At 44.8% G+C, this 72,089-nt stretch overlaps 1 long non-coding RNA gene across 1 annotated transcript; it reads right to left on the bottom strand.

Moving 5' to 3' along the window:
- Positions 1-15,130: 15,130 nt before the first annotated feature.
- Positions 15,131-65,443, bottom strand: LOC139263879 (uncharacterized). The gene is made up of 3 exons (XR_011593237.1): positions 65,220-65,443; positions 63,204-63,248; positions 15,131-15,249 (listed from the first exon to the last, which is right to left on the bottom strand). It is a non-coding gene; the product is annotated as an uncharacterized lncRNA (long non-coding RNA).
- Positions 65,444-72,089: the final 6,646 nt, after the last annotated feature.

Raw genomic sequence — 72,089 nt, 5'->3', positions numbered from 1 at the left:
ACAGGACAAGACCTCACATGCTTACCGGGGTCTCCCCTACTGAACTACTGATGAAGAGAAGTCTCAAGACCAAGCTTTCTCTTGTCCATCCTGATTTGAATGATCATGTTGAAAACAGACATCAAAATCAGCAATGATATCATGATCGTGCTGCTGTGGTCACGTGACATCTCTGTCAATGATCCAGTTTTTGTGCTGAATTATGGTCAAAGTCCAAAGTGGATCGCTGGTACTGTTATGGCCAAGGAGGGTAATAGAGTGTTTATTGTCGTGCTCAAGAATGGGCAAACATGCAGGAAACATGTTGATAAAACTGCGGCACACGGATGAACTGGCACCGGTTGAGGAAGATGCAGTCAGTGTCCAACCAAACAATGTTCATTCATCAGAGGACTCTGCTGTCATTACTGAATCTGAACTTTCAGTCTCTGAAAGGGTCACTACCACTCCCATCAGATCGGTTACTCAGCCTCCAGTCGTAACAGACTCAGAACGCTCGCCCAGAACTGGAGTTAAACTGAGACGATCAACTCATGAGCGAAAAGGCCCAGACCGTCTTAATTTGTAAAGAAACTGATACTAAGATCTTGAAGGGGGATGTTGTCATGTATTGATGCTAGGGGTCACTAGACACCAGGGGGCGCCACTGTCGGAGGTCATCGGGCTGTACGCGTGTGTGAACGGGCCCTGGTATATATGAGCGAGTACCATGTCATGTGCCTTTTGGGCACAAATAAAGTTGAACCAGGTGTGCACCTGAGTGAGTTTACAGTAACAAGTCTTTCGAGTCATTATATATATTACACTTCCCTGTGCCATTCATCATCTCTGGTCAAAAAAGGCAAGTTAGTGCTATCACTGAGCTAAACTAACATTTTAGAAGAATGTATCTTATTGTTTAGTAATCCTGTAAAGCAAAGACATCTGCATCTATCAGGTACTTCCCAATAATTTCCTGAAGTCACGTGGCACAAGTTAACACTTTTAAACGTGGTTCTCGATGATCAAAAATCATTATTTTTAGTCTGTTTATTTATAGACTAATTGAAGGTTTTCCGATTTGTAACTCAGTGGAGAAAGACAGTCTTCATTTTGACCCTGGCTATGTTAAAATAAAATCCCCCAAAAATTTCTGTTTCTGTCACAGCGACGCCCATGCCAGTTGTGACAAGGCTACAAGGATAAAAGGACAATCAGAATGAGAGCCAGCTATAAGCCAACTATGAAAGGTTTTGACAGAGTGGATACAGAGAGAATGTTTCCATTTGTGGGGAAGAGCATAACTAGAGCCCATCAATATAAGATAGTCATCAAGAAATCCAATAGGGAATTCAGAAGAAACTTCTTTACCCAAAGAGTGGTGAGAATATGGAACTCGCTACTAGAGGTTGAAGCGAATAGTATAGATGCATTTAAGGGTAGGCTGAACAAGCATATGAGGGAGAAGGGAATAGAGGGCTAAGCTGATAGATTTCGATGAGGAAAGACAGGAGGAGGCTTGAGTGGAGCATGGACTGGTTGGGCCGAATGTGTCGTATATCCTATGTAATCCTATGTAAACTTTGTGTAACTCCTCGCAGTTGTTATAGAGCACCATTGGCAGAAGCCTTGAAGTAAGTTGCATTTTCTGACCAGAGATGGCAAATGACACAGAGAAGCCAGAGAGGGGAAGGAGAATAAAATAAGCATGATATCTTAAAATTATTTTACAAAATTGAAGCAAATATAATTTTCTACAGAACGATTATTCTACAATAATAATAATGTTAATGGAAGGCAAATTTAAAATGTGAAATTAAGTTGAGTATTTAGCTTGCTATCAGCACAAATCAAGATATAACATGAAAAGCACATGTGAACTTGTTAGTCATTTCGATCCATTTATATGAAAAGCACCTAACATCACTGTGATCTGTCCTGTGAATGGCTTTGGATTAGAGAGAAAAGAAAGACTTGCATTATATATCGCCTTACATGACCACCGGACGTCCAAAAGCGCTTTACAGCCAATTAAGTACTTTTTGAAGTGAAGTCACTGTTGTAATGTAGCAAACATGGCAGCCAATTTGCACTCAGCAAGCTCCTACAAACAGCAATGTGATAATGACCAGATAATCTGTTTTTGTTATGTTAATTGAGAGATAAATATTGGCCAGGACACCGGGGATAACTCCCCTGCCCTTCGAAATGGTGCCATGGGATCCTTTATGTCCACCTGAGAGAGAGCAGACAGGCCCTAGGTTTAACGTCTTATCCGAAAGACATAGAAACATAGAAAATAGGTGCAGGAGTAGGCTATTCGGCCCTTCGAGCCTGCACCACCATTGAATATGTTCATGGCTGATCATGCAACTTCAGTACCCCATTCCTGCTTTCTCTCCATACCCCTTGATCCCTTTAGCCGTAAGGGCCACATCTAACTCCCTTTTGAATATATCTAATGAACTGGCCTCAACAACTTTCTGTGATACAGAATTCCACAGGCTCACAATTCTGAGCGAAGAAGTTTCTCCTCAACTCGGTCCTAAATGGCTTACCCCTTATCCTTAGGCTGTGACCCCTGGTTCTGGACTTCCCCAACATCGGTAACATTCTTCCTGCATCTAACCTGTCCAATCCCGTCAGAATTTTATATGTTTCTAGGAGATGCCCTCTCATTCTTCTAAATTTCAGTGAATATAAGCCTAGACGATCCAGAAAGACGGCACCTCCGACAGTGCAGCACTCCCTCAGTACTGCACTGGAGTGTCAACCTGTATTTATTGCGCTCAAGACTCTGGAATAGAACAAGAACCCACAACCTTCTGACTCAAAGTAAATATGGGCTTGAGAAAGAACAGTGAGGATGAGTTGAAGCACCTGGAATTAGAGTTAGCCAATTGATATTTAACAGATTCAGACCTATGGACATTTTAAAAAACATTGAAAGAACGTAACTGTGCATTGCTTTGAAAGGATACAAAGATCTATGCTGTAGATTCTGAAAACTTACTTATGCCCAGCAGCCCCCTTTCAACTGGACTTGAGAGTCTGCATTTCAAGGACTGATTGAAATCTCCAGAAGACAAAAAAGAGGGGAAAAATAGAATTCTGTTGAAGAATTACATTCAAAACATTGGGGCTCAATTTTCCCTTGTGATTTCTGCCGTTTCTTTGGAGCAGGTTGCTTTTTTTTGGCCGAAGGTAAAAATCTACAGTTTCCCCAATCAATTTGCACCAGTTAGTTACGATTTTTTTTAGGGAAGTTTTATTTTCAGCCAAAGGGGGCGTAACCAGCCACCTACGCCAATTCTGGCCATTTACGGAACTTTGGCCAGCTGATAGTTACTCCAGTTCTGCTTAGGCCAGCGTATGTGGCCTCTCCAGAAAATTGGCACAAGTAAATCGGAGGAGGCCATTCGGCCTGGGCTAGGGGCGGGGAGCAGACCGGGAATGCACTCGCGGCCAGGGTGGAACGGGGGAGCGGATCGGTAAGCGGACCTTCATTATGAAAAAAGAATCAGAACTAAACTTGTTTTCATGGAAGAAAAGAATAAGGTGAGATATAATCCATGTTCATAAAATGCAGAGAAGATAATTACACGGATGTCAGTGGGCCGGTGCGGGGGCCTTTCGGCCCGGGGTAGGAGCGGGCCAGTGGTGGTGGGGGGGACGGGGCCTTTCATCCCGGGATTGCAGTGGGCCGGTAGTGGTGGGGGGAGGGACCTCTCGGTCCGGGATAGGAGCAGGCTGGTGCGGGGGTCTTTCGGCCTGGGGGTAGCGGAGTCTTCCTGCCCGGGATTGCAGCGGCATCGGCATTGCAGAGGTAAAAAAAGTCTCACTTAATGATTTATTCTAAAAGGGGAAATGCTGTGCCTCAGCCCTTCAGCGCATCCCTTGTTACCCTGGCAACCTGTTTTTCAGCACAGAACTTAAGCTCCACCCAAAGAGATTAAGGACAATCTGCACCGCTCCAAAGTGAAAGTGTTATGCTGGCTAAACTTGGAATTTTTTTTGGGGCGCAGTTGAGCCACTAAAAAATCGGACGTACCTCTTCAACTGTGCCAAAAAAGTCCATGTGGAATTTTTGGCCCATTAATCTGTCTTTCTCTGTCAATTGTTGATTGACTTCCTGTCCATTTCCAAACAGTTTACCATTTTCATTTAAGTTCTAGCTTTTCTTGTTTTCATTGCCATAAAATAATGCCACTGAAATTAATCCAGTGGAAAACGAATCCAGAGGAAAGTGAAGCTACTTGGCAAGTCATAAGAAATATTAAGGATTTTCAATCCTTACTTGGGATTGGCAAGATTTTCCACAATGGTGATTTCTGGTTCTTTACTTTGCTGTGTTACTTGGGTTTGCAGAATATTGCTGACAATTTTGGCATATCTGTAATGCCAAACCATAGCTTTTGAGACAACTTAAGGATGCTGTCCAAAAAAAAATGAAACTGGTGCCACTCTGGAGTCATTTCTATTGACATCAAAAACTGTTATCAAGCATTTGGGTCTATTGATTAGAAATTGATTTTCTACCTACAATTGCATACCTCGACCTTGAATTTATGCTGTGCAAAGTGAAACATGCAAATATTTAATGCATTTGTCTAAAATTCCTTTGTCTATTATTTTCACAGACTAATGCCTCCATTAGAAAATAAGGAGGAATTAAGTGCCTAGATGCCAATACGACAGAAAGTAATTTCAGGCTTATATTCTCAACTGTAACAAAAGTCACTAATTTTCACCCTGTTAGTTCAAGGAAAGCAGTTGGTTTGTGAAGAAGCTGTGATAATACGTAGAACAGAATTTAAGCAGAGTTTTTACAAATATGGGAATAAGTTGACCATAAACTTGGCCAAACTGTTGCTCTAGCTTGGCAATGTAATTCTACTTCATAAGTAAAAAGAATCAGAGGGCTAGAAATTCATTATAGCCAAGGAATGGGCAGTGTTTAGACTAAAAATGGTGACTTAGCAGCAGGTGAAAATTGTCTAGACTGCACACAAAATTCGTTCTCACTCCTCATTAAAATGATTGGAGCCATAAATCTTGTAATGTATGTACATAAGGTCTGTGCACCAACAGGGGGCACTACCGTCAGAGATCCTAGGGTCATTGGTACACTTGTGCTGGGCCCGGTATATAACCTGAACTTCACCTTTGTATCTTCACTTCTGGAAACCATTAAAGACTGAGCAGGTTACACCTAGTCACTGGCTCACAGTACGGAGTTCATTGTATCATTTCATACACCACAACTTCATTCTCCCCTCCCAGTTCTTGGCACAAGTCCATATTACAAGTTCAGACAGTCCGAAGCCCTTCGCTCCCTGGTTGACCGTCTCAGTACAATCCCAATGCTTTCCGAGTCTTTCACGACTTGGGGCTGGGCGTTGATTACAGTGGGTTCTTCTGATGGCTGGATGTGAGTTGGTTGGTCGTCTAAGCTCACGGTGTCTTCCAACTGTTCCGGTTCGTCAGTGTGTCTTAGCTTGATTTGATCAATGTGTTTCCTGCACATCTGCCCATTCTTGAGCTTAACCATATACACACGGTTACCCTCCTTATCCGTAACATTGCCCGGGAACGACTTGGGCCCTTGACCATGGTTAAGTACATACACTGGGTCATTTACAGATATGTCCCGTGACACTGCGGCGCGGTCGTGATACCACTGCTGGCGTTGACGTCGGGTTTCAACATGATCGTTAAGGTCAGGATGGACTAGAGAGAGCCTGGTTTTGAGGCCTCTCTTCATCAATAGTTCCGCATGACTGTGATTTTGAAAGAATTTGCCGTTTGCACTCCAAGGATGGAGTGGAGTGTTAAATCAAGCACTCCACCTCCTTCTTGGAGCGCTAACGGCAGCAGGTGGGGTGGAGACTTCAGCAGTGCTGCATAGTGAGCTGTGCAGCACTGCCGCGTTCAATGGCTCATTCCCTCCCTTAAAGGGAAGGGCTATCGCTGCAAGCTCTGAAATATAAAAGGCACCTACCTGGACCACCAAGGAAGCGACGATCCCAAGTGATCAGCCCGGCACTCAAGACAGGAACCCGGGAAAAAATGGCAACAAGAAAGGTAAATTTTTTTTTACTTACCTCGACCACCTTGCCTTTAATCATCGCCCCAAAGCAGCCGGCTGCCCGATGCACACCTACTGCTGCTGTCTGTGCTTTCGCCCGGCGTTGCTGCATGAGCGGAAGTCAATTTTAGGTCCAGGGTGCTATGGGGGTGTTGCACAGGGCAGTAACGTCACGATCTCCAGGCGCAGGAGATCGACGCATAATGCCATAGCGCCACCGCAAAACTCCCGCCGAATATGGTAGGAATCGATGTATGTGCTCAGTCGCAAAGCCATTTATCCGCCCGGGGGTGCTAACGGGAGGTGCAAAGGCACCAATTTCTCCCTCTAGGACTATAATAGTAGGTCATTTTAACTATCCCAAGATAGACTGAGACATAGGTAATGCATGTGCAATCATCAGCAAAGTGATCAAATGAGTAGTCAACAGTGCTATCAAGTGCCACTTACTCATCAATAACCTGCTCAGTTTGGGTTCTGCCAGGACCACTCGGTTCCAGACCTCATTACTGCCTTGGTCCAAACATGGAAAAAAAAAACTGAATTCCAGAAGTGAGAGTGACTGCCCTGGACATCAAAGCAGCATTCGATCAAGTATGGCACGAAGGCACCCTAGTAAAACTGAATACAATTGGTATCTACGGTGGGGGAGAACTCTCCAATGGATGAAGTTATACCAGGCACAAAGGATAATAGTTGTGGTTAATTATTTCAACCTCAGGACATCATAACCTGAGTTCCCAAGGCAATGACCTAGGCCCAAATATCTTCAGCTACTTCATCAATGACCTTCCCTCTATCTAAGGTCAGACGTGGGGCAATTCGCTGATGATCACACATTGTCAGTACTATCCACAATCCCTCAGATAAAGAGCCTGGAGATTACCACTGATGCCTTGGCTAATACACCAGGTCAGAAGTTGGATATTCAGCAGCACATGACTCATCTCGAGACTGCCCAAAGTCTCTCCACCACCAACAAGGTACAATTTTTTTTTTAATTCATTTGCTGGCAAGGCCATTTCTTGATACCACATGGAGTGAATTGAATTGGCTGAAGACTGGCTTCTATAATGTTGGGAACCTCAGGAGGAGGCCGATATGGATCATCCACTTGGCACGTCTGGCTGAAGATGGTTGAAAACGCTTTTCCACTCACTTGTCGGGTTCTACCATCATTAAGGATGGGATATTAATGGAGCCTCCTCCTCCCGTTAGTTGTTTAATCGTCCACCACCATTCACGACTGGATGTGGCAAGTCTGCAGAGCTTTGATTTGATCCACTGGTTGTGGGATTGCTTAGCTCTGTCTATGACATGCTGTTTTCCTGTTTCACACACATGTAGTCCTGTGTTGCAGTTTCCCCAGGTTGGCACCTCATTCTTAGGCATGGCTAGTGCTGCTCCTGGTATGTTCTTCTGCACTCTGCATTGAACCAGGATTGGCCCCCTGGCTTGATGGTAATGGTAGGGTGAGGGATATGACGGGCCATGAGGTTTGCAGATTATGGTGGAATACAATTTTGTTGCTGCTGATGCCCCACAGTGCCTCATGGATGCCCAGTTTTAACTTGCTAGATCTGTTCTGAATCTGTCCCATTTAGCCCAGTGGTAGTGACACACAGTACAATACAAGGTGCCCACAGTGTGACGAGGACTCCTGCGGTAATCACTGCTATCAATGTCATGGACAGATGGATCTGCGACAGGTAGATTGGTGAGAATGAGGTCAAGTAAGTTTTTTCCCTCATGTTGGTTCTCCCACCACATGCTGCAGGCCCAGCCTGGCAACTATGTCCTTCAGGGCTTGGCCAGCTCGGTCAGAAGTGGTGTTACCAAGCTACTCTTAATGATGGACAGTGAAGTCTCCCATCCAGAGTACATTCTATGCCCTTGCTATCCTCAGTGCTTCTTCCATGGTGTTCATCATGGACGAGCACTGATTCATCAGCTGAAGGAGGGCGATAGGTGGTAATCAGCAGGAGGTTTCCTTGTCCATGCTTGATCTGAAGCCATGAGACTTCATGGGGTCCAGAGTCAATGTTGAGAACTCCCAGGACCACCCCCTCCCGACTCTATACCACTGTGCCGCCATCTCTGGTGAGTATGTCCTGTTGGTGGGACAGGACATATCCAGGGATGGTGATGGAGGAGCCTGGAATGTTGGCTGAAAGATATGATTCTGTGAGTATGACTATGTTAGGCTGTTGCTTGACTAGTTTGTGGGACAGCTCTCCCAATTTTGGATCAAGTCCCCAGATGTTAGTGAGGAGTGCTTTGCAGGTTCGACTGGGCTGGGTGTGACATTGTCATGTCGAAAGTCAGTGCTGAGGTTGATGGTCAATTATTCTTATTATTTTTCGTAGTGGTTTGGTATGACTGAATGGCTTGCTAGGCTATTTCAGAGGACAGTTAAGCTTCAACCACATTGCTGTGGCAAAAGTAAAATACTACAGATGCTGGAATCTGAAATAAAAACAGAAAATGCTGGAAATACTCAGCAAGCCAGGCAGCATCTGTGGTGAGGTAAACAGAGTTACCGTTTCAGGTCGATGACCCTTCGTTAGAACATTGCTGTGGGTCTGGAGTCAGACCAGCAAATTTCCTTCCTGAAAGGACCTTACTGAAGCAGATGGGTTTTTAACAACAATCTGGTAGTTTCATGGTCACCTCGCTTCTTTATTCCAGACTTATTTAATTAACCAATTTTAAATTCCCCAGCTGCCATAATGGGATTTGAACACATGTCTACCATTAGTCCATGCCTCTTGATTACTAGTCCAGTAACATAACCACCATGCTACCGTTACCATCATGAATGTGATAGAATATAGACCAGTTAGCCTAACATCTGTCATTGGGAAAATGCGGGAGTCCATTATTAAGGAAGCAGAAGCGGGACATTTGCAAAAACATGATTCAATCAAGCAGAGTTAGCATGGTTTTATGAAAGGGAAATCATGTTTGACAAATTTGCTGGAGTTCTTTGATGATGTAAGGAGCAGGGTGGATAAGGGGGAACCAATGGATGTGGTGTATTTGGATTTCCAGATCGCATTCGATAAGGTGCCATATAAGAGGTTACTGCACAAGATAAAAGTTCATGGGGTTGGGGGTAATATATTAGCATGGGTGTGTAATGAGGCAGGATTAATAAATGATCTTGTTGTAAAAGATCCACTTGGAATGAGTGACTATAATATGGTTGAATTTCAAATTCAGCTGGAGGGTGAGAAAGTTTGTTCTCAAACATAAAGCTTAAATAAAGAAGACTATACAGGAATGAGGGCATAGTTGACTAAAGTGGACTGGGAAAATAGACTAAAGAATGGGACGGTTGATGAGCAGTGGCAGACATTTAAGGAGATATTTCATAACACGCAACAAAAATATATCCCAATGAGAAAGACTGTAAGAGAAGGGATAATCATCCGTGGCTAACGAAGGAAATAAGGGAGCGTATCAAATTGAAAACAAAGGCATAGAATGTGGCCAAGACTAGTGGGAGGCCAGAGGAATGGGAAATTTTTAAAAGCTAGCAGAGAACGACTAAAAAAATGATTAAGGGAGGGAAGATAGATTATGAAAGTACACTAGCACGAAATATAAAAACAGATAGTAAGAGTTTTTACAGGTACATAAGAAGAAAAAGAGTGGCTAAAAATAAATGTTGGTCCTCTGGAGGATGAGACTGGGGAATTAATAATGGAGAACAGGGAAATGACAGAGAAGTTGAACAAATATTTTGTATCGGTCTTCACGGGAGAAAAAACTAAAAACATCACCATAGTTGATAATCAAGGGGCTATAGGGAGGGAAGAACGTAATACAATCACTATCACTAATGAAGTAGTACTAGGTAAAATAATGGTACTAAAGGCGGACAAGTCCCCGGGACCTGATGGCCTGCATCCTAGGGTCTTAAAAGAAGTGGCTGCAGAAATAGTGGATGCATTGGTTGTAATCTACCAAAATTCCCTGGATTCTGGGGCAGTCCCAGCAAATTGGAAAACCGCAAATGTAACGCCCCAATTTAAAAAAGGAGGCAGACAAAAAGCAGGAAACTATTGACCAGTTAGCCTAACATCTGTCGTTGGGAAAATGCTGGAGTCCATTATTAAGGAAGCACTAGCGGGACATTTGGAAAAGCATGATTCAATCAAGCAGAGTCAGCATGGTTTTATGAAAGGGAAATTATGTTTGACAAATTTGCTGGAGTTCTTTTGAGGATGTAGCAAGCAGAGTGGATAAGGGGGAACCAGTGGATGTGGTGTATTTGGATTTCTAGAAGGCATTCAATGAGGTGCCACGTAAGAGGTTACTGCACAAGATAAAAGCTCACGGGATTGGGGGTAATATATTAGCATGGATAGAGGATTGGCTAACTAACAGAAAACAGAGAGTTGGGATAAATGGATCATTTTCCAGTTGCCAAATAGTGACTACTGGGGTGCTGCAGGGATTGGTGCTGGGACCTCAACTATTTACAATCCATAATAATGACTTGGATGAAGGGACCGAGTTTAACGTAGCCAAGTTTGCTGATGATACAAAGATGGGTGGGAAAGCAAATTGTGACGTGGACACAAAAAATCTGCAAAGGAATATAGACAGGCTAAGTGAGTGGGCAAAAATTTGGCAGATGGAGTATAATGTGCGAAAATGTGAGGTTATCCACTTTGGCAGAAATAATAAAAAGCAAATTATAATTTAAATGGAGAAAAATTGCAAAGTGCTACAGTACAGAGGGACCTGGGGGTTCTTGTGCATGAAACACAAAAAGTTAGTATGCAGGTACACCAAGTGATCAGGAAGGCAAATGGAATGTTGGCTTTTAATCCAATGGGGATAGAGTATAAAAGGAGAGAGGTCCTGCTACAACTATATAGGGTATTGGTAAGACCACACTTGGAGTACTGCTACAGTTTTGGTCTCCGTATTTAAGGAAGGATATACTGGCATTAGAGGCTATTCAGAGAAGGTTCAATAGGTTGATTCTGGAGATGAGGAGGTTGACTTATGAGGATAAGTTGAATAGGTTGGGCCTATACTCATTGGAGTTCAGAACAATGAGAGGTGATCTTATTGAAACCTATAAGATAACGAGGGGGTTTGACAAGGTGGATGCAGAGAGGATATTTCCACTCATAGAGGAAACTAAAACTAGGGGACAGTCTCAGAATAAGGGGCCGCCCTTTTAAAACTGAGATGAGGAGAAATTTCTTCTCTCAAAGAGTTATAAATCTATGGAATTCTCTGCCCCAGCGAGCTATGGAGGCTGGGTCATTGAATATATTTAAGACGGAGATAACAGATTTTTGAGCAATAAGGGAGTAAAGGGTTATGGGGAGCAGGCAGGGAAGTGGAGCCCGAGTCCATGATCAGATCAGCCATGATCTTATTGAATGGCGGAGCAGGCTCGAGGGGCCTAATGGTCTACTCCTGCTTCTATTTCTTATGTTCTTAATATTCTTCACTTATGCGTTTGGATGTAGCTGCAACAACACTCAAGATACGTGACACCATCCAGGACAAAGCAGCCCACTTGATCGGGAATCTAACCTCAAACATCCACTCTTTCCACAATGATGCACCATGGCTGCAGCGCGCACTAACTATAGGATGCTCTGCAGTTACTCGCCAAGACTTCTTCGACAGCACCTCCCAAACCCGGGACCTCTACTATCTAGAAGGACAAGGGCGGCGGGTGCGTAGAAACACTATCTCCTCTCGGTTCCTCTTGAGTCACACATCATTCTGAGTTGGACATATATTGCCATTCCTTCATTGTTGCTGGATCTAAATCCTGGCATTCTCTACCTAACAGCATTATGGGAGTATCTTCATCTCATGGACTGCAGCGGTTCAACAAGAAGGCTCAAGGGCAACTAGGGATCTCCACTAAATACTGGCCTTGCCAGCAATGACCACTTCCCGAGAATGAAATTTTTAAATGTGGTAAATGTAGAGAAAGCTTTTTAGAATGCATCCAGGATGACTTCCTCAATCAATATATTTTGAATCTAACAACCAAAGAAATATTGCTTGATTTAGTTACAAGTAATGAAGTGAGCCAATAACTGATGAAAGAAGGAGAACAATTGGGATCACTACATTGGCTGGTCACTGTGAGAGAAAAAAGTGATATACAGCATCAAAAATAAAAGTGCTGGATGGGAAAAGGCAAATGTCAGCTAGATTACATACGATATACGGCACAGAAACAGGCCATTCGGCCCAACCAGTTCATGCCGGCATTTATGCTCCACTTGAGCCTCCTCCTGTCTTTCCTGATCAAAATCTGTAAGCATAACCCACTATTCCCTTCTCCCTCATTTCCTTGTCTTGCCTCCCCTGAAATGCATCTATACTATTCGCTTCAACCACTTCCTATGGTAGCGAGTTCCACATTTTCAGATTTGTCAAACATGATTTCCATTTCATAAATCCATGCTGACTCTGCCCAATCCTAATATTATTTTCGAAGTGACCTGCTACCATGTCCTTAATAACAGATTCTAGTATTTTCCCTACTATTGATGTCAGGCTAACGGGTCTGTAGTTCTGTTTTTTCTCTCTCCCTCATTTCTTAAATAGTAGGGTTACATTAACTACCTTCCAATCTGCGGGAACCATTCTAGAATCTTGGGGGGCTGAATTTGGTGCAGGTTGTGCCCATAGCCAGCACTGATCCGCTGGAAATGTGTCTTTTCTGGCCGATTCCTCTGGAATCGCCCATCTGCCGTCCAGGTTCCGCCCGGCGCGAGATTGGTCGCGGACGGATCTGCTGGCATGACGTCATGCCGCCCACCCATGCCGGATGTTCCAAATCGGCCATTTTGGTCAGGGATGTTGGCCTCAGATTGACCTGCCGCCCGCCAGAAGGGCCGCTCGCAAAAAATAGGTCTAACCTGACCGTGAGTCGGGCGGCAGGGAGAAGGGCTCTGAGTGCTGCAGTGCTGCGTATCGCAGCTATGGTGCAGATGCTGGACCATCATGAGTGGGACTGCTGGATAAAAGTTAGGTGGATGTTGCTTTACTTTCTTGCTGATGGTCATGTTTAATTTGGAGGTGATAAAAGTGACTGAAATGTGTTTAGGCTGATGGAAACTTTTTTTTTACCTCGCTGAAAGACCTTAATTGAGAAGCCCAATGGCAAAGGCAAAATAATTATAAATAAGTGAAAAATCACATTTTGTCCATCCAAGCTGATTAATTAATTCTGTGACACAGTCCTTCAAAAAGTTCTCAGGGAAGCACTACATATCACATAGAGGATGAGAGGGTTAGGGTTAGAATGATCTATTGTAAGCCTGAGACAGCTGCAGACTCTGACAACATTTGTTTGGGAGGAAGAGGGTATAAAGTTACAGGTATTCGACTTTAGGGGCAGCACGATTACAGAGCAAACTGAGAAAGGACTGCAGTCAATAGAACACAGCAAGAGACAAGTGCCACGGTGACTGAGTGGCCTACTGTTGAGGTTTCAACGACTAGTCTATTGCCTTGTCAATGTGTCTTTCTTTGTACTGCAAGGAAACTACTTCATAAAATCTGTTCTGATTCATCATAAAAGACCTGTACCCAGTGTACCTTGTTGTGGTGATGGACATAAGTCTATTCTGAGAGATGTAATTAATCTGACACATCGAATAACCCTCACAGCACATAAAGTGTGCTGCAATGGCCTGATGGCTCTACCCATTATACAGTGCAGTCATATGTGGATGGGAGAACAGTTCTGATAAAGCAGATGACCTGAGAGACAGATGTGTGTTTCTCACACGTCATTAAAGTCAGACACTCACCAAGAGAGGGTCAACAATGTGAATGTATTTACAAGTGCACAATAACAAAGGTTACATAACATTATTACATTTACAAACATTTACACCACCAACACCACCCCTCTACCCAGCACTACCACCTTCTTTCCTCTCCCTTGAAGCTATGCCAAGCTCCACTTCCTCACCCTGCCTACACCATGGCGTCCCGCTCCCCTGCCCCTCACTGCCTCTGGTTGACGAGCTTGTGCAGGAGGGCAGCGGGATGTCTGCAGACGTGTGCATCTTGGTGAGAAGGCAGGGGGCATGACCGAAGGCGCCGGGATCTCCTGCCCCTCCGGATCTGTCTGCCTTGAGGCTGTGGGCTCAGGGGCTTGCACTTCGTGTCCAGAAGCCATCTCTTGCCTCATCGCCTCAACGCTCTCGGTTGTGCGCTCCAACACAATGAAGAGCCGGTCCATCTTGTCATCATGCTACTGGGTGAAGGTGCTGCCAGCTATCCCAGTCATGGTCTGGAGCATATCGTGACCCATCTGCACGCTTGTCCGTGATAGCTGGACCATCTCCAGAATTGCAGTGAGCCGTGATTGATCCTCAGGTGCAGGCTCGCTGCTGGTGGGTTCTGGTGCCTTGCTTGCCTTCGCGCCACGGCCTCTGCGCTTGGCTGAGCTTGCCAGTGCGGAATCCATCCCAAATCCCAGCAACTCGGAGGCCGATGCTGAGGTTCTGCTGACACCTGGCTCACATGGCAGGAGGCTGCTGTCATCCTGTTCCTACTCCTGGAACTCAAGGGGCTCAAAGACGGGCCCTTCCCCCTCCTCTCTCCTCTTCTTTGTGGCTCAGGGTAGCGAAGGTAGGAGCCGTGGAAAGGGGTGATCTGGGGGGGGCTGGGGTGGAGGAGGGATCCTCTGCCTGGGGCTGGGGGTGACGTCGGCATGAGAGACGTTGGGGTCTGACGGCTTCTCCGAAGGTCAGAGGTAGATGGTGTGCCTTGAACCGTGCTGTCCGAGTCCACATCTGCAAGTAGAGGACAACATTTCAGTCTGTGGCGGCGGGGGGGCATGCTGGACAAGCTGAGATGTGAGCCGTGCAATCTCACATTCTGCCAGCAAGGAGTTGCATCTCTACATGGGCACAGCAATACTCGGCAACAAAGTGTGCAGTAAACCGCGAGTGCCTTAACATTGCATGACCTTTCATGCTATGAGCGTGGCTTAGACCGCAGATTAGTATAACCTTACCATGCTGTAGCACTGGATCTGCATCAACCATTGTGGTTGCACGGTGGTGGTCACCAACCAATGCCAACGCACGCTCCTCCAGCCTGCTCAATTCGACCACCTCTGCTGGTTCCCCACATGTCCCACGCAGGCTTGCTGCCTTGGATGCATTTTTCTTCTGCACAAAGAAACGTTGCAGCCTTTAGTCCCTTTGCTCATGGCCCCCATACACACTCCCATACGCACACACATCTGACGCACAACCCTTTTGGCGTTGGACAGGAGGGGACGAATACATTTTTACTCACTCTTGCTGCTGCCACCAAATCGTTCCAACATTTCCGGCATTGATCCCCATTCCGCTCAATGTTGCCCATTACAGACACGATCTCAGAGATCTCCCTCCAAATGCGTCAGTATTGGGGTGGTCGAGGCTTGCCACGACCATCGCGGATGAGGTCTTTGTACCTGCGCTCCACCTCCGTTACTAGCTCCTTCAATTCCTTCTCATTAAACCATGGAGCTCTGGGCCTGGTTTTGCCAGTCTTCATTGCTGATTTCTGGCCACTCATCGTCAATGATGAAACGAATGGGTGCTCAACAGTTTGTGTGTCTCAATTTCTCCAACTGGCCCCTCTGCAACCTCCAACTCTCTCCTCGCCAACCTCCAACTCTCTCCTCTCCAAATCTCTCCTCTCAAACATAGAAACAAAGAAAATAGGTGCAGGAGTAGGCCATTCGGCCCTTCTAGCCTGCACCGCCATTCAATGAGTTCATGGCTGAACATGCAACTTCAGTACCCCATTCCTGATTTCTCGCCATACCCCTTGATCCCCCTAGTAGTAAGGACTTCATCTAACTCCTTTTTGAATATATTTAGTATATTCAAATGCCAACTCTCTCCTCTCCCCTCTCACACTCACAGGTGGAATAAAGTGGTGTGCCTTTATGTGCAGGCACAGTACAGCAATCAGCCTCAAACAGCCCCGAAATGACGGCACGTCCGAAGAGAAAAATTACCAAAAAAAAAATCGCGAAGTCTCGCGCATGCACAATGGAGGCCCTCCGAAGATCCCCGAATGGAGAGGCCTCCAATTGCCGCACACTGATGGCGCCAGCTGCTCACACCCACTCACTCCGGCTCCCGCCCGGCGACTGCCACTGCCTGTCGCTGACACCCACACAACGGAGCCGAAAGCGGCTCCCGCCGGGACCTGGTGACAGAAGGTGGCATAAAGGTAGGTGCCACCCGGGGGCTGACGAGAAATGGGCGGCGACCAAATTTGGCCCCAATGAAATTTTGTAAGATGACAACCAATGCATCCGTTATCTCTATAGCCACCTCTGTCAAAGCTCTAGGATGTAGGCCATCAAGTCCAGGGGATTTATCGGCTTTCAGTCCCATTAATTTCTCCAGTACTATTTTCTCATTAATACAAATTTCTTTCAGTTCCACATTCTCGCTAGACCCTTGGTACTCCACTTTTTCCAGGAGGTTTTTCGTGTCTTCTTCCATGAAGACAGTCACAAAGTATTTGTTTAATTTCTCTGCCATTTCCTTATTCCCCATTATAATTTCTCCTGTCTCAGCCTGTCGGGGACCCACATATACTTTTGCTAATCTTTTCCTTTTTACATATCTATAGAATCGTTTACAGTCTGTTTTTATGTTTCTTTTGCTAGTTTACTCTCATATTCTATTTTCCCTTTCTGTATCAATTTCTTGGTCCTCCTTTGCTGAATTCTAAAATGCTCCCAATCTTCAGGCTTACTGCTCTTTTTGGCAACATTATAAGCCTCTTCCTGTGATCTATTACTATCTTTAACTTATTGTTAGCCACGGTTGGATCACTTTTCTTGTGGGGCATTTGTGCCTTAAAGGAATGTATATTTGTGGTAAATTATGTATTAATTGTTTAAATGCTAGCCATTGCTTGTCAACCATCATACTTTTAAATGTAGTTTCCCAATCTACAATAGTCAACCTTCCCCTCATACCTATTGTAGTTTCCTTTGTATAGATTTAAGACCTTAGTTTCAGATTGAACTAAATCACTCTCAAACTAAATGTAAAATTCTTCCATATTATGGTCACTCTTCCCCAAGGACTCCTTTACTACAAGGTTATTAATTAATAAGGGGTTATTAATAAGGGATTATGGGGAGTGGGCAGGGAAGTGGACCTGAGTCCATGATCGGATCAGCCATGATCGTATTAAATGGCAGAGCAGGCTCAAGGGGCTGTATTGCCTACTCCTGCTCCTATTCCTTATGTTCTTATGTTAAATGTCAAGGCTCTAGAAAAGAGTAGAGTTTTGGGTAAAAATAAACAGAGTGGAAGGCACAGAGAGAGTAACAAAGGGCATTACTGACTAAGCTGACCTCAGGGAAAAATAGACAAACGGTCAGAGCTAAAGGCATTATAACTAAATGCGTGAAGCATTTGCAACAAAATAGATGAATTCGTTGCACAATACTAGATCTAAAATAACCTGTTCCCTAGTTGGTTCCTCAACATAATGATCTAGAAAACCATCTTGTATACATTCCATGAATTCGTCCTCCACACCATTGCTGCAAATTTTGTTTGCCCAGTCAATATGTAGATTAAAGTCCCCCATGATTATTGTAATACCTTTGTTACAGGCACCTCTAATTTCTTGATTTACACTGTGCCCTTCATTACCACTACTGTTTGGGGGCCTATAAACAACCCCCACCAATGTTTTCTGCCCCTTGCTGTTTCTTAGCTTCACCCAAACTGATTCTACTTCTTGATTTTCCGAGCTAAGATCCTTTCTGTCTGCTGTCTTTATCGCATCCTTTATTATCAGGGCTTCCCCTGCTCCTTTTCCATTTTGCCTATCTTGTCTAAAAGTTAAGTATCTTGGAATATTTAGTTCCTAACCGTGGTCACTTTGCAACCACATCAAAATAATGGCTATTAGATCAAACCAAATAATTTCTATCCGTGCTATTAATTCATTTATTTTGTTGCAAATTTTTCACGCATTTAGATATAATGCCTTTAGCTCTGACCATTTGTCTATTTTTCCCTGAGGTCAGCTTAGTCAGTAATGCCCTTTGTTACTCTCTGACCCTTCCACTCTGCTTATTTTTACCCAAAACTCTACTCTTTTCTAGAGCCTTGACGTTTAACATAAGAACATAAGCAATAGGAGCAGGAGTAGGCCATTCGGCCTCTCGAGCCTGCTCTGCCATTTAATACGGTCATGGCTGATCCGATCATGGACTCAGGTCCACTTCCCTGCCTGCTCCCCATAATCCCTTGTGGTTTAAGAAATTGTCTATTTCTGTCTTAAATTTATTCAATGTCCCAGCTTCCACAGCTCTCTGAGGCAATGAATTCCATAGATTTACAACCCTCAGAGAAGAAATTTCTCCTCATCTGAGTTTTAAATGGGCGGCCCCTTATTCTAAGATATGCCCTCTAGTTCTAGTCTCCCCTATCAGTGGAAACATCCTCTCTGCATCCACCTTGTCAAGCCCCCTTATAATCTTATACATTTCGGTAAGATCACCTCTCATTCTTCTGAATTCCAATGAGTAGAGGCCCAACCTACTCAACCTTTCCTCATAAGTCAACCCCCTCATCTCCGGAATCAACCGAATGAACCTTCTCTGAACTGCCTTCAAAGCAAGTATATCCTTTCGTAAATATGGAAACCGAAACTGTATGCAGTAGTCCAGGTGTGGCCTCACCAATACCCTATATATCTGTAGCAAGACTTCCCTGCTTTTATACTCCATCCCCTTTGCAATAAAGGCCAAAATTCCAATGGGCTTCCTGATCACTTGCTGTACCTGCATACTATCCTTTTGTGTTTCATGCACAAGTACCCCCAGGTCCCGCTGTACCGCATCACTTTGCAATCTTTCTCCATTTAAATAATAACTTACTCTTTGATTTTTTTCTGCCAAAGTGCATGACTCACACTTTCCAACATTGTACTCCATCTGCCAAATTTTTGCCCACTAGCTTAGCCTGACTGTGTCCTTTTGCAGATTTTTGTGTCCTCCTCACACATTGCTTTTCCTCCCATCTTTATATCGTCAGCAAACTTGGCTACATTACACTCAGTCTCTTCTTCCAAGTTGTTAACATAGATTGTAAATTGTTGGGGTCCCAGCACTGATCCCTGCGGCACCCCACGAGTTACTGATTGCCAACCCGAGAATGAACCATTTATCCCGACTCTTGTTTTCTGTCAGTGAGCCAATCCTCTAACTTATTTCTCCTGCTGCTTTTAAATTTACTCTTTCCTGAATCCTCACACCACCACCCCGCCAACACCACCCCCTCCCCCACCCCTCTCCTTCATTAGTTTAAAGTCCTGGCTAATGCCCTAGTTATTCGATTCGCCAGGACACTGGTTCCAGCCTGGTTCAAGTGGAGCCTGTCCCAACGGAACAGCTCCCTCTTTCCTCAGTACTGGTGCCAGTGCCCCATGAAGCAAAACCCCTGCCTCCCACACCACTCTTTGAGCTACGCATTTAACTTTCTAATCTGCTTATCCCTATACCAATTTGCGTGTGGCTCAGGTAACAATCCAGAGATTATTATCTTTGAGGTTCTGCTTTTTAATTTGGACCCCGATTCCTCAAACTCTTTCAGCAGAACCTCATTGCTAGTGCTACCTGTCGTTGGTTCCTATATCGACCACGACAACTGGATGCTCCCCTTCCTGCACCAAGTTCTTCTCCAGCCGTGAGGAGGTGACTTTAACCTTGGCACCGGGCAAGCAACACAACCTTCAAAACTCCTGGTTGTATCTATCCCTCTGACTACATTGTCCACTACCACAACTACATTCCCTTTCACTCCCCCCACTTGAATGGTCTCCTGCACCATGGTGCGATTGTCAGCCTGCTCATCCATCCTGCAGGCTTTTCCCTCATCCACATAGGCAGTAAAAACCTCATGCGTGTTGGATAAGGGCAAAGGCTGAGGCTCCTCCAGCACTGCACCTAGGGTACCCTTACCTGATGAGTTGCCTCCTGCCCCAGATCAGACTTGCACCGCTACCTAATCTAAGGGGTGTGACTGCCACCTGGATCAAAGTGTCCAGGTAACCCTCCCCCTCCCTGATGCCCCACAACGTCTGCATCTCAGACCCCAGCTCAATATCTCTGAGCTGAAGCTCCTCAGGATGCAGGCACTTACTGGAAACGTGGTTTTCCAGGATCACAATGATCTCCACAAACTCCCATATCATCATCATCGTCATTATAGGCAGTACCTCGGAATTGAGGAAGACTTGCTTCCACTCCTGAAGTGAGTCCTATTGTGTATGAATAAAGAGTCTGACCAGATACTGTGAGCTCAAAGTAAAGTCTGAACTTAGACTTTTATTACAGGTCTCCAGAGTGCCTCTCCAGCCGGTGAGGCCTCCTTAAGTACAGGTGCTCCCAAGGGATTATGGGATCCCTTGGGACTCCAGGGGATAAGCCCTCTGGTGGTTACACAAGATATTTACAGGTTTGCATATATAACACACTCCCCCGTCACCCACCCACCCCCCCCCAAAGTCAATAGTGCAACTATTTACAAGGTGAGTCGATCTAGGGACTTTCTTTCCCTGGTTGATCGTCTCGGTGCAAATGCTGGTTTTGGTGAGTCGTTTGTTGGGCCCTCGCTGGGATGCTGTGCAGCTGGCCTTGCTGGGCTGCCTGGTGTGGTGAGTCCTGCTGGGCAGCTGCGGGTGATGGGTTCTGCTTTGTGGTCAACCGCTGTGTCGGTTGCCACTGGTGTGTCTGTTGGGTGGTCAAAAAAGGTAGGGTCTAATGTAGGTTGCTCTGGATAGTCCGTGAATCTGAGTTTGGTTTGGTCCAAGTGTTTTCTGTAGATGAGTCCATTTGAAAGTTTGACCCGAAACACCCTACTCCCCTCTTTGGCCACGACAGTGCCAGGAAGCCACTTAGATCCTTATCCATAGTTCAACACAAATACAGAATCATTAATCTCAATTTTGCGTGACACATTTGCGCTATCATGATATGTACTTTGTTGAAGCCGCCTGCTCCCTACCTGTTCGTGTAGATCAGGGTGGACTAACGAGAGCCTTGTCTTAAGTGCCCTTTTCATGAGCAGTTCAGCGGGTGGAATTCCAGTGAGCGAGTGGGGTCTCGTGCGATAACAAAGCAGGACTCAGGATAGGCAAGTCTGCAGTGAGCCTTCAGTTACCTTCTTCAAGCTCTGCTTGATCATTTGCACTGCTCTCTCTGCCTGACCATTGGATGCTGGTTTGAACGGGACAGATGTAACATGTTTGATCCCATTGCGGCTCATGAATTATTTGAACTCGGCACTGGTAAAACATGGCCCGTTGTCACTCACAAGGATATCATGGCAAACATGGCCCACAGGCTTTCAGTGGTGGCAGTGGACGTGCTTGCTGACATTATCTCACATTCAATCCATTTGGAGTATGCATCTACAACCACTCGGAACATTTTACCCAAGAACGGGCCTGCATAGTCGACATGGACCCTAGACCGCGGTTTGGAGGGCCAAGACTATAAACTTAGTGGCGCCTCCCTGGGTGCATTGCTTAACTGCGAGCATGTGTTACATTTGTGCACGCAGGACTCTTAAGTCTGCATCTATATCGGGCCAGCACACGTGGGATCTGGCTATCATTTTCATCATTACAATGCCTGGGTGGGTACTATGGAGATCACTAATGAAAGTGTCCCTGCCCTTTTTGGGTAGCACTACCCGATTACCCCATCGAAGGCAGTCTGCCTGTATAGACATTTCATCTTTGCGCCGCTGGTACGGCTTTATTTCTTGCTGCATATCATGAAGCACACAATTTTTTACGAAGGACAGTAAGGGGTTCTGGCTCGTCCAGGTTCTAATCTGTCGGGCGGTAACGGGTGATTGCTCACTCTCGAATGCTTCCATTACCATGATTAAATCTGCGGGCTGTGCCATTTCCACCCCCGCGGTGGGCAATGGCAGCCTACTGAGAGCATCAGCTCAGTTTTCTGTGGCGGATGGCGGAGTTGTATGCGGACAACGTGAGCGCCCATCTCTGGATGCGGGTTGATGCATTCATATTTATCCCCTTACTTTCAGAAAAGAGGGATATCAGTGGCTTATGGTCAGTTTCCAATTCAAATTTGAGCCCAAACAGATATTGATGCATTTTCTTTACCCCAAAAACACAGGCTAACGCTTCTTTTTCAATCATGCTGAAGGCCCTATCAAAAGACTTCTGGATGCATAAGCAACCAGTTGCAATTTCCCAGATTCATTAGCTTGTTGCAATACACACCTGACACTGTATGACGACGCATCACATGCTAGTACCAAACACTTACATGGATCATACAACACAAGCAATTTGTTTGAGCATAACAGTTTTCTAGCTTTTACAAAGGCATTTTCTTGGCTTTTACCCCATACCCATTCGTCTCCTTTACGCAGTAAGGCGTGCAGTAGTTCTAACAGTATGCTGAGACCCGGTAAGAAGTTACCAAAGTAGTTCAGGAGTCCTAGAAATGACCGCAGCTCCGTCACGTTCTGTGGCCTCAGTGCGTTCTTGAATGCCTCGATGGGCCTGATGCCGTCCGCCGCGATTCTTCTCCCCAGGAACTCCACTTCAGGCACAAGGAAAACGCACTTTGAGCGTTTTAACTTGAGCCCTACACGTTTGAGCTGACGAAGAACCTCCTCCAGATTCTGAAGATGCTCGACTGTGTCCCAACCTGTAACCAAGATGTTGTCCTGGAAGACCACGGTGCGCGGGACCGACTTCAGCAAGCTTTCCATGTTTCTCTGGAATATCGCCGCGGCTGATCGAATTCCAAATGGGCATCTGTTGTAAATGAAGAGACCTTTGTGCATGTTGATGCAGGTGAGGCCCTTCGATGATACCTCCAGCTCCTGCGTCATGTAGGCCGAGGTCAAGTCCAGCTTTGTGAAAGTCTTTCCTCCCGCCAGCATCAAAAAAAGTCGCCTGCCTTTGGTAGTGGGTATTGATCCTGCAGGGAGAAACGATTCATAGTTACTTTGTAATCACCACAGATTCTGACGGTGCCATTTCCCTTGAGGACTGGAACAATCGGACTGGCCACTCGTTAAATTTGATCGGCGAAATGATGCCCTCTCGTTGCAGCCGGTCCAGCCTCTCTCTCATCATGTACGGTACTGCTCTCGCCTTGTGATGGATTGGTTGCGTCCCTGGAATTAAGTGGATCTGCACTTTTGCTCCTTGGAACTTCCCGATGCCTGGTTCGAACAGCGAGGGAAACTTGTTTAGGACCTGGGTACACGAAGTGTCGTCGACGGACGAGAGCGCTCGGACGTTGTCCCAGTTCCAGCGTATCTTCCCAGCCAGCTCCTGCCAAGCAGCGTGGGGCCATCGCCCAGTACCATCCAGAGTGGTAACTTGTGCACCGCTCCATCGTAGGAGACCTTTACAGTAGCACTGCCGATTACGGGAATCAGTTCCTTAGTGCAAGTTCTCAGTTTAGTGCGAATGGGAATCAGGACCTGGCCTTGAGGCCTTGCTGCACCACAATTTATCGAAAGTCTTTTTGCTCATAATGGACTGGCTCGCGACCGTGTCCAGCAACATTGACACCGGGAGTCCATTTAATTCAACCTTCAGCATTATCGGGGGACACTTTGTGGTAAATGTGTGCACCCCATATACCTCTACCTCCTCAGTCTGAGGCTCTGGTGCGTCATGATTAGCCGTGGATGTGTCTTCCTCTGCAACATGGTGTTTTTCAGGAATAGCAGGGTTTGCAGCTCGCCTGCACATATGTTGGAGATGTCCCACTGGTCCACAGCCCTTGCAAACGTATCCTTTGAAGCGGCATGAATGGAAACGATGATCATCCCCGCAGCGCCAACAAGGTGTGAATGGCCTAGCATTCATCACCCTTGATGGTGGACTCAGACATCTGCGGACGTGCAGCTGCATGCATGTGAGGTCTGCCCTGTATGTTACGATTCGAAAACAACATTACTTTGTTCACAGTACTTGTAGCAGCACTCGTGTGCTGAGAGATTTGCTTGGTATTGTCACTGGTAGTGATGAACGCCTGGGCTATCGCTATGGCTTTACTCAAGGTTGGGGTCTCTACAGTCAAAAGTTTGCGAAGTATTACTTCATGGCCAATGCCAAGTGCAAAGAAGTCCCTGAGCATGTGCTCCAAATGTCCTTCAAATTCGCAATGTCCTGCAAGGCGTCTTAGCTCGGCGACACAGCTCGCCATTTCCTGGCCTTCAGACCTCTTGTACGTGTAGAACCGGTACCTCGCCATCAGAACGCTTTCCTTCAGGTTCCGATGCTCCCGGACCAGTGTGCACAGGTCATCATATGATTTCTCTGTGGGTTTCGCTGGAGCAAACAGATTTTTCATGAGGCTATACGTTGGTGCCCCGCAGACAGTGACGAGAATCGCCCTTCGTTTGGCAGCGTTCACTTCTCCTTCCAGCTAGTTGGCCACGAAGTATTGGTCGAGTCGTTCCACGAAGGTTTCACAATCGTCTCCCACTGAAAGTTTCTCCAGGATGACCACTGTTCTGTGCATCGTTGCGGTGGGGTTCATCATCTGTATCTCGTCGCCAGTTATTGTGTATGAATAAAGAGTCTGACCAGATGCTGTGAGCTCAAAGTAAAGTGTGACTGTAGTACAGGTCACCAGAGTGCTTCTCCAGCCTATAAGGCCTCCTTAAGTACAGGTGCTCCCAAGGGATTGTGGGATCCCTTGGGACTCCAGGGGTTGTGTCCTCTGGTGGTTAAGCAAGGTATTTACAGGTTTGCACAGCTAACAAGTTCTTTGGTGGCTGAACAGTCCAATACAAGAACCACAGTCCCTGTCACAAGTGGGACAGATAGTCGTTGAGGGAAGGGGTGGGTGGGACTGGGTTGCCGCACGCTCTATCCGCTGTCTGCGCTTGATTTCTGCATGCTGTTGGCGTTGAGACTGGGGGTGTTCAGCGCCCTCTCGGATGCACTTCCTCCACTTAGGGCGGTCTTGGGCCAGGGACTCCCAGGTATCAGTGAGGATGTCGCACTTTATCAGGGAGGCTTTGAGGGTGTCCTTGTAGTGTTCCCGCTGTCCACCTTTGGCTCATTTGCCGTGAGGGAGCTCCGAGTAGAGCACTTGTTTTCGGAGTCATGTGCCTGGCATGCAGACTATGTGGCCTGCCTAGCGGAGCTGATCGAGTGTGGTCAGGTGCTTCAATGCTGGGGATGTTAGCCTGAATGAGGATGTTGGTGTTGGTGCGCCTGTCCTCCCAGGGGATTTGTAGGATCATGCGGAGACATCGTTGGTGATATTTCTCCAGCAACTTGAGGTGTCTACTGTATATGGTCCATGTCTCTGAGCCATACAGGAGGGCAGGTATTACTACAGCCCTGTACACCATGAGCTTGGTGGCAGTTTTGAGGGCCTGGTCTTCAAACACTCTTTTCCTCAGGTGGCCGAAGGCTGCAATGGAGGCAGTGTTGGATCTTGTTGTCGATGCCTGTTCTTGTTGATAGGAGGCTCCCGTTCAACCTGTTCAACCTGCACTGTCTCCAGGCCAGATTCAAGACCAGCCCAACCTCTGTCGTCGAGCTACAGTACGTGGAATAAGCCTGCGTCTGTGCACATACAAAGGCTGCACTCCAGGACATAGTCGACATATTTACTGCGGCGTACGAAAGCATGGGCTTTACGTTAAACATCCGTAAGACAAAGGTCCTCCACCAGTCTGTCCTCACCGCACAGCACTGCCCCCCCAGTCATCAAGATCCACGGCGCAGCCCTGGATACCGTGGACCACTTCCCATATCTCGGGAGCCTCCTATCAACAAACTCCAATATGCTGCAGTTGCGGCACACCACCTGCTCTGCCATCCCTATATGACCTTGTTCTATTTAATTAACTGTAATTAAATTTGTATTCAAGTAACTTTAGTTTACAGTTTAATTCCTTGACTTCTTAATTGATCTGGGTTTAGTAATGGGTAATGAAATTAAATATCTACCTGTAACAGAAAGCACTACAAATAATGTGGGCAAAATTATTAGGTCACTCTTCAGCCTTCTTTTTCAAGAGAAAAGAGATCTAGCCTATTTATCCTTTCCTGGTATGTATACCCTCGTATTTCTGGTATTATCCTTGTAAATCTTCCCTGCATTCTCACCAGTGCTTCTATATCCTTTCTATAATATGGCGACCAGAACTGTACGCAGCACTCTAAGTGTGGTTTAACCAAGGTTCAATACAGGTTTAGCATAACTTCCCTACTTTTCAATTCTATACCTCTAGAAATAAACCCTAGTGCTTGGTTTTCTTTTTTTATGGCCTTGCTAACCTGTGTTGCAACTTGTAGTGATTTGTGAATTTGTCTCCAAGATCCCTTTATTCCTCTACCCACCTAGACTCGCACCAATGTAAAGGGATTTGGCCCAGTTAAACAAATACGTTAGCAAGCAGGTCAACAGATTAGCAGTGCGAAATCTTGAGATATGAGATGCAGAGTACAAAATATATTCCTAGAAAGCGAAAAGCATGGCGTTCTGTGGATAAATAGAGATTAAAACTAAACTAAAACTTAAAAGAGAGGCATTTGATAAAGTTAAGGTTAACAATATGAAAGATAATCATGAAGAATATAGAAAGTGTAGTCGCAGATTATGTAAAAGTAAATAGCAAGGGCTACTACAAGCATACAAAAATCAAATAATAGGAAAGAGTTATAGTTAATATTTGAAAGAGTAGTCATTCCTAAAATGCACATGATGAAATGTTTGGCGATGAAGTTTTTAGTGTACTTTTCAATTTTTTTCTAATATCATGCCAGGTAGCAAATCATCCTATGCTATTCATTTATACCATTGTATGTTTTAAGGTCAATGTTGCAGAGAATAAAAGACAAGGAGTGGAACAAGTGGTGGATGATACCCTGATACACACATATAGAGTTAAGCAGTTCAAGATGCTGTCAGACCGCTGGCATTTTTCATATCAAACATGCAAGAGTCAATTTTTCGAAGCACACCTCCTAAATAAATACAGATTGGAGAATTCACAACACAATTTTTCAAAGATTAATTTTAATCACCAGAAATCAAGAGTCAAGTGTTGTCACCCACAACCTAGATATAGGCATCTCACATTTCCTTTGTATTAACACAGATGAGCCAGTAGAGGATGAACCACAAGTCACAGGTGATGAAAGCGTAGCAGAGTAGGTGGGTACAGGAGACATCAGCATGTTGTCTGTCTCTTGTGAGTTGACCAGAGGGATCTACTTTCCAATACAAGGATGATAAAACACATGTAACATGTTCAGCAGGTATCTGTCTTCATACCTATGTCAGAGCAAAAGATGGAAGAACGTTTGAACTGCAGTCCATTCAGTAAGCAGCAACTACAGTGGTCGCCTCGTAATGCAGCCCAGAGACAATATGGGCATGTCTCACAATTGCTCAAACTGATACTATGGATTTTTTGTCCAGAATCCAAGAAGCAGCCAAGGCTGACTTCAACTTATTTAAATATGTGGAGAGGCTCAACCGGTCACTAGTTCTCATCAGGCAATGTCCACCAACAACAATGTAAGGACATGTACAAAACTAATCAAGTGATAATTATACTCCGCTTTACACTGCACAAGCGACATAAGACAAAGCTTATATTTAAACTCCTGAATCACAATGAAAACTTTAAAGCACTTTAGGAAAGGACAGTGATTCAGAATGGTGTGGTGATGTTCCCATGTGACTGCTACCCTTGTCCTGCTAGGTGGTGGAGGTCATGGGTTTGGGAGGTGCTTTCAAAGAAGCCTTGGTGAGTTGCTGCAGTGCATCTTGTAGATGGTACACACTACAGCCATATTGTGCCGATGGTGGAGGGAATGAATGTTTAAGGTAGTGGGTGGGGTGCCAATCAAGCAGGCTGCTTTGTCCTGGATGATGTTGAGGTTCTTGAGTGTTTTTGGAGTTGTACTCATCCAGGCAAGCGGAGAGTATTCCATCACATTCTTAACTTGTGCCTTGTAGATAGTGGAAAGGCTTTGGGGAGTCAGGAGGTGAGACACTCACTGCAGAATACCCAGCTTCTGATCTGCTCTTGTAGCCACAGCATTTATATGGCTGATCCAGTTAAGTTTCTGTTCAATGGCAACCTCAGGATGTTGACGTTGGGGGGTTCGGCAATGGTAATGCTGTTGACTGCCAATGTTGTTGGAGATAGTCATTGCCTGCCACTTGTGTGGCATGAATATTACTTGCCACTTATCAGCTCAAGTCTGAATGTTGTCCAGGTCATGCTGCATGTGGGCATAGACTGCTTCATTATTTGAGGAGTTGCAAATGTAACTGAACACTGTGCAGTCATCAGCGAACATCCCAACTTCTGACCTTATGATGGAGGGAAGGTCATTGATGAAGCAGCTGAAGATGGTTGGGCCTCGGACACTGCCCTGAGGAACTCCTGCAGCGATGTCCTGGGGCTGAGATGATTGGCCTCCAACAACCACAATCATTTTCCTTTGTGCTAGGTATGACTCCAGTCAATGGAGATTCTTTTCCCTGATTCCCACTGACTTCAATTTTACTAGGGCTCCCTGATGCCACACTTGGTCAAATGCTGCCTTGATGTCAAGGGCAGTCACTCTCAACTCACCGTTGTAATTCAGCTCTTTTGTCCATGTTTGGATCAAGGCTACAATGAATTCTGGAGCCGAGTGGTCCTGAAAGAACCCAAACTGAACTTTAGAGGGCAGGTTATTGGTGAATAAGTGCCACTTGATAGCACTGTCAACGACACCTTCCATCACTTTGCTGATGATTGAGAGTAGACTGATGAGGTGGTAATTGGCTGGATTGGATTTGTCCTGCTGTTTGAGAAGAAAAAGAACAAGAAAAAGAACTCGAAGAAGAAGAAACACCATTACTCGATTTCACACTCCCAGCCACCGGCTCCTCAAGGTCGACCAGCAAGGCCAGTTGCTGTGCCCCCACGAAAAGTCAGCAACCTTCTACCAGCCGTGCTGCAGCCACTGGGCAATGCGTGACATCAGTAGTTTAGGCAAATGGCACACGCAAGACAATCACCAAGAGAATGCATAAGGGTGATGAATTGATTTCTTGATGTCAAATTGGATGGATAGTTGTATAATGTTGGATTGAAAAGTTTTCTTTGTGCTGGCTATTATTTCAGCATTGTGACCAAGAGGATGCTGTGATGGTCAATTACAGAGGGAAGATAAGGTGTGGGACAATGTTGAAAGGGGAATTGGGGTTGTGGTCACTGATACCGCAGGCAGATGATTCCATCCCGGTTATTCCGACTGGAAAGGGGCTATCTGGGTTGCATCCGTCTTCTGCATCCTCCTCTTCCCTCTGCGAGCAGATACTGGAAATCTGAAATAAAAGCATAAAATGCTGGAAATATTCATTAGCTCAGGCAACATCTCGACCTGAGACATAAACTTGACTTTTCTCTCATGGATACTGCCTGACCTGCTGAGTATTTCCAACATTTTGTTTTCTCTTTGATTTCCTTTACCATCCAAGCTTTGCAAGTGTCCAGCAGCACCCTCTGCACTCTTACAAATATTTTAACATGTATTGCACCAAGCCACTACTTCAATAAAATAAGAAAATCGAGTCCAAAAGCTTAAATGCAATCCTACCTTAAAGATGTGCGTGCCCCTTTAAGAAGTGCTGACAATGTCTCAGTCAGTCTGCTGCATGCTCACTTTTCAGAGCAAGCTTAAGATCCAGCGCTAAACTCAGCACTAGTTTCCAAGTTCACAGAGCATGATTTTAAATCAGCGTGCACGTCACGCTCTTCATGTGTGCATCTCCAGGGCCTGTGCTGCTATCGGCAGCGCGAAGTCCCTCACTAAAATGGTGGCCTCTAAATGAATGTTAGAGTGGCGGCGGCCATTTTACGCTAGGATTGTGGTGCTAACTTGTGGCATTAACTCGTGGCATTAAGGTAGGGAATAGCTGAGACTTCAAATGTACCACATCATTCTTTCAATGTGAAAAGGAAGCTTCTTTTACTCCAAGTGCATCAAACTGAATGTAGGTAATTATTGGCACAACTAAATAGGTAAAGCAACCAATAGTTCCATAATTATAAATACCTCCAAAAGATTGTTGTGGTTCCCAATTGGACAGCAAACTAGAAACTTTGTGCAATGAGGCCTTTCTGTATGATTTTCTTACAGTCTTTCTTAACTGTGTGAATTGTATCTTAGCAGGAAGGTGGAATGACAGGGCAAGGTCACATGCCAGGTTGAGCTGTAATATAGCTAAATGTGGAGATACACGTGAGACCTGGATCAAGCAGCATGAAGTAGCTGTAAAAAGGCATGGAGTCAATGTGGAGTTGCAGGTTAAAGTGGAAGATAGGGCTGCGGCTCAGTTAATGTCATGCTGAGATCTACACACGCATCAATTAGGTTGCAAATGGGAGGAGGGTGGTTGCACAATGAGATGGAGCAGGCAGAGAGACTTTGAGATCTTCGTGCTAATGATTTATACATTGTATGGCTACATTTTCCTCTCTGGGGTAAGTTAACAGAGAAGTAAATATGAGGAAACTGGAGAACTAAACCATTAGAGGCAGGTTGCAAAGTTGGGCAAGCAGTGAGGAGACTAGTGCAGGAAGAGGCATGGTTGTTTAATTCGTATGATTCTCAGATCAGCTTGATCCTTATTAACCACTTCACCAATAATACCGAATGCGTCCCTTGAACCAATCAAATCACATAAAAAAGGCTAAACCAGATGGACAGACACAGAATGGCACCCAACGGACAGAATTTTTAAAATAACATTTAGATAGGTAACCTTCCTTTGTTAGCCCAAGCTGAACAATTCTGAAAGATTCTTTCAGATAAGCCTTCAACAAGATCTAAACAATCCTTAGCAGGAAAACATTTTTAAGTCCATTTCTGTTAACATATTTCCGAATGGGAACAAAGGAGTACTGTGAAGTAAAACAAGGAAAGTTTCATTATCGACTCTCTAATGGTTTAGTTCTCCAGGTTTACTCATATTTACTTCTCTGTTAACTTACCCCAGAGAGGAAAATGTAGCCATATAATGTATAAATCATTAGCACGAAGATCTCAAAGTCCCTTTGGAATTGCCAACTCACAAATGCAGACAAGACAAGACAAGACAACTATCACTGCAGTAATTGGAGTTTTTTTTAAAATGAAGTTATTTTAACTTTTTTATGCAGGGAACCGCCTAGACATGTATAATGAAGAATCAATAAAGACTACAGTTTCAGTTATGTACAGGAAATAACCATCATTCATTCTAATCCAAGTGATTTTACATATAACACAGAACTTAATATAATTGTCAGGATTAAAATAGATAGAACATTATTCAAATACCATTCCATTACAATTATTGTACAGTAGTAATTTAAACAATATCTTTATACTACTGTAATTCTTTAGAATTACCAGCAATTTTCATCATCTGCATTATCAATTAAACTGACATTATGACAGCAACACAAAAGCAAAATACTGCAGATGCTGGAATCTGGAATAAAAACAGAAAATGCTGGAAATCTCAGCAGGTCAGGCAGCATCTGTGGAGAGAAAGCAGATTTAAAGTTTTGGGTCGATGACCCTTCGTCAGAACTGGAGAGTGTTCAAAAAGAACAGATTCTTAACAAGCACTGAAAGGGGGAGGTAAAGAAAGAACAAAAGGGAAGGTCCGTCCGTGATAGGTTGGAAGACAGGAGAGATTAGAGAGACAAAAGGGATGATGACCCTGTTATGCTCATAATAAAGTAATACAACTGAGTACTGTAGACAATGAGTAAGTGTGACTTAAGCTCCTTTATTTAAACTCCAGAGTGCCGGTACAGCATGAGAGGCCTGCTTATATACAGTACTCCCAAGGGATGCCGGAATCCCTTGGGACTCCAACAGGTAGGCCCTCTGGTGGCAGTATGATACAGGTTGCCTAGGGTTACATACATAACATCACTCTCTCCCAAAGTCAATACTACACTTACTTACAGGGTGAGACGATCTGGGGCTTTTCGCTCCCTTGTCGATCGTCTCAGTACAAATGCAGGGGTGGGTGAGTTGGTTGGTTCTTCGCTGGGCTGCTGGGCAGCTGGCCTTGCCAGGCTACTGGGGATGGTGAGTTTGGCTTCATGGTCAACCGTGATGTTGGTTGCCACTTGTGTGTGTGTGTTGGAGGGTCGAAGTTGGTGGTGGCCTCTTCGGGTTGCTCGTGGCTGCTTGTGAATCGCAGTTTTGTTTGGTCCAAATGCTTTCTGCACGTTAGTCCATTGGCCAGTTTGAAACGCCCGACTCCCTTCTTTGGCTATGACAGTGCTAGCAAGCCATTTACGACCATGTCCATAGTTGAGTGCAAATATAGGATCATTGACTTCAATATCGAGTGACAAGTTTGCGCGATCATGGTACATGCTTTGTTGATGCCGCCTGCCCTTGTCGTGATCATGGAGATCAGGGTGGACAAGAGAGAGCCTTCTTTTGAGCGCCCTTTTCATGAGCAGCTCGGCTAGGGGAACCCCGATGAGTGAGTGGGGTCTGGTGCAGTAGCTGAGCAGGACTCGGGACAGGCAGGTCTGCAGGGAGCCTTCCGACACATGTTTCAAGCTTTGCTTGATGGTTTAGGCTGCCTGTTCTACCTGGCCATTGGATGCGGGCTTGAACGGGGCAGATGTGACGTGCTTGATCCCATTGATCCTTGAATTCAGCACTGGTGAAGCACGGCCCATAGTCGCTGACAAGGACATCAGGCAGGACGTGCATGGCAAACATGGCTCGTAGGCTTTAGATGGTGGCAGTGGACGTGCTTACAGACATTATTACACATTCAATCCATTTTGAATAAGCATCCACAACAACCTAAAACATTTTGCCTAGAAATGGGCCCGCAAAGTCAACGTAGATCCTAGACCATGGTTTGGAGGGCCATGACCACAAATTTAGTGGTGCCTCTCTGAGTGCATTGCTCAATTGAGAGCAAATGTTGCATTGGTACACGCATGACTCTAAGTCTGCGTCGATGCCGGGCCACCACACGTGGGATCTGGCTATAGCTTTCATCATTACAATGCCTGGGTGGGTACTGTGCAGGTCGCGTATGAACGTTTTCCTGCCTTTCTTAGGCAAAACCACGCGATTACCCCACAAAAGACAGTCTGCCTGTATGGACATTGCGTCTTTGTGCCGCTGGAACGACTTGATCTCTTCATGCATCTCCGCTGAGACGCTGGACCAGCTCCCAATTTTTTACCAGGGACAGTAAAGGATCCTGGCTGGCCCAGGCCCTGATCTGGCGGGCCGTAACGGGTGACTTTTCATTTTCGAATGCATCCATCGCCATGAGCAAGTCTGCAGGCTGTGCCATTTCCACCCCGGTGGTGGGCAATGGTAGCCGACTGAGAGCATCAGCGCAATTCTCTGTGCCTGGTCTGTGGCGGATTATATTGTTGTATGCAGACAGCGTGAGCGCCCATCTTTGGATGTGGGCAGAGGCATTGGTGTTAATCCCTTTGCGCTCTGAGAATAGTGATATGAGCAGCTTATAGTCAGTTTCCAGCTCAAACTTGAGACCCAACAGATAGTGGTGCATTTTTTTCACCCCATGAACACATGCCAGAGTTTCTTTTTCAATCATGCTGTAGGCCCTTTCGGCCTTGGACAAACTCCTGGAAGCATAGACGACTGGTTGTAATGTTCCTGATTCATTAGCTTGTTGCAATGCACACCCGACCCCGTATGACGACGCATCGCAAGCTAGCACTAATCGTTTACATGGGCTATACAGAAAAAGCAGTTTGTTGGAACATAACAGATTTCTGGCTTTCTCAAAAGCAGCCTCTTGTGATTTCCCCCATACCCAGTCATCTCTCTTGTGTAGTAACTAGCTTCTAGCAAGGTGCTTAACCCGGGTAGGAAATTACCGAAATAGTTGAGGAGTCCCAGGAACGACCGCAGCTCCATCACGTTCTGTGGTCTTGGCGCGTTCTTGATGGCCTCCGTCTTGGCGTCGGTGGGTTTGATGCCGTCTGCTGCGATCCTTCTCCCTAAGAATGCGACCTCTGGCGCCAGGAAAACACACTTCGAGCATTTCAACCAGAGTTCCATCCAATCTCGTCGACTTAGAACCTCTTCCAGGTTCTGCAAGTGTTCGATGGTGTCCCGACCTGTGACCAGCATGTCGTCCTGGAAAACCACGGTGTGCGGAACCGACTTTAGCAGGCTCTCCATGTTCCTTTGGAAAATTGCCACGTCCGATCGAATCCCAAACGGGTATCCATTGTAGGTGAACAGACCTTTGTGTGTGTTGATGCAGGTGAGGCCTTTCGAAGATTCCTCCAGCTCCTGTGTCATGTAGGCCAAGGTCAGGTCCAACTTGGTGAACATCTTTCCTCCAGTCAGGGTCGCAAATAGGTCGTCTGCCTTGGGTAACGGGTACTGGTCCTGTAGCGCAAAACGGTTAATCGTTACTTTATAGTCCCCACAAATTCTGACCGTGCCATCGCCTTTGAGAACTGGAACAATCGGATTGGCCCACTCATTGAACTCCAGCGGCACGATGATGCCTTCTCGCTGCAGCCTGTCCAGATCAATTTCCACTTTCTCTTGCATCATACATGGCACCACCCGTGGATGGGTCGTGTACCAGGAACCAAGTGGATTTGCACTTTTGCCCCCAAGAAACATCCAAAGCCTGGCTCAAACAACGATGGGAACTTGCAAAGAACCTGGGCACATGAGGCATCGTCGACGGATGAGAGCGCTCGGATGTCGTCCCAGTTCCAGCGGATTTTTCCCAGTTAGCTTCTGCTGTACAGTGTATGATACAAGTTGCCTAGGGTTACATACATAACAGGCCCAAATTCAAAAGATAATGCCAGAAGTTAGAAAAACAGTAGTCAAGATAGGGTGTGAATGGTGGGATAATGACCAACTGCCATTAGAGACAAGGAGAAGAAAAGAAACAGGCTCTGACGAGCAGGCTGACCATGGCACCATGGTATAGGAGGCCACTCAAGTGGACAGTATAGTCAGAGGGATAGATACTGTTCTCTGCAGCCACGCCCAGGAGTTTCGAAGATTGTGTTGCCTGCCTGCTGCCAGGGTTAAAGTCATCTCCTCGCGGGAAGAACTTGGAGTAGGAAGTGGACGATCCTGTTGTTGTGGTCCATATAGGAACCAACGACATAGGTAGAACTAGGAATGAGGTTCTGCTGAAAGAGTTTGAGGAGTTAGGGTCCGAATTAAAAAGCAGAACCTCAAAGGAAATAATCACTGGTTTGTTACCTAAGCCAATTGGTATAGGGATAAGCAGATTAGAAAGTTAAATGCGTGGCTCAAAGAGTGGTGTGGGAGGCAGGGGTTTTGCTTCATGGGGCACTAGCACTAGTACTGGGGAAAGAGGGAGCTGTTCCGTTGGGAGAGTCTCCACTTGAACCGGACTGAAATAACTAGGGCAGTAGACAAGGTTTTAAACTATTGAAGGGGACTGGGAGGATTCAGGAAAGATTAAATTTAAAAGCAGCAAGAGAAATGTCAAGACTCTAAATAGCAGAGTTTTGAGTAAAAATAAGCTGAGTGGGTCAGGAAGGGAAAGAGCGAGCAACAAATGTAATAGGGGCATTACTGACTAAGATGACATCAGGGAAAAATAGAAAAAAGCCAAAGCTAAAGGCACTATATCTGATGCATGAAGCATTTGCAACAAAATAGATGAATTAATAGCGGAGATAGAAATGAATAGGTTTGATGTAATAGCCATTACGGAGACGAGGTTGCAAAATGATCAATGTTGGGAATTAAATATTCCAGGATACTTAACTTTTAGACAAGATAGGCAAAATTGAAAAGGAGGAGAGGTAGCCCTGACAATAAAGGATGGGATAAAGACAGCAGAGAGAAAGGATCTCAGTTCGGAAAATTAAGAAGTAGAATCAGTTTGGGTGGAGCTAAGAAACAGCAAGGAGCAGAAAACATTGGTGGGAGTTGCTTATGGGCCTCCAAACAGTCGTGGTAATGAAGGGCACAGTATAAATCAGGAAATTAGAGGTGCATGAAACAAAGATAATACAATAATCATGGGGGACTTTAATCTACATATAGACCGGGCAAACCAAATTTGCAGTAATAGTGTGTTGGACGAATTAATGGAATGTATACAAATGGTTTTCTCGATCATTATGTTGAGGAACCAACTGGAGAACAGTCTATTTTAGATCGAGCATTGTGCAAAGAAAAAGGGTTAATTAATAACCTTGTAGTAAAGGGGCCTTTAGAGAAGAGTGATATTAATATGATAGAATTTTGCATTAAGTTTGAAAGTGATTTAGTTAAATCCAAAACTAGGATCTTAAATCTATACAAAGGAAACTACATAGGTACGAGGGGAGAGTTGGATAAGGTAGATTGAGAAACTACATTAAAAGGTATGACAGTAGACGAGCAATGGCTAGCATTTAAAGAATAGATAATTTACAACAAACATACATTCCTTTAAGGCACAAAAACCCCACAAGAAAAGTGATCCAACCGTGGTTAACAAGAGAAGTTAAAGATAGTATTAGATCAAACAAAAAGGATTATAATGTTTCCAAAATAGCAGTAAGTCTTAAGGATTGGGAGCATTTTAGAATTCAGCAACGGAGGACCAAAAAATTGGCAAAGAAAGGGAAAATAGAAAATGAGAGTAAACTAGTGAGAGACATAAAACAGATTGTAAAAGTTTCAATAACTATGTAAAAAGGAAAAGATTAGCAAAAGTAAATGTAGGTCCCCTATAGGCTGAGACAGGAAAAATTATAATGGAGGATAAGGAAATGGCAGAGAAATTAAACAAATACTTTCGGCCTCGAAATTCGTCAACTGCCGCTCCCGCCAGTTTCTCGACATTACCCGGGCAGTCCTTGCTTTTTTACCGTCCGCTGCTGCTGGGGCCGATTGGGCAGGAGATTTATCCCAGTTTTCTCGGCGGGAGGCAGTGGGAGGTAGCGAGAGGCAGTGGGAGTCGGCGGTATGTGCAGGTCTCTCGACTCAGGAAAGATCGAAGGTTGTGTACTGCGCATACGCGAGATTTGGGATTTTTTTTTCTTTTGTTTTTTTTTGACGGTATCAGCTTCCACCACCTTTTTGGGCAGTGCATTCCAGATCACGATAACTCTCAGACTGATTTTCACCCCTCATCTGCCCTCTAGATCTTTTTATAATGATTTTCAAACCATGAATCTGGTTTCTAATATGTGAGTATGCTGTTTATTCTGTACCTTTCAATCTCTGGTACATGAGTGTGGGTTTAATCTGTACCTGTCACTTACTGGTATATGAGTGTAGGTTTTATTCTGTACCTGTTAGTTTCTGGTATGTGAGTGTATATTTCATTCTGTACCTGTTAGTTTCTGGTATATGAGTGTATATTTCATTCTGTACCTGTCAATCTCTGGTATATGAGTGTGGGTTTAAAAAGTACCTGGCAATCTCTGGTATATGAGTGTGGGTTTAATCTGTACCTGTCAGTTTCTGGTATATGAGTGTGGTTTTAATCTGTACCTGTCAGTTTCTGGTACATGAATGTGTATTTAATTCTGTAGCTGTCAATCTCTGGTATATGAGTGTGGGTTTTATTCTGTACCTGGCAATCTCTGGTATATGAATGTTGGTTTAATCTCTACCTATCAGTTTCTGGTATGTAAGTTTGTATTTTGTTCTGTACATGTCAGTTTCTGGTATATGAGTATTTCAACAGTAATATGTTCAAGGATGTTTTTTATTTTTAGGCCTGTTTTCAATAGGAGTGGGCCAGGGCCAAGTGTGGATTATGAAGAAGAGTATTCAGATGCAGGTGACAATGGAAACTTTGATCGTGAAGAAATGATAGGTATGAGTAAAACTATGTTGCAGAAAATATGGTTTTGTTTAAATGTGAGAAGTAACCGAAGAACATTTTTTCAAAAAAATTCTTGCCATTTTGTTATAATTTTGGTTAAGTAATCTCTTGCTCTTCTAGCCCTATGCTCTCTTACCCAAATGGTAATTCTTTGTGTGTGAATATAGGAAGTAATTGTCAGATTGCTCAATCTTTTTTGTGGGGGAGGGGGGGGAAGGAAAGGACCATCACAGCTGAACCTGGCTCTGTTCTCATCGGATGGTCACTCAAGTGCACTTTCCAGCAGGGATCACTAGATAGCAATCAGGAGTGGAAAATGTGTCTCAGTATTTTTTCTTTGCTGACTGATGGAGCAGAGACCATTGTAGCGATCCCTACTACCACTCAAATAGATAATCAGACCTGGGATCTACTGTTCTGGACAGCTCAGCTCTATTGTCCATACCGTCTGCTCAAGATCAAGGTAAGACCACCTTTTTCAGAAAGGTCTTTCTGGCGGGCGGTAAATGGATCTTAGCTGATCTTAGTGATGAAACTGACGTTTTGGGGGAATTTCCCATGGGTGGGCAGTATGGACCACCGCCAGCGGTACTTCTCTGATGAATTTACCGCCAGGCGGTAGTTGGGCGGTAGGTCGGCGGTAGATGATTTTTTTTACCAAATTGGGATTTTTGGGCGGTAGGTCAGTGGTAGTAGGCAATAGTGTGATGAATTTCGGCCCCTTTGTGTCTGTCTTCACAGAAGAAGACACGAAAAACCTCCCGGAAATAGTGGAGATTCAGGGGTCTAGCGAGAATGAGGAACTGAAAGAAATTAGTATTAGTAAAAAAATAGTACTTGAGAAATTAATGGGACTGAAAGCCGATAAATCCCCTGGACCTGATGGCCTACATCCTAGGGTTTTGAAAGAGGTGGCTATCGAGATAGTGGATACATTGGTTGTCATCTCCCAAAATTCCATAGATTCTAGAAAGGTTCCTGCAGATTGGAAGGTAGCTAATGTAACCCCACTATTTCAGAAAGAAGGGAGAGAGAAAACAAGGAACTACAGACCAGTTAGCCTGACATCAGTAGTATGGAAAATGCTAGAATCTATTATTAAGGATGTAGTAACAGGCACTTAGAAAGAAATAATAGGATTGGGCAGATTCAACACGGATTTATGAAAGGGAAATCATGGTTGGCCAATCTGTTAAGAGTTTTTTGAGGTTGTAACTAGTAGAATAGATAGGGGGGAACCAGTAGATGTGGTGCATTTGGATTTTCAGAAGGCATTCGATAAGGTGCCACACAAGAGGTTATTCAACAAAATTAGGGCTCATGGGATAGGGGGTAATATACTAGCATGGATTGAGGATTGGTTAATGGACAGAAAACAGAGAGTAGGAATAAATGGGTCATTTTCAGGTTGGCAGGCTGTAACTAGTGGGATACCGCAAGGATCGGTGCTTGGGCCCCAGCTATTCACAATCTATATCAATGATTTGGATTAGAGGACCAAATGTAATATATCCATGTTTGCTAGGTGAGAATGTAAGTTGTGAGGAGAATGCAAAGATACTTCAAGGGGATATAGACAGGCTAAATGAGTGGGCAAGAACATGGCAAATGGACTATAATGTGGAGAAATGTGAAATTAACTTTGGTGGGAATAATGGAAAAGCAGAGTATTTTGTAAACGGTGAGAGATTGGGAAATGTTAGTGTTCAGCAGGACCTGGGTGTCCTTGTACACGAATCACTGAAAGTTAACATGCAGGTACATCATACAATTAAAAAAACAAATGGTATGTTGGCCTTTATTACAAAAGGGACAAGTAGATTTGAGTATTAGAGTAAAGGTGTCTTACTGCAATTACATAGGGCCCTAGTGAGACCGCACCTGGAATATTGTATACAGTTTTGGTTTCCTTACCCAAGGAAGGATATACTTGCTATTGAGGGAGTGCAACAAAGGTTCACCAGACTGATTCCTGGGATGGGGGGGATTGTCCTATGTGGAGAGATTGCGTAGACTAGACCTATATTCTCTAAAGTTTAGAAGAATGAAAGGTGATCTCATTGAAACATACAAAATTCTTACAGGGCTTGACAGGGTAGATGCAGGGAGGATGTTTCTTCTGGCTGAGGAGTCTAGAACCAGGAGTCACAGTCTCAGAATAAGGGGTTAGCCATTTAGGACTGAGATGAATAGAAACTTCTTCACTCAGAGGGTGGTGAATCTCTGGAATTCTCTACCCCAGAGGGTTGTGGAGGCTCTGAATAGTTTCAAGACAGAGATCAATCGATTTTTGGATATTAAGGGAATCAAGGGATATGGCGATAGTACAGGAAAGTGGAGTTGAGGTAGAAGATCAGCCTTAATCTCATTGAATGGTGGAGCAGGCTCGAGGGGCCGAATGGCCTACTCCTGATCTTAATTCTTGTGTTCCTATGTTCAATGTTCTTCCAGCTGCTTAATCTAGCTCCAGTGGAAAGTTCCTTGTTTCTTGTTTCTATTATGAGGATAATAGCATCATACTTGAGATTAGAACTGAGTAGATAGTTGGTGATCTTACCCCAAGGATATGCATGGTAATAGGTTTTCTATTTTGTTGAATGGTCCCAAATTGCTATTCGTGTCTTCAGTTTCAATATTGTAAAGTCATAGAATCATAGAATGATACAGCACAGAAGGAGGCCATTCAGCCCATCATACCTGTGGTCTCGTTGGTAGAGCTATCCAATTAGTCCCATTCCCCTGCTCTTTCCCCGTAGCCCTGTAACTTTTTCCCTTCAAGTATTTATCCAATACCCTTTTGGAAGTTACTATTGTATCCGATTCCACCACCCTTTCAGACAGTGCATTCCAGATCACAACAACTCTCTGCGTAAAATAAACTGCGTCATGTCACCTCCGGTTCTTTTGACAATCACCTTAATTGTGTCCTCTGGATACTGATCCTTCTGCCACAGGAAACAGTTTCTCCTTATTTACTATATCAAAATCATTCATGATTTTGAACACCTCTATCAAATCTCGTGTTAATCTTCCCTGCTCTAAGGAGAACAACTCCAGCTTCTTCAGGCTCTCACATAACTGAAGTCCCTCAACCCTCTCTAAAGCCCTCGACATCCTTACTAAAATGTGGTGCCCAGAATTGAACACAATACATCAGCTGAAGCCTCACCGATGTTTTATAAATGTTAAGCATAACTTCCTTTCTTTTGCAATCTATGCCTCTACTAATATCCCATATGCTTTTTGAATAGCTTTCTCAATTAGTCCTACCAGCTTCAAAGGTTTGTGTACAAACATCTCCAGGTCTCTCTGTTCCTGCACCCGCTTTGAACTCTACCATTTGAACTCTGCCAAAATGCATAACTTCACACTTCTCTGCATTAAATTTTATCTGCCATGTGTCCGCTCATTAAATTAGTCTGTCTAGGGTTTTTCCCAAACAAACCAACATATGGGTACCTATGTTATAGAGCAGCATTCACCAACATTTTCATAGCAGTAGTTTCATAGGGCTCAATTTTCCCCAGTGATTTGCGCTGTTTTTTTTGAGCAGGCTGCTGTTTTTGGCCTAAGTTTAAAAAAAACAGTTTCCCCAATCAATTTGTACCAGCGTAACTCAGTTAGTTATGATTTTATTAGTTTAGGTTTTTTTTCAGTCAAAGGGGGCGTAACCTGCCACCCGCGCCAATTCTGGCCATTTAGGCAAGTTTGGCCAGCTGAGAGTTACTCCAGTTCTGCTTAGGCCAGCGTATGCAGCCTCTGGAGAAAAACCTTGGAGAGTTAAAGAAATTGGCGCAGGTAAGTGCAGCAGATGCGGAGAGAGAGAGAGAGAGAGACCGGGCCGCCATTTTTTGGGATGTCGGGCGGGGGAGCGGACCGGTAGGTAAGTTGCTGCAATATATTTTAATGTGTTTTTAAATTGATGCAATGTCTTTTAATGTGTTGCGAGCTGGCTATATGTTTCACTTTGCAGCCTCAGCTTGCATTGTATCCCTAGTTACCATTGCAGCCTGATCTTTTTGACGCAGATCAAGGCTCTACCCCCAAAACTAAAGGACGGATTAGTCCACGCCAAAATGAAGAAATCCAATGGGGAAACTTAGAACATTTTTTTGGCACACTTAAGCCCCCAAAAAATGGGTGTAACTCTTCAAGCACGCCAAAAAAGAACTGTGGGGAAAATTGAGCCCATAATTACATTGAATACACATAGAATGTACAGCATAGAAACAGGCCATTTGGCCCAACTAGTCTGTGCTGGTGTTTATACTCCACATAAGTCTTCTTCCATTCCATCTGCCTCTTTTCAGCCTTTCAGCATATCTTTCTATTCCCTTCTATTTCATGTACTCATCTAGTTTACTTTTGAAAGCAATTAAGCTATTTGCCTCAGCCACTTTCTGTGGTATCGAGTTCCACATTCTAAACCACTCTCTGAATAAAGAAATGTCTCCTTATTTCCCTATTGGATTTATTAGTAACTATCTTGTATTTACAGTCCCTAGCTTTGGATTCTCCCACAAATGGAAGCATTCACTACACATCTACCCTTGTCAACCCATTCATAATTTTAAAGACCACTAAATCTTCTATTTTATAAAGAAAAATCCCCCAGACTGTTCAATCTTTTCCCAAAAGCTTTAATATTTCAGTTCTGGTACCATCCTTGTAAATATTTCTTGCACTTTCTCCAGTGCTTCTATGGGCTAAATTTTCCACTTTATTTGCATGCATATCACCCACTTAATGTCCATTTTAACAATGAAATGAGGTATAACGCCCAGGTATCGCCCATTTAGCCACAAAATGGAAACTGATGCCCATTTTTTAGACACTTATCGCCGAGCATTACTTTCCCCATGTGCGTAACGCCGGGAAAAAATAATACCACCCGCCCACTTTTTTGGGACGGAATTATCAGAATGGGCGCAATCAATAATATCGCCCAGCTATAGTTTCCGCATGTAATTAATGCCGAGATTCAATAATACCGACCACCCACTTTTTTTGTCATAAAAATCACATTTGCCGAAACTAACGCCCAGGAAATCGCCCAGCATCAATTTCACCATTTTGCACACATCTCGTCCACAATATCGCTCACCCAAAAAAACGGCGTGAAAAAGCGGAACTAACCGGAACTACTCACAGCGTTATGGACGCCATGTTCTACATCACATGTCGCATCATTTAAAAGGCTGCTCTGCTTCAACCTCGGGGGAGTTTGGATGTAATCTGGAGGTCTCTGGAGGTGATGTGAACATCTGAACATTTTTATCATACTGTGGAATTTAATAGGTGTCTTCGTCGGGACATTCGTTCTTTGTGACGAATCGGTGGAAAACAGATAGCTATTGGAATGGGGCCTACCCTTTCTCACCCTCTCTTGATAACCAATTACATGCTGCAGACTCGAGCTGGCAGAAGGTACGCTCCACAGCATTATGTGCCCAATGTAGGACGTGCCAGACTAATGAGGAGGACCAGACGTTACACCTCCCGCAAGTACAGGGAGAAGCAGTCTTACCTCAACTTCCCAACACCACATGCCTTCGGAGACTGCGCTTCCACAAAGAGGTTATCACTGAGATATGGAAGCTCAAAAGGGGAAATCTTCAGCCTGCCAGCACCATCAGTACTGCACTGTCGGTCAAGGTTAAAGTCACCGTGGCACTGTCGTTCTATGCATCGGGTTCTTTTCAGGCCCCAGCTGGCAACATTTGCAGTCTGTCTCAGCATGCCACACAATGCTGCATTAGACAGATCACTGAAGCCCTCGCAGGATGGACTTTATCAGCTTCCCTATGACCAACGAGGCTCAGACTGAGAGAGCTTTAGGATTCTACCGAATTGCTAACTTCCCCAAGGCGCAGGGAGCAATAGACTGTACGCACATTGCGATGCGGGCACCTTTACAGGATGCAGAGGTTTTCAGGAACCGCAAGGGATTCCACTCCTTGAATGTGCAACTCATTGTCGACAACCAGCAAATTATTATGGCAGTGAATGCTAAATTTCCGGGCAGCATCCATGATGTTCACATCCTGCATGAGAGCACTGTATCTGACTAGTTTAACAATCAGCCACAAGGTCAATGCTGGATGCTTGGTGACAAAGGATATGGCCTCGCCACCTAGCTGATGACCCCCCTGCATGACAACCATACCGAAGCTGAGAAGCGATACAACAATAGCCACAGAGCCACTCACAATATCGTGGAGAAAACCATTGGAGTGCTTAAGCAGCGCTGCAGATGCCTGGACCACTCAGGAGGCGAGCTCCAATACCACCCTGAGCAGATAGCTCAATTCGTGGTGGTGTGCTGCATGCTGCACAACTTAGCTATCAAGAGGGTACAAGGATTGCCAGAAGCGTCTGACAGTCCACCTCAACAGAGAGAGGAAGAGGAGGACGAGGAGGTGGACGCTGACATCGGGCCAGAAAATCAGGCTGACACTGAAGCCATGCCCCCGCCTCCCTGTTGACCGCATGAAAGGGCCCGTGGTGGCATGATAGCTGCAAGACTCTTAGGTCAGGAGCTCATAAATGAGCACTTTGCCTGAAAGACCAAGGCTGACACACTGCTGGGTGTGCAGGTCATACATCAATGGTGGGCATCATCTTGGTGCAGTTAAAGTTTAAATTGATTGAAGTTAAGTGTAATTATACCCTTTGATGTTAAGGAATCACCAGCATATAACAGTGCAGCTATCTGAGCCAATGCACAACAAGGTTTTGTTAAATAAAAAACATTTAAACCGAACATTTGTCTGAAATCGTAAGTATTTCTGTAAAAACCAACCCTTCCATCACCCTCCCTGCCCCTCTTCTCTTCCCCACCTCTACCCCTTCCCCTTCCCGTCCTGACTCCAAGCCGCCTGGCTCAGGAGCTCCTCAGGCGATGCTTCATTGGGGCGGGGGGCAGATGATGGCCGAAGCGCTGCTTGGACGGATACAGGAGAGGACGGTTCTGAGGTGGGATCGTGCTCCGAGCCTGGCTCTCATGTGTCGTTGGCAATGGGGGTGCGGCACCTTTGGGTGCAGTGCCGCGCTCCGGAACCACTGGAAGCCCTCTGCCACCAGTGTTCCTGACTACCTGCTCCAGGGCCTCCTCCATCCCTTCCATGTTATATAATATTTGTTGGACAAAAACTCGGTGCCAATTATGTTCTTAGTGTTTAGTAGGCTTTTTGCTGCTGGTGAATCTCCCTCATGCCTTCCACAACAGCCAAACAAGCACACACCACAGCCACACACACTTTCAGTTCCTCTCAGCTACCTCTCTCTCTGTCTCCTCTTCTGCGCATGTCACGATGACCCATGACCTCCTGAATCGCGGGAATCGAGCGTTGCCATGCCGTTGCTAAGGACAGTGACACTTTACGGCAGAGAGATTTAACGCTAATGCCCATTTCATAATCGCTTGCGGTAACGCCCAATTTAAAAAATGGAGACCAAGGGCTTTGAGAATGGGTACAAGCCAGCGATCTGAAAACTCATTTTTACCTCCAATGCCGGAAATACCGCCCATTTTTGGGCAATCTGCACAAAAGTGTAAAATCTAGCCCTTTGTCCTTTTTATAGTATGGAGACCAGAAATGTGCACTGTCTAAGTGCAGCCTGACCATGGTCCTATGCAAGTTTAACATAACTTCACTACTTTTGAGTTCTATACCCCTAGAAATAAATCCCAGTGCTTTGTTAGCATTTTTAATTGCTGACTTGCGATGCTGCTTTTAATAATTTGTTCCTTTACTCATCTACTCCATTCAGTTTATTTTCGAAGGTGTAGGTGATGTTTCTATTTTTCCTACTAAAGTTCATCACCTCACATTTATCTATGACATAGTGGTTCTCAACCGGTGTTCCGCGGCACATTGGTTTGCCGTGAACCCTTCACAAGTGTGCCACCAAATTGTGTAAAAGTATGGTGGACTTTAGCTGATTTCATAATGAAACACAAACCATTTAACTCAGAAACAGAATGGGAGGGGGAGAGAGAGACAGACACATATGTCATCTACCGATATGTATGATGCCACTGCTGTAATAAACATTGTCAATATTGACAAATAACTATCTATTTATCTCTACTATTATCAAAAAAACTATGTTCTAGAGTTGTACAAGTAATAATGACAAGAGACAACAAACACAAACAATTTAAATGTCCATACTCAGAACAAAATCCTCTGGCAAAATTTGTTTCCTTTGAGTACTCGACACCCCCCCACCCCCCCTACTCCCTTCCTCCCTCCCATTACTGATAGAGAAGTGCGAGTGCCTACCATCGAATGAGACTGTGTGTGTGTGTGTGTGTGTGTGTGTGCATATTTACATTTGTGTGTGTATGTGCGTCTGTACCAAGGGTGTAGCCGGGGGGGGGGGGGCACTTGGCCATGGCCACCCCCAATCCAAAATAATAGTATTAAATTGTTCATGTGAAAAGCTTAAAATTTGATTATTAATTTAGATGAAAGAAATGAAAGACGAGTTTAACACATATGCAGTAAAAAGTGTAGTTTTTATAATAAAATGTAAAAAACTATTTAAATTACATTTAACATCATTCTTATTTATATTTTATTATTTTTGTTTATTGATCTATTGCTTGATGTGTGGCCGGGACTGGCGGCATCTTTGACGCTTTGACCTGATATAGCGCCAATTAGTGGCTCCTTTGATGTATGCGGCATCCAATTTGACCTGGCCTAACCGCCCTAGCGGTTCCTTTGATTTTTGAGAGTTGGCTTTTAGCATATTTTGACCATAGTCAAAATTTTAAAACTTCCTGTTCAACTCTAGGTTAATTTCTGTCTAGACTCTCTGGAGTTTGGAAATTGAAAGACTCAGTTCGTGTCTGTCTGGAGTTTGGATCACTCAGATGAATAATTTGTCCCCCGCAATGGATAAATTCATCATAAGAAAAGGTAAAAATGAGCAAGGAGATATCAATGACAGTGCTACTACAAGTGGCGCCAGTAGGCCTACAACTAACGCCAGTACAAGCGGTGCCAAAGCAAATCCTAAAAAATCCAAAATTCATCGTCAATATATGGAGGATTATTTGGGGTTCGGTTTTTCATGGACATGAGAAGAAGAATGCCCCATTCCACTGTATGCTGTGTGCAGCGAAAAACTGTCGAACAGTGCAATGGTTCCCAGTAAATTGAAACGTCATTTTACTACGAAACATGCACATCTTGCAACAAAAGATCAGAGTTATTTTAGGAAATTGATGGCAACGCAATCAAAACAAGTGAAATATTTTGAAAAAAATGTTAAGGTGTCAGATAAGATTCAAATTGCTTCTTATGAAGTTGCTGAATAGTACAGAAAATGAAGCCTCATACTATAGCTGAGTCACTTATTTTGCCTGCATGTTGTAAAATTGTCAAACTAATGCTCGGTGATGAAGCGGAACAAGAAATTGCAAAAATTCCACTGTCTGACGATACAATTCGGAGAAGGATAAATGATATGTCATCTAACATTGAAGAAAATGTAGCCGAGAAACTTACAAACTCAAATTTTGCTTTGCAAATCGACGAATCCACCGACATTAGTGGTAAAGCACAATTATTAGCATTTGTTCGCTTCATTCATGAAAACGAGATATTGAACCAATTTCTGTGCTGTAGAGAACTTCCAGAAAATACTAGAGATCAAGACATATTTGATTCTGTGAATTCATATTTAGAAGACTTGAAAATTTCATGGGACTCGTGTTGGAATCTGCACGGATGGTGCTCCATCTATGGTGGGATGTGTCAAAGGATTCATTACGCTCGCAAAAAAATAATCCAAATATATTATTCACCCATTGCTTTTTGCATAGAGAAGCACTTGTTGTAAAGACATTACCGCTAGAATTAAAATTTGTGTTAGATCAAGTTGTTAATATTGTAAATTATATACAATCAAGACCTTTAAAAACTCACTTGTTTAAACAGCTCTGCAAAGCTATGGATGCACAGCACGAATGTTTACTTTTGCATACAGAGGTAAGATGGCTTTCAAGGGGAAAAGTCTTATGTCGTGTATTTGAACTTAAAGAAGAATTGTCAGTATTTTTTGAAAGAGAAGGAAACAATACCTTTGGCAAATACCTTTAGAGTGAAATGTGGTGTGCTAAGTTAGCATATTTGGCAGGTATATTTAATTGTCTTAACAGCGTTAATACCAGTATGCAAGGGCAAAATGAAAACATTCTCACCTCTACAGACAAGCTATTAGCTTTTCAGAAAAAAATTTCTATCTGGAAAAAGAGAGCAACAAAAAAAAATCTTGAAATGTTCCCTTTGATACCAAATCATAGTATTAAAAAGGTTCCTCCTATCGTGATAGAGCATTTGGCATCACTGGAAGACAACATCAAAAAATATTTTCCATCTTTGGATGCAGAGAAGTATGATTGGGTAAGAAATCCATTTTCTCCAATTAGTACGTCAGATTTTGATTTTACATTGCAAGAAGAAGAAGAATTGACTTCTATTTCTACAGACCGCGGTCTTAAAATGAAACATTCAGATATGTCTCTTGATGCGTTCTGGATTTCTATTAAAGAAGAATATCCTGCAATATCAAAAAAAGCCTTGATAATTCTGACGCAGTTTTCAACATCATATGTCTGCGAATTAGGATTCTCAACTCTTACGAACATCAAATGCAAAAAACGGGAAAAACTTAGCAAACTTGAACATGAAATGAGGGTCGCCTTATCGGTTATACGCCCTAATATTACTGACATAACTAAAAAATGTCAGGCTCAAGTATCACATTAAAATACTAATTAATCTATAATTAATGTGAGGAATTATTATTTTAGTTTATTATTTTATTGTTACTTTCAGTATATCTTCATATACTGTGATTAATAAAATGTTTTTTAAATTTTCTGAAACTTGCTTTTTTTTAAACCTGTGTTCACCTTTTAATCCCTTCAAGTGTGCCGCCAAAAATTCTAGTATTCGAAAGTGTGCCGCGAACACAAAAAGGTTGAGAACCACTGATCTATGTTAGGTTCATATGCCATTTAATTTCCAAGTCTGGGTGTTTTCTAATGTCTTATATTATGTTGCATTCTTCCTCAGTGTTAGCTATAACCCCCACCCCCACTCACAACCTACCTTCTAGTTTGATATAATTTACAAATGTTGATGTTGAGTCAAAATCATTGATGTAAATTATGAACAACAGTGGTTCCCGATCTGATCCTTGTGGAACACTACTTTCTACCTTCCTCCAGTCTGTGTAACTACCCTTTACCTCTGCTCTCTGCATTCTATTTTTTTAGCCAATTTGCTATCGATTCAGCTGTTTGTCCCTTGACTCCACATGCTCTAACCTGTCATGAGCCTGCCATGTGGTGCCTTTTCGAAAGCCTTTTGAAAATCCAAGTATATATGTACTGCATTATCCTTGTCTACTCTTTCCATTACCGCCTCAAAGAATTCTATCGGGTTAGTCTTTATCCATGCTGACTTTTTTTTTAATTGTATTTTCTGTCTTTAGATGCTGTTCTATCACTTTTAGTTTAGGTTCCATTAATTTTCCTATCACTGAGATTAAGCTGACTGATCTATAGTTCCCATGTTTTGTTCTATCTCACATTTTATACATAGGAACAACATTAGCTGTCTGTCCACTGATGTACAGGTGCAGGGTCGAGAATCCGGAACCCTCGGGACCAAGGCCGTTCCGGATTCCGAGCTTTACCAGACTTTCGATCGTCTTTCTGACATCACGAATCCGGAAACACCCGAGCCCAGGTTCGGGTATTTTCGGAACGTCAGGAAGGGGGGGGTCCCCGCCGAGGAGCTGTTCAGGCCGTCGGCCCAGTCGATGAGGTCATCGAGCGGGGCCCTGTCGCCAAGGAGTTGTTCGGGCGGGCCCTGCTGTGGAGGAGCTGTTCAGGTGGGGCCCGCCGTGGAGGAGCTGTTCGGGTGGGGCCCGCCGTGGAGGAGCTGTTCGGGTGGGGCCCGCCGTGGAGGAGCTGTTCGGGCAAACCTTGCCGCCGAGTAGCTGTTTGGGCAGGCCCTGCCGCCAAGGAGCCGTTTGGGCGGGCTGCGCCTAAGAGGAGTTATTCGGGCAGGCCTCGTCATAGAGGAGCTGTTTGATCAGGCCCCACCGTGGTGGAGCTGTTCGGGCGGGCCCCATCGTGGAGGATTTGTTCGGGCCGGCCGGCAAGGAGGTTCCGAGGTACGGGCAGCGTCGGCGAATGGGGCAAGGCAAGGGACGCTGAGGCAAGGCCCGAGGTCCGGCAATGGTGGCACCCAGAGCTCGGCAGGATCGGCGGGTCCAGATTCCGGAACATTTTACCGATTCCGGACGACCCTGCCACCAATTGGTCCAGAGTCCGGATTCCATAACTCTGGATTTTCGACGCTGCACCTGTATATGTATAGCTGCTATCTCCTCCCGAGTTTCCTTGTGTATGCATATCATCTGGAGCTGGAGTTCTATCCTCTTTCAGTTTTGCTAGTTGTCAACTATTTTTCCCTTTCTTTCTCAACTGTATAGATATTATTTTAAGCTCATCCTCTTGTGAAGTGTCTCTTTCGTTTTCGCGTTAGAAAAAACTGAGGCGATGCAGTTATTCAATACCTCTGTCATTACCTGTGAGTTTATCTTGCTCATCCTTTAGTGACCCTATTCCTACTCTGATTTTCTTTTTGTTACTTAATGTGTCTATAGAAGACTTTATTATTTCTTCTTATACTCCATGATAATTTGATTTTGTAATTTCTCTTTGCCATCCCGATGGTTTTTTTAAATTTTTCTCTTGAAGTTCTTTGTATTCCCTTTTGTCCTCCTCTCCTTTACTATCCAAGTACTTCGAATATGTCTTTTTTAGATTCCATTTTCCCTTTAGTGCTCTATTCATCCATGGTGCCCATAATTAGCTTGCTTGTTTTTGGCTTTTAGTGGAATACATTTCTCTTGAACTCTATTGGGTGGTGGTGCAGGCTCGAAGGGCCGAATGGCCTACTCCTGCACCTATTTTCTATGTTTCTATGATTAACCTTTTAAAGATTTCCCACTTTCTTCTGTCTCTTTGGGCCTGAATTTGGTGGACTTACCTCCGGCTGCCGCCGAGTTTTCTCAGCGGTCTCCCTGGTTTCTGGGCGCTTTGCCCTCCGAGCGAGTTTGGTGAGGTCCTCATGCTGGCGGGGAGGGAAGACCGCTGGGGAGCGTCCGCTGGCGTGCGCTGGCGTGCAACGCCGACAAAAGTCCCCCCGCCCGCTCACTTCCCAGTTTGGTCCGAGCGGTCCTCCGCTCCAGCAGCAGAAGAGACCACCGCGTGGAGGCAGGTCTTACCTGAACGGTAAGTATGGAGACCTGCAAGAAAAGTTTAGTGCACTTGTTTTCTTCATTTCTTTTGCAGCGATTTTGGTGGATAGGGTCCTCTGAAGGATTTGGAAAAAAAAAATTTCCATTTGTTGAAAATATTTTTTCCCGTTGTCTCCCTCCTGGGCCTGACTCTATCCTCGACATTACTTTGCTGAGGATCACATTTGCCACCTAGAATCTGACCTACCACCCGCTGCTGCCCAGAATCGGCATGTAAAGCCCATTTTTTCCACCAGACGTTTTTTTCCACATTTTTCCACCAAACTTTCACCCAAAGTACCGTCAGGATCTTAGCGGTCCTTTCAACGGTACATGGGCGGAACTTAGGTTTGACCAAACTCGTGCCGTTTGCTTTTTAAGATTTTCTTTCAGTTTACCTTCTTTAGTAACACACTCATTTCCTCATAATTTGCTCTTTCCAATCTATTACCTTAGGCTTTGTCCTATTTATGTCACTCTCAATCCTAATCTTGAACCTTAATATGTTGTAATCACTATGACTAAGATGCTGTCCTACTTTTACTTCTCCCAGCTGTTCTGGTTCATTATTCATTACAAGATCCAGCAGTGATTCTTTTCTTGTTGGACTTCTTATGCCCATCTCAACTCATCTTTCTCCCTCTCCTCTGAGCTCCTCCTTTCCTCCCTTATTCTCTCCCATCATGTCAACTCCCCATCCATGTCCACAGCCTTCCCCGCGACCTTATCATCTCACGTGGCCTCTATACCCTCCGTAACCATGGAGAAAGGCAATCTCCGACCATTTCCTTATATCACTCTCTACCCATATTCCCCTTCGCCCTCCTAGACCCACTTCTTTTCGCATCTGCCCCTGGAAAAAACTCTCCCTGAAGTCACTTCCCACTGCACTTTCTAATTCCCAACTACCTAACTTTTGGCCTACTATTCTCCATGACATTTCTGCAGCTACTGATTTACTAAATCACACCCTCTCCACCATCTTGTCCCCACTAAAATCATTACACTCTCTCACCCTAGTCATTCCTCCTGGTCTCCCCCTCATCTCTGCACCCTTATGTCCACGGGTGCAGACTTGAACGTCTTTGGCGGACAACTGGCCTGATCATCCATCACCAGATTTGGCTGAATCATATAAAGCACTACCGGGTCCTGCTCTCCATCATTAAAACAGGTCACTATTCTAAGATCATCCAGGACAACAAAAATAACACCAGGCTTCTCCTTTCCACCACCAACCTTCTTCTCAAACCTCCTCCCTCACCTCCAAAAATAATTGTGAGGAGCTCGACTTCTTTGTTAAAAGGATCGACAACATCCATTCAACTGCTTCTGCTTTTAATTCCCTCTCTCCCCCTAGCCCACCGGACCTTACTTCCTCTCCGTTTTCTCCCTGCCCTAACCCTGAATTTGCATATTTCTCTAATTTCTCTCCCATCTCCCCACTTGCCCTTTCCAAGCTCATCTTGTCAATGAAACCAACTTCCTGCTCTCTCTTATGTTCTTTCAACCCTATTAAAACTAAATTTCTGACAACCCAACTTTCCTTCCTGGCTCGCATGTTAGTGGATATTGTTAACGGTTGTCTCTCCTCTGGTATTGTCCCCCTTTCTTTCAAATCTGCCGTCATTATCCACTCCTCAAAAAACCAACCTTCAACCCCTCCGTTCTTGCAAACTATCACCCCATCTCCAACCTCCCTTTCCTCGCCAAAGTTTTTGAATGAGTTGTTGCCTCCCAAATCCGTGCCTTTCTTTCCTAGAACTCCTTGTTTGAATCCCTCCAATCAGGCTTCCACCTGCCACAGTATTGAAACTGCTCTTACCAAGGTCACAAATAACATCCTAATTGACTGCAACAAAGGTAATCTAGCCCTTCTCATCCTTCTGGACCTATCTGCAGCCTTTCACATGGTTGACCAAAATATTCTGCTCCAACGTCTCTCTACCATCATCAAACTGGATGGGATTGCACTCACTTGATTTAATGCCCAGCTTTCCAACAGTAACCGTAGAATCACCTGCAATGTCTTCTCTTCCCGATCCCGCACTGTCACCTCTGGTGTCCCCCAAGGATCTATCCTTGGTCCCCTCCTATTTCTTATCTACATACTGGCTCTTGGTGATATTATCCGGCAACACAATACAAGTTTTCACATGTACATTAATCATATCCAGCTTTACCTCTCCTCCACCTCTCTCGAACGCTCCAACATCTCTATATTATCAGGCTGCTTGTCTGACATTCAGCACTGGATGAGTAGAAATTTCCTCCAATTATATATCGGGAAGACCAAAGCCATTGTCTTCAGTTCACGCCACAAACTCCATTCCCTTGCCACTGATTCAATCTCTCTCCCCAGAAACTGTTTAAGGCTGACCAAGTTTGTTCGCAACCTTGGTGTCAGATATGATCATGAATTAAGCTGCCTACCTCATATCTGTTCTATCACTTAGACTGCCCATTTCCACCTTCATAATATCACCCGTTTCTGCCCTTACCTCAACTTATCTGCTGCTGAAAACTCATCCATGCCTTTATCATCTCTAGACTTGACTATTCCAATGCACTCCTGGCCGCCCTCTCTAGTTCAACCCTCCATTAATTTGAGGTCATCCCAAACTCTGCCACCAGTGTGCTAATTCGCACCAAGTCCCGCTCACCCATCGTCCTTCTGCTTACTGACCTACATTGGCTCCCAGTTAAGCAACGCCTCGATTTTAATATTCTCAGCTTTATTTTCAAATCCCTCCATGGCCTAGTCCCTCCCTATCTCTGTAATCTCCTCCAGTCCTATAATTCCCCGAGACCTCTGCGCTCCATCTATTCTGGACTTTTGAACATCCCCGATTTTAAATGTTCCACTATTGGTGGTCGTGTCTCTTCAGCTGCCTAGGTCCTAAGCACTGAAATTCCATCCCTAAATCTCTCTTCTTCTCTACCTCTCTTTCCTCCTTTAAGACTCTCCTTAAAACTACCTCTTCAACCAAACTTTTGGTCATCTGCCTTAACATCTCCTTATATGACTCGATGTCAAATTTTGTTTTTTTTATAACACTCCTGTGAAGCACCTTGGGATGTTGTACGTTAAATGTGCTATACAAATATAAGTTATTGTTGTTGTTGAGTAAGAATGGAGTCCTGTATACACAGTAAAAACTAAATTCCCTTTTTTCCTTTCGCTACTTCTTACTGCCAGTTTATTTGGGAATAGTTGAAATCTCCCATGCTTATTATTACGTGCCTGCTACTCGCGTCATAAACGTGCCTACATATTTCTTCCTCCAATTCCCTTCCACTATTTGGTGGTCTATAGTATACCTTTTTAGGGTGATGGATCCATGATCATATTTTATCTCAATCCATATGGATTCTGTATCTATCCTATTGCTAGTTACATCTTATTTTCTACAGCCATTATGTTATATTTAACTAGTTCAGCAACCCCACCTCTCCTCCCTAAATATTTAGCTGCTAATCCTGTTCTCTACGTAGCAATGTTTCAGTCAGCCCTACTATATCTGGATCCCCTCTACAAGGTATTGCCTCCAGTTCATCCATTTTGTTTTGAAGACTATGTACATTGCTGTATCAACAGTTTAAATTGTTTTTATTTATTATTCCTCTCTCTTTGTGTTTAGTAGTTATTTTACCGTTGTGTTCTATGACTTCATCCAATCTCTGGCCATTCATTCTATCCTTATTCCATCCTGTTATGTATGGAGAAAGAGTCAGACTGAACACGGTGAGCTCAAGTAAATGTGACCTTAGTCTTTTATTGCAGGTCTCCAGAGTGTCTCTCCAACCTGTGAGGCCTCCTTAAATACCTGTGCTCCCAAGGGATTATGGGATCCCTTGGGACTCCAGAGGATGAGCCCACTTGTAGCTGTACACAGTACATACAAGTTTACATATATAACAACACTCCCCCCCCCCCCCGCCGCAAAGTCAATAGTGTAACTATTTACAATGTGAGTCGATCTGGGGGCACTTCTTGCCCTGGTTGAGCGTCTCGGTGTGAAAGCTAGTATAGATGAATCAATTGTTGGGCCCTCGCTGGGCTGCTGTGCAGCTGATCTTGCTGGGCTGCCTGGTGTGGTGGGTCCTGCTGGGCTGCTGTGGATGATGGGTTCTGCTTCATGGCCAACGGTGGTGGCGGTTGCCACTGTTGTGTATGTTGGGCGTCAAAGAAGGTAGGGTCCAAAGTGGGTTGCTCAGGATAGTTCATGAATCTCAGTTTGATTTGGTCCAAGTGTTTCCAGTGAATTAGTCCATTTGAAAGTTTTACTCGAAACACTCTGCTCCCCTCTTTGGCCATGACCGTGCCAGGAAGCCACTTGGGACCTTGTCCATAATTCAATACAAATACAGGATCATTGATTTCAATCTTGCGTGACACATTTGCGCTATCATGGTATGTACTTTGTTGAAGCCGCTTGCTCTCTACCTCATCATGTAGATCAGGGTGAACTAACGAGAGCCTTGTCTTAAGTGCTCTTTTCATGAGCAGTTCAGAAGATGGGATCCCAATGAGTGAGTGTGGACTCGTGCAGTCGCTAAGCAGGACTCGGGATAGGCGAGTCTACAGTGAGTCTTCCGTTACCCTCTTCAAGCCCTGCTTGATGGTTTGCACTGCTCTCTCTGCCTGACCATTGGACGCTGGTTTAAACGGGGCAGAAGTGACATGTTTGATCCCGTTGCCGGTCATGAGTTCTTTGAACTCAGCACTGGTACAACATGGCCCGTTGTCGCTCACCAGGACATCGGGTCGGCCGTGTGTGGCAAACATGGCCCGCAGGCTTTCGGTAGTGGCGGCGGACGTGCTAGCCAACATTATATCACATTCAATCCACTTGGGAGTACACATCTGCAACCACAAGGAACATTTTACCCAAGAATGGGCCTGCAAAGTCGACATGTACCCTAGACCATGGTTTGGAGAGCCAAGACCATAAACTTAGCGGCACCTCCCTGGGTACATTGCTTAACTGTGAGCATGTATTACATCTGTGAATGCAGGACTCAAAGTCCGCATCGATACCAGGCCACCGCACGTGGGATCTGGCTATCGCTTTCATCATTACGATGCATGGATGGGTACTGTGGAGGTCATTGATGAAGGTGTCTCTGCCCTTCTTGAGAACCACTACTCGATTGCCCCACAGAAGGCAATCTGCCTATATAGACATTTCAGCTTTGCGCCGCTGGAACGGCTTTATCTCTTCCTGCATTTCCACTGGGACACTGGATCAGTTCCCGTGAAACACACAGTTTTTGACTCGGGACAATAAGGGGTCCTGGCTCGTCCAGGTTTTGGTCTGCCGGGCAGTGACGGGTGATTGCTCACTCTCAAATGCTTCCATAACCATGGCTAAATCTGCAGGTTGCGCCATTTCCATCCCCGTGGTGGGCAATGGCAGTCGACTGAGAGCATCGGCGCAGTTTTCTGTGCCTGGCCTGTGGCGGATGGCATAGTTCTATGCGGACAACGTGAGCGCCCATTCCTGGATGCGGGCCAATGCATTGGTATTTATCCCTTTACTCTTAGAAAACAGGGATATGAGTGGTTTATGGTCAGTTTCCAATTCGAATTTTAGCCCAAACAGATATTGATGCATTTTCTTTACCCCATAGACAGACGCTAGCGCTTCTTTTTCAATCATACTGTAGGCTCTCTCAGCCTTAGACAGACTCCTGGATGCATAAGCAACCGGTTGCAGTCTCCCAAAATCATTAGCTTGTTGCAATACACACCCGACGCCATATGACGACACATTACCTGCTAGTACCAAACGCTTACATGGATCATACAACACAAGCAATTTGTTTGAGCATATCAATTTTCTCGCTTTTACAAAGGCATTTTCTTGGCTTTTGCCCAATGCCCATTCGTCCCCTTTACGCAGTAAGACGTGCAGTGGTTCTAACAGTGTGCTGAGATCCGGTAAGAAGTTACCAAAGTAGTTCAGAAGTCCTAGAATCGACCGCAGCTCCGTCACGTTCTATGGCCTCGGTGCGTTCTCGATTGCCTCAGTCTTTGAATCAGTGAGCCTGATGCCGTCCACCACGATCCTCCTCCCCAAGAACTCCACTTCAGGCGCCAGGAAAAGCACTTCGAGTGTTTTAACCTGAGCCCCATGCGGTTGAGTCGACTAAGAACCTCCTCCAGGTTCTACAGATGCTTGACTGTCCCGACCTGTGACCAAGACATCATTCTGGAAGGCCACGGTACACGGGACCGACTTCAGTAAGCTTTCCATGTTTCTCTGGAATATCGCCGCCGCTGATCGAATTCCAAACGGGCATCTGTTATAAATGAAAAGACCTTTGTGTGTGTTGATGCAGGTGAGGCCCTTTGATGATTCCTCCAGTTCCTGAATCATGTGGGCTGAAGTCAAATCCAGCTTTGTGAACGTCTTTCCTCCCGCCAGCATTGCAAAGAGGTCGTCGGCCTTTGGTAGTGGGTATTGGTCCTGCAGGGAGAAACGATTGATTGTCATCGCCACAGATTCTGACGGTGCTGTCTCCCTTGAGGCCTGGGACAAAAGGATTGGCCCACTCGTTGAACTCGATCGGTGAAATGATGCGCTCTCGTTGCAGCTGGTCTTGCTCGATCTCTACCCTTTCTCTCATCATGTACGGTACTGCTCTTGCCTTGTGATGGATGGGTCGCACCCCCGGAATTAGGTGGATCTGCACTTTTGCTCCTTGGAATTTCCCGATGCCTGGTTCGAACAGCGAAGGGAACGTGTTTAAGACCTGGGCACATGAAGTGTCATCAGCGGGCGATAGCACTCGGACGTCGTCCCGGTTCCAGCGTATCTTTCCTAGCCAGCTCCTGCCGAGCTGATGCTTCGCCCAGTACCACCCAGAGTGATAGCTTGTGCACCGCTTCATCGTAGGAGACCTTTACAGCAGTACTGCCAATTACAGGAATCAGTTCTTTTATGCAAGTTCTTAGTTTTGTATGAACTGGAGTTAAGACTGGCCTTCAGGCCTTGCTGCACCACAATCTTTCAAAGGCTTTTTGCCCATGATGGACTGGCTCGCGCCCGTGTCCAGCTCCATTGACACCGGGAGTCCATTTAGTTCAACATTCAGCATTATTGGGGGACACTTTGTGGTGAATGTGTGCACTCAATGTACCTCTGCCTCCTCGGTCTGAGGCTCTAGTTCATCGTGATCCGCCGTGGATCTGTCCTCCTCTGCAACATGGTGGTTTGCAGGTTGAACAGGATTTACAGCTCGCGTGCACATACGTTGGAGGTGTCCCATTGTTCCACAGCCCTTGCAAATGTACCCTTTGAAGCGGCATGAATGCAAATGATGATCACCCCCGCAGCGCCAACAAGGTGTTAATGGCTTTGCATTCATCACCCTTAATGATAGACTCTGAGACATCTGCGGACGTGCAGCTGCAGGCATGTGTGACCTGCCCTGTATGTTGCGATTTGAAATCAACATCACTTTGTTCACAGTACTTGTAGCAGCACTTGTGTGCTGAGAGATTTGCTGAGTATTGTCACTGGTGGCAATGAACGCCGGGCTATCGCTCTGGCCTTACTCAAGGTTGGGGTCTCTACAGTCAGAAGTTTGCGAAGTATGGTTTCATGGCCAATGCCAAGTACGAAAAAGTCTCTGAGCATGTGCTCCAAATGTCCTTCAAATTCACAATGTCCTGCAAGGCGTCTTAGCTCGGCGACATAACTCACCACTTCCTGGCCTTCAGACCTCTTAGAAACATAGAAACACAGAAAATAGGTGTAGGAGTAGGCCATTCAGCCCTTCGAACCTGCACCGCCATTCAATGAGTTCATGGCTGAACATGCAACTTCAATACCCCATTCCTGCTTTCTCTCCATACCCCTTGATCCCCCCAGTAGTAAGGACTACATCTAACTCCTTTTTGAATATATTTCGTGAATTGGCCTCAACAACTTTCTGTGGTAGAGAATTTCACAGGTTCACTACTCTCTGGGTGAAGAACTTTCTCCTCATCTCGGGATTAAATGGCTTACCCCTTATTCTTAGACTGTGACCCCTGGTTCTGGACTTCCCCAACATTGGGGACATTCTTCCTGCATCTAACATGTCTAAACCCATCAGAATTTTAAACGTTTCTATGAGATCCCCTCTCATTCTTCTGAACTCCAGTGAATACAAACCCAGTTGATCCAGTCTTTCTTGATATGTCAGTCCCGCCATCCCGGGTATCAGTCTGGTGAACCTTCGCTGCACTCCCTCAATAGCAAGAATGTCCTTCCTCAAGTTAGGAGACCAAAACTGTACACAATACTCCAGGTGTGGCCTCACCAAAGCCCTGTACAACTGTAGCAACACCTCCCTGCCCCTGTACTCAAATCTCCTTGCTATGAAGGCCAACATGCCATTTGCTTTCTTAACCGCCTGCTGGACCTACATGCCAACCTTCAATGACTGATGTACCATGACACCCAGGTCTCGTTGCACCTCCCCTTTTCCTAATCTGTCACCATTCAGATAATAGTCTGTCTCTCTGTTTTTACCATCAAAGTAGATAACCTCACATTTATCCACATTATACTTCATCTGCCATGCATTTGCCCACTCACCTAACCTATCCAAGTCACTCTGCATCCTCATAGCATCCTCCTCGCAGCTCACACTGCCACCCAATTTAGTGTCATCTGCAAATTTGGAGATATTACATTTAATCCCCTCGTCGAAATCATTAATGTACAATGTAAACAGCTGGGGCCCCAGCATAGAACCTTGCGGTACCCCACGAGTCACTGCCTGCCATTCTGAAATTACCCATTTACTCCTACTCTTTGCTTCCTGTCTGCCAACCAGTTCTCAATCCACGTCAGCACACTACCCCCAATCCCATGTGTTTTAACTTTGCACATTAATCTCTTGTGTGGGACCTTGTCGAAAGCCTTCTGAAAGTCCAAATACACCACTTCAACTGGTTCTCCCTTGTCCACTCTACTGGAAACATCCTCAAAAAATTTCAGAAGATTTGTCAAGCATGATTTCCCTTTCACAAATCCATGCTGACTTGGACCTATCATGTCACCTCTTTCCAAATGCGCTGCTATGACATCCTTAATAATTGATTCCATCATTTTACCCACTACCGATGTCAGGCTGACCGATCTATAATTCCATGTTTTCTCTCTCCCTCCTTTTTTAAAAAGTGAGATCACATTGGCTACCCTCCACTCCATAGGAACTGACCCAGAGTCTATGGAATGTTGGAAAATGACTGTCAATGCATCCGCTATTTCCAAGGCCACCTCCTTAAATACTCTGGGATGCAGTCCATCGGGCCCTGGGGATTTATCGGCCTTCAATCCCATCAATTTCCCCAACACAATTTCCTGACTAATAAGGATTTCCCTCAGTTCCTCCTTCTTACTAGACCCTCTGACCCCTTTTATATCTGGAAGGTTGTTTGTATCCTCCTTAGTGATACTTGTTCAATTGGTCTGCCATTTCTTTGTTCCCTGTTATGACTTCCCCTGATTCTGACTGCAGGGGACCTACGTTTGTCTTTGCTAACCTTTTTCTCTTTCCATATCTATAGAAGCTTTTGCAGTCCGTCTTAATGTTCCCTGCAAGCTTCCTCTCGTACTCTATTTTCCCTGCCCTAATCAAACCCTTTGTCCTCCTCTGCTGAGTTCTAAATTTCTCCCAGTCCCCAGGTTCGCTGCTATTTCTGGCCAATTTGTATGCCACTTCCTTGGCTTTAATACTATCCCTGATTTCCCTTGATAGCCACGGTTGAGCCACCTTCCCTTTTTTAATTTTACGCCAGACAGGGATGTACAATTGTTGTAGTTCATCCATGCGGTCTCTAAATGTCTGCCATTGCCCATCCACTGTCAACCCCTTAAGTTTCATTCGCCAATCTATCCTAGTCAATTCACGTCTCATACCATCAAAGTTACCCTTCTTTAAGTTCTGGACCATGGTCTCTGAATTAACTGTTTCATTCTCCATCCTAATGTAGAATTCCACCATATTATGATAACTCTTCCCCAAGGGGCCTCGCACAACGAGATTGCTAATTAATCCTCTCATTACACATCATCCAGTCTAGGATCGACAGCCTTCTAGTTGGTTCCTCGACATAATGGTCTAGAAAACCATCCCTTATGCACTACAGGAAATCCTCCTCCACCGTATTGCTTCCAGTTTGGTTCGCCCAATCTATATGCATATTAAAGTCACCCATGATAACTGCTGCACCTTTATTGCATGCACCCCTAATTTCCTGTTTGATGCCCTCCCTAAGATCACTGCTACTGTTTGGAGGTCTGTACACAACTCCCACTGACGTTTTTTTCCCTTTGGTATTCTGCAGCCCTACCCATATAGATTCCACATCATCCAAGCTAATGTCCTTCCTAAATATTGCATTAATCTTCTCTTTAACCAACAATGCTACCCCACCTCCTTTTCCTTTTATTCTATCCTTCCTGAATGTTGAATACCCTTGGATGTTGAGTTCCCAGCCCTGATCATCCTGGAGCCACGTCTCTGTAATCCCAATGACATCATATTTGTTAACATCTTGTCGGTGTTGAACCAGTACCTCGCCATCAGAACGCTTTCCTTTGGGTTCAGATGCTCCCGGACCAGTGTACACAAATCATCGTACGATTTCTTCATGGGTTTCGCTGGAGTAAGCAGATTTTTCATGAGGCCATACGTTGGTGCCCCACAGACGGCGAGGAGAATCGCCCTTCATTTGGCAGCCTTCTTATTTCCATCCAGCTCATTGGCTACGAACTATTGGTCGAGTCACTCCACAAAGATTTCCCAATCATCTCCCTCTGAGAATTTCTCCAGTGTTCTCTGCATCTTTGGGTTCGTTATCTACACCTTGTCGCCAGTTGTTATGTATGGAGAAAGAGCTGGACTGTACACTGTGAGCTCAAAGTAAAGTGTGACCTTAGTCTTTTATTGCAGGTCTCCAGAGTGCCTCTCCAACCTGTGAGGCCTCCTTAAATACCTGTGCTCCCAAGGGATTATGGGATCTCTTGGGACTCCAGGGGATGAGCCCTCTGGTGGCTGTACAGAGTATATACAAATTTACATATATAACACTTCCTTTAGTTAATTCTCTCTTTTCCTTATTCTTTAATTATTAGTTTTCTGTATTTTCTAGCAGTTCCCTACCCCCCACCATATTCTTAGTTTAAAGTCTAAATTACAGCCGGTGTTATCCTTTCAACTCAGGCCTTGGTCCCAAACTGGTTCAGGTGCAGCTCGTCCCAGTGATACAGCTCCTTCCTTTCCAAGTACTGATGCCAGTGTCCCATGAAATGGAACCCCTTCTTCCCACACCACTCATTTAGCCATGTATTGACTTTCCAGATTAGTTTGTCCCTATGCCAATTTTCATGTGGCTCGGGTAATAATCCTGATCGTGAGGTCCTGCTTTTCAATTTAGTTTCTAACTCCCGATATTCTCTGAGCAGGGCCTCTTCCCTAATCTTTCCTATGTTGTTGATTCTAACATGGAGCACAACAACTGGATTCTCCGGCTCCCATACAAATTCTTTTCCAGCTGTTTTGAGATGTCCCTTACCCTGGCAACAACGCCTTTGGGAATCTCTATGCTGATTGCAAAGAATACTATATATCCCTCAAATTATAGAATCCCTTATAACTAAGTAGGATTCTTGAAACAGAGCCACATGATACTGCAGAAATTTAATATTTTAGCTCCTTTAATCTGGCTATAAATACTGCTTTTATTCCCAACTCATGAGCGATGGTATTCCTTACCAAAACCATATCAGCATTCCATGCATCCAGCATTCTCCCAATAACTTTATACATCAGAAATTTCTTATCTGCAGGAAACATATAAATGGTATTTGCATTATTTACCTTTCGCCTCTCAAAGTGAGCTGAGTAAACCTTGCCCAAATATTTCTAAAGTACAAAAATGACAGAATTTACCAAACAGGCATACAACAAAGATAGCAATTATTGTTAGAAGTTATATCAGAGAAATTATCATCAAACAACTTTTATTGCCCAAGACTTCCCCAAACACCCTCGATAACTCTCTCGCTATTCCATGCAGAAAAAAGGCCATAACAAATCTATGTTTCCTAGTCTATAGTATCGGGTCACACTCAGCAAACTATAAACGTATTTCCACAGCAGAGTGGGAAAGAGAACCTCTCAGCACATTTGAAAGAATTATTTACATTGTACGGTATCCAAACAGTTCAGTAAAGGCACTACTACTTTCCCACATCAATAGCAATAAAGCATTATGACAATGTATTAAAAGTTGATGGAAATGTGTTAATTTAAGAGAAAATAAACATACTTAAATGTTGATTAATGAAGTTCATATAGCATTTTTGACGGTCTCAGAAATTACTTGGGTTGGCACTTTTTCATCATATTCCCAGATTCCTACAATTTTCAAACATTCAATTACTTTCTGAAACTATTCTCCTGCCCAAACAGTGTAAATGTGCCTTCAATCTGTCATTGTATTGTTAAGATTTCTCAGAAACCAGATACCAGTTATCCTGAGATCTTTTGATTGTTCTTACTGTGTTGCTACAATAGTGAACCAAGATCAAACTTCCAAAATCTCAACTTTTAGAATTTTGTCTTTAAAGAGGACTTCAGAAAATGTTCAAAAAAACAGTGGGTGGCTTGAGTCCTGGAGCTTCTTGTGGTCTCGTAAAAGAGTACATTGAGAGTTCAATTTTCAGCTCTCTGCTTGTGGAATAACAACACAATTCAATACAAAGGACTACTCCTATCTTCCCTGTAAAAGACTGAAACACTGAACTCACCTTGTACTTTGCCTCTGATATTTCCTCATAAGCCTTTTAAATGTTGCTACATATGTATACTTGTAATCGTGTTTGCATCTCAGATGTGTACACCCTAGTATTTGCTTACTATTTTTGTGCCCTGTATTTCTTATTACTTTGTAAATAATTACATGTATTAATCTAAAAATGTAACACTGCACCAAATGAGAGTAATATTATACCACGTGCTATCATAATATAGTACATAAATACATAGACACACAAACACTGATTTTTGCTGCTGTTGGTCTCTCCAAAGCCCAACATCAGATAATTAAAAGCTCAATTCAAAGGTGAAGTTCTGAATGTTCAACTCTGGCTGTATACATATGTGCAGTTGTAATTCAGGAACAGCTAGAAAGTGTTCCCAATGTGCTTGTACCATCCAGTTTTTCAACAACCTGCATTACTGTTGTGAAATAGAATTAGCGATGAAAAATTTAACTTCTTGATTAGTTGTTATGAGTGAGATTAGTTCAAAGAGTGAGATTGTCGGTTACGCAAAGGGACAGCGGCCACAGAGGAATCAGCAAATTAACAACTAAAATACAAAGCTACATCCTTAAAAAACAACCACCTTCATTTTATTAGTTTATCATCTTAGCTCTTAATCGTTTTCCTTAGCTATTCATTATTTTGTATGGTGTACAATGAAAAAGCTCACGATGCAGCTGTTCATTTCTCATGTCCCCATTCACCAACTAAAAATATGAATTTTTAACAGTACAACTGAATCTATCCACTCAAAGTTTTCTGGATCGGAAAAATCAATTGTAATTAGCTGATGGAGAACTGGAAGTTAATGACCTATGAAGCACTGATAAATAAAAATGTGTAAAATACTATTCATGAAAGGTAGTCGGAAGTGACTGTAACAGCACATTTGTCGTTTCGAGAAATTTCGAGGTGAGAAATCCCATAATTTTATTGCATCGTATAATTAGACGTTTTACTCCACTGCACCGGACAGTAGCTGTTTTATATATGTTGTCACCAAAGATAAACAAATTGTAAAACGTAATTCACCTAAAGGTACCAATTTAGTAAACCAGAAGCCACTGACCTGAAAGGTTCTCCATCCCAGCTCTGAAACTCGATCTCACCACTTTTCCGAGGCAGACGACGAAAGCCTCGCCACACTCGCTTGGAAAACCAGACAGCCTATTTCACCGTTATATTTCGTGTTATGTTGCCGAAGGTAAGAGGCGATTCTGAGCTCTGGTGAATTTACACAGTGGCTCGCCAAACCCGGCTAACAGCAGCACAGCAGCAGACGCTGCTCCGGGACCAGCTTCCCAGAGCTATCAATCAGCGAGCGCTCGCGCGCCGGGACACCAACCCCGCGGAGCAGAGCGAAGGAGAGAAGAAGCAACTTTATAACCTCGCAAATTGTAAGCAGCGGCGAAACACGCATTAACGGAAAAATACATTTTGCAAAAATATATATAACACGCCATTTTTCAACTGCATAGGTGGAAGGACGGGATGTTATTCCAGTTCTTGGAAAAAGTGCGGTACAGCAAGTGCAAACCGTGACTGGTAAACTAGATTGATGTACCAATGTGGAATAGACAACATTCTTTCTATCCCATCCCCTCAGCGACTGAGAAGCCTGTCAAGCTGCATTGCATTTATGTGAGTTTCGAAAACAAACCGAATATTTAATATTCTTTAACTGAAGGTTCACACCAGGGAAGATCGTCACAAGAATTTCTTAAGTTTCGCCTTGGTAAATGTTCCCCGGGTCAGCTGTCTGTATGTAATTATGTTTGGCGTGCCCAATGACAAGAGTTGTGAGAAATATGGAAGTAGAGCATAATCTAACATTAATTGTTATGTCTGTGTATCTAAAACCTGTTCCGCCCGGGAAAAGGTCATTCTGTTGTCAAATGCCCGGTGCAGACGTCGAGTTGCAGGTGCAGGCTTGGCTTTTGGCGCCAGAAGCAAACACTGCAGGAGGTAGCACACTGACCAGTTGGTAACGCACTGAGACTGGGAGGAGAGAAAACGCACAAAAAAAATTAGCAAAAAATAAAAAATCACAAAACATTTACAAGACCCTTAACTAAATAATCGCTGCAAAAAAATTAAAAAATATAAACTTTTAACTTACCTTTTTTGTAGGTCTTCCGACTTACCGACGTTTCTGAGGCTGCAACGCTTGTTTTTCTCTGGCGTTTTTTTTTCCACCTTTCGCCTAACGGCCAAATTTAGGCAAGCTTCGGCGATATTTCGAAACCGCCATTTGGGGAATTTTGTAAAGTTTGTTTTAGGGATAAAAAGCACTTTTAACATGAAAAAATAGTGTTAAAACGTGCGGTAAGCTGGCGAAAATCTAGCCCTGAGCGTTTTATTTTTGATGGTTGAACACAAGTAGAGTAGGGAAGTCTCCAAAATTGGGAAATAGAATTGTTTGCAGGTTTAGGTAACAGTTCGTGCGAAACAAGCCAAGGCTGTGCACTGAGGACACACACCTTATAAACTCCAAAACCACTTGAGGCCGAAATTCAGGGTCCTGATAAGGCCCGTTATTACGGGGGAACCGAGTGGCAGCTGCATTCCAGTTGATTGGCCCCCACGACCCATATTCAGCGTGGGAGTTTTTGGGGCGGTGTCCACTTCAGCCCCAAACCGCCGACCTCCGCTGCGGTATAGGGCTTGCGGCCATGATAACGTCATTAGAGTGCGCACCGCTACTACATGGCCACACCACCTATATTTGCTATAAACACCCAGCTTTTTTTGTGACAGTGCTCCCGCCAGCTTTTTGGGTCAGTGCACTTTGCCGGGCTGCTCAAGTCCGGCAGAGGAGGAGAATGGAGGTTTTGTGCAATCGGGTATTTTTTTGTCCAAACTTTTTCAGATTTCTCTCTGGGGATTTGCTAAACCTGCAGCGGACTTTTCAGAACTTTTTGTGAATTTAGAAAACTTCCACTCTCACTGATTAGTCGAGGCCTGTGGGCCTCATTCTCTGCTCTACAGAGGCCTGCTTGTGAGGGCCCAGCCTTCAGACAGAATGGGCTAAGTGTTGGCAGGGGCAGGGCGGCACGCAGGAGAAGACGACGCTGTCAGCAACTGGTACAGAGGCAGCTGGCAAGGGAGGCAGCAGTCATGGCTGCCCAACATGGAGAAGAGCCTGCAGATGGCCGCAGACCTCAACGTAGAGAGAGTGGCCAGGAGGGTGATGGCGTGAGGAGGAGAGTCAGCAGGAACAGGGAGAAGACAATCAGCCAGCTGCCATCGGAGGGGCCCAGCACAGACTTTGGCGAAGCAGACCCTACCGTCAAAGGGTTTACCGACCTCAGTTTTCCTTCCTGGAGCTCAGTGATGAGCAATGTTTGCAAAGGTTGTGATTTAGAAAGGACATACTGAGGGAGCTGTGCAATGTCCTGTGACAGGACCTGCAGCCTCAGACAAGACTGAGGACAGCTCTCACCGTTGCGACCAAGGTCACCAAAGTTCTCAACTTTTATGCAACGGGGTCTTTCCAGTCTGCAACTGCAGACATATCGAACATCTCCCAATTCTCTGCCCATCGTGCCATCTGGCAGGTAACCGATGCTCTGTATAGGAGAAGAGTCAAATATATCTCCTTCGCGATGACCAGGGAGAAGCAGGTGGAGCGGCAGGCCGGATTTGTCTGGATTGCAGGGTTCCCCAGGTTGCAGGGGGCCATCGATTGCACACACGTTGAACCATCCCGAACTCTGTATCAACAGAAAGGGATTGCACTCCCTGAATGTGCAGCAGGTGTGCGACCACCAGTGTAGGATCCTTGCAGTTGATGCCAGGTATCCAGGCAGCAGCCACGAATCCTTCATCCTGCGCCAGAGCAGTGTGCCCGCCGACTTCACCAGCCAAATCAAGATTGTGGATGGCTGCTTGGGGACAAGGGATATCCCCTGTCCACTTTGCTGCTGACTCCACTGCAGAACACCAGGACAGCGACCAAGCATGCCTACAACGACGCTCATTTTGGCATCAAGCACTGCATCGGGATCCTCAAACAGAGGTTCTGTTGCCTGGACTGCTCTGGTGGCGCTTTGCAGTACTCTCCTGAATGGGTCTCCATATTCGTGGTGGTCTGCTGCATGCTGCATAACCTGGTTCTCATGAGGGTCCAGCCGCTGGAGATAGAGCCAGCAGTACCACCTGAGGAGGAGGAGGAGAACCAGAAACCCTGTTGCCACACACCCAGGAGGCGCCGTCGCCATCGCAATCCTGCAAGAGAGGTGCAGAGACGTCTGATTGCTGCTCGATTCACATAATCTCAGCCACACATAACCCTTCAGCTCCTATTTTCCATGACCATCCCAATGAGTGCCTTCAAACATAATTGCCTACTCTCAAATGATACACCTGCCCAGATATAGCAGCAAAAAATAAAGATTTATAACATCATCCAAATCCGTGCAAAAAGCCAACAATACAAAGAACAGTCCAAAAAAAGTACACAAAAACATAATTTCTCATCCTTGTGAATCTCCTTACAACCCCTCTTACGGTGCCTAACCTACTACTCCGCCTTAGTATCTCCCCTGTGGCTGCATCATGGGTCTGGGAAGGCTGCTGTGTTTCTAGTTTGCCCTTGACCAGCTTTGGGCCTGGAAGGGCTGGCTGCAGACTGGTCAGTCTGGCTTGGCTCGGGCGAGAACATGGTTGGATGCAATGGCGGAGTTACAGGCCTGGGGCCAGGAATGGTGTGATCCTGAGAGAACACATCATCAGGATCCTGTTCCGAGGAGCCTGCGCCACTCACCAGGGATGGCACATTATCACCACCACAAATCTGAGGGAGCTCAGGTCGGTGCAGTGGCGCCATACCTGGAGGTCTTCCGTGGCCCATGGTGGACCCAGCCGCGAAGGCAACACTGAGGTGTTGGGTGGCATCGAGCTGAGACTGCATGAGAGCAGCCAGAGACTCAAAGCCAGCAGACATTGCAGCAGTTTGACGCTCCATGGCCTGTTGCCCAGAGTGCATAAAAGCATTCTGAGCTTCCGGGCCGTGGCCATCCTCTCCAATCCAGCACCGATGTGCTCGTTCCTTCGTGCCGGTGCTGAAATGGCAGCTGCCACATCACCTGTAGGTTGCGGCATCACAGTTGGATCCGCACAGATAATCTGGGAGTCCACCATCGCCTGCACACTGGCATGGTGTGCACAGAGCTGTCGACTATGCGGGAGGCGGACTCCTCCACGCTCCTCACCACTTCCGACAGGCTCTCTGGTACCCTTGCCAGTGTTCCCAACATCTCGGAATGCATGACTGCCACCCTTCTCTCGTAAGCTGCAACATTAGTGGGCTCGTCTGAGTCCTCCTCAGCAGAATTCTGGTGCAGACTCGCCCCCTGGAGAGATGGTACCTGAGGTTGCCTCGTCCTGTCACTATGCTGCAGTCTGCTAGGCCCCGGTGCAACATCCAGTGCAGACCCCTCTGCTATCTGAACTAGATTGGACTGCGTGCTCCCAATACCTGAGCTGACGCGTGTGAGTGGAAGCAGTGGTGCTGCTAGCAGTGTCTTGCTCTTCCTCTTCCTCATCAGTGAGGTCCCCAAAAGATGGAGTGCGCTCCAAGGTATCAGCAAGGCTGGACTCCTCAATGTCCTCAATGCTCTCATTAGACATCTCTGTGCTGATATCGTCAAGGGTCTCATCGATGCCTGGCACTGGTGTGCCAGGTGTTGCCTCTCTCTCTCCTGTGTTGCCACTCGGTCTCTCATCTGCAAGCATAAATGGGAGAGGGCTGCCGTGAGGTAGGGGATTGACGCATGGAGGCTACAAATAACAGACTTTCAGAAGGAAAGGAACAGTAGGCGTTGGCGCATTCAGGGAGAGATAACATTAAAGAAGGGCCTTCGCTTACCCACATTGGCATCAGCAGTACCGCAGGCCACAGGGAAGATACCATATCCACCCATGAGAACCTCGACCCTCTCCGCCAAGGGTGAGAGGACCTGTATATCTGCCTCGCCACCACCAGTCATCCTTTGCTCCATTCTATTGTGAGCCAGTTTGGCCTACAAAACAAAGAATGATTGGTGAGTACCACTGTGATGACGCATCAGAAGTGAGTGCACATGTGTGTCCCTGACATGTAGCTGTAAGTGTGAGATGAAAGGAAGTCTCCATTGCGAGAACACACACACACGCACACATATATATATAGAGGCGTCAACAATGAAATGCTGCTTCAGTGACTATACAGTGAAGATGGGAAATAAAAGAAGGATGAAGGAGAGGCTCCCAGATATAAGGTTAGCAGTTGGTGGAACAGGTACTCACTTTCATCAGTCAGATGATGTCATTCAAATGTTTTCTGCACTGCGTCGCAGCCCAGTTATGAATGGAGGTCCCTGAGACCTCTACACCAATCTCCCTCCATGCATTTGTGAACACCGCACGAGTGGGTCTCCCCACATCGGGATAAAGGACTCGCCTCTTGCCCTCGACAGCCTGAATCAGGGTCTCCAGCTCTGCGTCGGAAAATCGGCTTCCCCTTCTTAGTCCAGCAGCACCAGCCATCCTTCAACCCAATTCCTTCACTCCTCAGCGCCTAGCTGCAAACCCTGGCCTTTAAGAAGTCCAGAGAGCAGCTGGCAGGAAAGGGGTACTGAGGAGATGATCAGCCATGATCTTATTGAATGGTAGTGCAGGCTTGATGGGCCGAATGGCCTACTCCTGCACCTATTTTCTATGTTTTCTATGTTTCTGGCTTGTTATCTGCACATGACCACAATGCTGAATTTCTCCATGGTTATCCCGTTCCAATCAAGCCACCCACACCGCTGCAAACTCCCAATTGCCGATGCTCATTACCGCAGGAAACCATTAAAAACATTTTTTAGTGGATATGGATTGAGTGGCCGCCGCAAACATAGCAGTGGTAATGGCGCGAAAAAGGTGGTAGATGCACCAGGTTTCTGGCGGGCCTGAATTTCGGCCCCCTTGAGTCAAACCGGTCCGGAAAGAAATAGAATGCTCATATTTGCCCAAAACTAGTGCAAATAATCACTCTGAAAGAAATACATAGCAACTTTGTTCAGAATGTGTTTTTCCAATAGGCAGGACAGGATGTTAGAGGACTGGAGCAAATAGGGAACATCTTGACGTCCTGATTTTATTTGGCATTTGTTCTCCAGCTTTTCTCAAGTAATTTTAGTCTTGACCAAGTTGTTTGGGAAAAGGAAAATTGTGGAGGGAGAGATCCTTTCACAGGGAGCTTAAGCACCTTCCTATCAAGAAGCAAACAGTACAGTAACTTTTGAAATCTTCAACAAAGATATTATGCATGTCAGATGTTAGTTTGGGAGGGGGAAATTGGCTGAAAATTACACAAAAAAGCACAAAGGAAACTTGCAGTAATCATGGAGGGGAATAAGCAGAGAAATCATACCAAGAGCCCACTACCAACCAAGTACATGAGTATATATACACACTAGTCATTTGGGGTTTGGTTTCTGGACGTTGTCCATTGGGGAATTTAGCAGAGGAATTGTTTGTGTTACATGCTGAATTTACAAACATACAAGAACAGAACAGTTTCTTGTCAGCCATGCTATAATACCCACTGGTTGTGATTTAAACAACCGAATCAGAATTCAGCTTTGAAGATCACAAGGAGTAAACAGTAGGCCCATTTATTATTCAATCAAAGAACACACAATTTGTTTAAATCATTATGTGTAGTTTAGTCAACAGTACATGCAGAATATAAGGGTCGATGCTGGTGTATTAATGAAAGAAAGACCATTTTCCAATAACAGTTAACATATGAAACATAAGAATATAAGAAATGGGAGCAGGAGTAGGCCATTTGGCCCTCAAGCCTGCTCCGCCATTTAATAAGATGTATCTTTCAACTGTTACAGTCAAGTGTGTGCAATGTTTCATGGGGGTGCAATGTGGATATGATGGATCTATAATTTTAATTGAT

The sequence above is a fragment of the Pristiophorus japonicus genome, chromosome 5, assembly GCF_044704955.1.
Source record: "Pristiophorus japonicus isolate sPriJap1 chromosome 5, sPriJap1.hap1, whole genome shotgun sequence".
Taxonomy (NCBI): domain Eukaryota; kingdom Metazoa; phylum Chordata; class Chondrichthyes; family Pristiophoridae; genus Pristiophorus; species Pristiophorus japonicus.
The sequence above is the reverse complement of the archived record's forward strand: the minus strand, read 5'-3'. Positions and strand labels throughout refer to the sequence as shown.